The 55,597-nt window shown below is 49.2% G+C and overlaps 3 protein-coding genes across 4 annotated transcripts; 1 reads left to right on the top strand and 2 right to left on the bottom strand.

Moving 5' to 3' along the window:
• Nucleotides 1-3,234: 3,234 nt before the first annotated feature.
• LOC135180048 (putative PDZ domain-containing protein PDZK1P1) lies at nucleotides 3,235-6,306 on the bottom strand. The gene is made up of 3 exons (XM_064152204.1): nucleotides 6,292-6,306; nucleotides 5,177-5,371; nucleotides 3,235-3,537 (listed from the first exon to the last, which is right to left on the bottom strand). The coding sequence occupies exons 1-3, from the start codon at nucleotides 6,304-6,306 to the stop codon at nucleotides 3,235-3,237; spliced, it is 513 nt and encodes a 170-aa protein (XP_064008274.1).
• Nucleotides 6,307-6,951: 645 nt separating this feature from the next.
• Nucleotides 6,952-13,653, top strand: LOC135180047 (Na(+)/H(+) exchange regulatory cofactor NHE-RF3-like). Its single transcript, XM_064152203.1, has 4 exons — nucleotides 6,952-6,966; nucleotides 7,893-8,087; nucleotides 9,742-10,041; nucleotides 12,798-13,653. Exons 1-4 carry the CDS (start codon nucleotides 6,952-6,954, stop codon nucleotides 12,870-12,872), a joined length of 585 nt encoding a protein of 194 aa, XP_064008273.1. The 3' UTR covers nucleotides 12,873-13,653.
• A 1,026-nt stretch (nucleotides 13,654-14,679) lies between these two features.
• GPR89B (G protein-coupled receptor 89B) lies at nucleotides 14,680-44,041 on the bottom strand. 2 transcript variants are annotated; one of them, XM_064152278.1, is made up of 14 exons: nucleotides 43,940-44,041; nucleotides 39,164-39,223; nucleotides 37,505-37,608; nucleotides 32,134-32,240; nucleotides 31,627-31,728; nucleotides 26,016-26,136; nucleotides 25,700-25,780; nucleotides 24,663-24,772; nucleotides 21,861-21,949; nucleotides 20,587-20,679; nucleotides 20,145-20,240; nucleotides 18,303-18,392; nucleotides 16,876-16,941; nucleotides 14,680-15,321 (listed from the first exon to the last, which is right to left on the bottom strand). In XM_064152278.1, exons 1-14 carry the CDS (start codon nucleotides 43,979-43,981, stop codon nucleotides 15,115-15,117), a joined length of 1,368 nt encoding a protein of 455 aa, XP_064008348.1. In that variant the 5' UTR covers nucleotides 43,982-44,041; the 3' UTR covers nucleotides 14,680-15,114. The 2 variants fall into 2 exon arrangements, with proteins under 2 accessions (XP_064008348.1, XP_064008349.1); XM_064152279.1 differs by lacking the exon at nucleotides 16,876-16,941.
• Nucleotides 44,042-55,597: the final 11,556 nt, after the last annotated feature.

The raw sequence follows: 55,597 nt of genomic DNA, 5'->3' as shown, positions 1-55,597 counted from the left end.
GGTGCAACAGAGGTTGGTGCAACAGCTGATGGACTTGGATTAGAGAGAGAACTGCCTCTCCTGGGAGATGGGCAGAAATCAGTTGCTCTTTATGAAGAGCTTTATCCTTAAAAGGCAAAGATGCTTAGAAATCTATCAAAGGTTTCTGCCTGCTGCTGCAGTATACTTGGTTATATATGTTTAAGTGAGTTGAGCTTTCACAGAAGTGACTAATTGCCTGCTTTACAAGGCAGAAAGCCAAGGAAGCACACTTGCACTTCTGTTAAATGAATGCAAGTCACACTGAAGCGTTTCTTTCAGGCAGCTGAAATCAGTCCTTACATGTATGGCTCTGTTAGGAATAGTCAAGTTCTGGGAGGTGTAGTAGCAAAGAATGATTGAAGAATGAGGATTGGTAAGGTTTCATTTTTTTGTTCTTGGCATAGTTTGTCTCCTCACAGCCTTGTGTCATCGTTGTCACTGTCTGCTTTTGTAGAGGCAGCCGACCTTGAGGAGGAAGAAGAGCTTGCCTGCAGAAGAGTAACAAATACATTCTGGTCAGTTTTCACAGTATCACAGTATCACCAAGGTTGGAAGAGACCTCACAGATCATCAAGTCCAACCCTTTAGCACAGAGCTCAAGGCCAGACCATGGCACCAAGTGCCACGTCCAATCCTGCCTTGAACAGCTCCAGGGACTGCGACTCCACCACCTCCCCGGGCAGCCCATTCCAGTGTCCAATGACTGTCTCAGGGAAGAACTTTCTCCTCACCTCCAGCCTAAATTTCTCCTGGCAGCCTGAGGCTGTGTCCTCTTGTTCTGGTGCTGGCCACCTGAGAGAAGAGAGCAACCTCCTCCTGGCCACAGCCTCCCCTCAGGTAGTTGTAGACAGCAATAAGGTCTCCCCTGAGCCTCCTCTTCTCCAGGCTAACCAATCCCAGCTCCCTCAGCCTCTCCTCGTAGGGCTGTGCTCAGGGCCTCTCCCCAGCCTCGTCTCCCTTCTCTGGACACGCTCAAGCATCTCAATGTCCCTCCTAAACTGGGGGGCCCAGAACTGAACACTGTACTCAAGATGTGGTCTAACCAGTGCAGAGTACAGGGGCAGAATGACCTCCCTGCTCCTGCTGACCACACCATTCCTGATGCAGGCCAGGATGCCATTGGCTCTCTTGGCCACCTGGGCACACTGCTGGCTCATGTTCAGGCAGGTATCGATCAGCACCCCAGATCCCTTTCTATTTGGCTGCTCTCCAGCCACTCTGACCCCAGCCTGTCTGCAGTGTTAAGGAATCCTACATTCCTCATGTGCTTGTTTGGATTGCAGCCAACAAATGTGATTTATTTTTTGTTGTCCAAATGCTTTTTAGTTAGGGACATTTAGGGAGGAATTTGTTCAGTGATGGTTTGCTGTTGTTTAATTCCCATATCTGCTGAGTTTGCACACAAGCAGCGCTAGCTTCAGATCTGCAAAGTGCAGCTTGGTGACTTAGAAACGTTGGGAAAGACTTGGAGCTGGCCCTTGTGGCTTATCCTCAGTAAGTCTGCAGATGACACCAGGCTGGGTGGCTGTATGGATTAGGCTAGAGGGTAGGGAAGCTTTAGAGCAGGACCTGGACAAGTTAGCCCAATGGGCTAAAGCTGACTGTGTGACGTTCAACAAGGTCAAGTGCCAGGTTCTGCACTTCGGTCACCATAACCCTATGGCAAGCTACAACATGGAGATGTGTGGTTTGGAAAGCTGCAACTTGCAGAGGGACCTGGGGGGAGTGATTGGCAGTTGACTGTACATGAGTCAGCAGTGTGCTCAGGTGGCCAAGAAATGCAACGGCATCCTGGCTTGTATTAGAAACAGTGTGGCCAGCAGTAAGAGGCAGGTGATCATCCCCCTGTACTCGGCACTGGTGAGGCCACACCTTGAGTGTTGTGTCCAGCTGTGGGCCCCTCACTGTAGGAAGGGCATTGAGATGCTGGAGTGTGTCCAAAGAAGGGCAGTGAGGCATATGACATGGAGCATATGAGCTGTGAGTAGTATCTGAGGGAGTTGGGGTTGTTTAGTCTGGAAAGGAGGCTGAGGGAACATGCAACAGGACTAGAAGAAATGGCTACAAGCTGGTTTAGGCTGGGTGTTAGAAAATGTTTCTTCACTGAAAGAGTTATCAAACATTGGAATGATCTGCCTGGGCACTAGTGATGTCACCATTCCTGGAGTTGTTCAAGCAGCATGTGGACGTGGCACACAGGGGCATGATTTAGTGTGGACACTTCAGTGCTGGGTCAGAGGTTGGACTGGATAATCTTTGAGGTCTCTTTCAATCAGATATATTCTGTGATTTGCAGACAAGGCTAATGAATTCTAGGCACCCACAACAGAACAAGGGGACACAGTCTCAAGCTTCCCTTTTAGTAACATAGACTGACAGGTTTGGCCATAACAACCCCAAGCGGTGCTACAGGCTGGGGGGACAGTGGCTGGAGAGCAGGCAGGGAGAAAGGGAGTGGGGGTACTGGTAGATAGTAGCTGAACAGGAGCCAGTCAGTGTGCCCAGGTGGGCAGCAGAGCCAATGGCATCCTGGGCTGGCTCAGGAGCAGTGTGGCCAGCAGGACAAGGGAGGTTCTTGTGCCCCTGTGCTCAGCACTGCTCAGGCCACCCTTGAGTGCTGTGTCCAGTTCTGGGCTCCTCATTCAAGAGAGATGTTGAGATGCTGGAAGGTGTCCAGAGAAGGGCAGCAAGGCTGAGGAGGGGCCTGGAGCAGAGCCCTGTGAGGAGAGGCTGAAGGAGCTGGTTGTTTAGCCTGCAGCAGAGGAGGCTCAGGGCAGAGCTCATTGCTGTCTACAACTCCCTGAAGGGACATTGTAGCCAGGTGGGGTTGGGCTCTGCTGCCAGGCAACCAGCAATAGAACAAGGGGACAGAGTCTCAAGTTGTGTCAGGGGAGGTCTAGGCTGGATGTTTTAGGAAGTTGTTGTCAGAGAGAGTGATTGGCATTGGAATGGGCTGCCCAGGGAGGTGGTGAGTCGCTGTACCTGGAGGTGTTGAAGCCAAGCCTGGCTGGGGCACTTAGTGCCATGGTCTTGGTTGGGCAGGGCTGGGTGCTAGGATGGGCTGGCTGAGCTTGGAGCTCTCTTCCAACCTGATTGATTCTATGATTCTGTGGTTCTATGTTAAAAATCCTATCTCAAGGACTCATGGTAGCTGAGCAGTGTTCAGTTCCTATCCCCTAGGTGATCCTCAGTGTGCACTTAGTGCAGTGTTACTCACCCTTTTCCTTGGTTCAGGCGACTTTCTTCCTGTCTCTGACAGATGTTTTGCGTATAAGCAGGAGGCTCAGAACTCTCGTGGACTGGATCTGCCATAGAGGCTGTGATGGGAATGTTCTGGCTTTGGAAGTAGGTGTAAGCATCTTTGCTGCACACCAGCAGTGTTAGTCTGTCACCACTGCCTTGGATTCTTGCCACCACTTTGTCATAGGAGTCGTTGGTCACATTCACCCCGTTCACTTCCACCAAGAAGTCGTTGTTTTCTACGCCTGCTGCGCCAGCTGGCCCCTGGCTTTGTACCTGCAGGTGCAAGTTCAAAGTGGGAGACTGGTGTGAAACCTCAGAAAGGTGCATCAGCACTAATGGTTAGCAAGACTGTTGTCTTGCTGCTTTCATAGAGTCAGTCAGGGTTGGAAGGGACCACAAGGAGCAGCCAGTTCCAACCCCCCTGCCATGCCCAGGGACACCCTACCCTAGAGCAGGCTGCACACAGCCTCAGCCAGCCTGGCCTCAAACACCTCCAGCCATGGGGCCTCAACCACCTCCCTGGGCAACCCATGCCAGCCTCTCACCACTCTCCTGCTCAACAACTTCCTCCTCACCTCCAGCCTCACTCTCCCCACCTCCAGCTTTGCTCCATTCCCCCCACTCCTGCCACTCCTGACAGCCTCAAAAGTCCCTCCCCAGCTTTTTTGTAGCCCTCTTCAGATCCTGGAAGGCCACAAGAAGGTCACCTGGGAGCTTCTTCTCCAGACTGAACAGCCCCAACTCTTTCAGTCTGTGCTCATAGGAGAGGTGCTCCAGCCCTCCCCTTACAGCAAGAAAGGCCTTAGGAATGGGAGATACATGGGGCAGAAGTGAGTTGGGAGAAGCACTAGGCCCAGCCAATAAATATGGAACCCTTCATTTTGAGACTTAAGATGCATCTTGACTTCATTACAGAAATGGAGCTTGGTGGAATTATGAAGACAGGTGGGAAAAAACTCTTACTTGCAGGTCCCTGTCCAGTAACTTTACAGTTAACTTTAGTACACTTAGAATCATAGAATCACAGCAACAGAACAAGGGGATACAGTGTCAAGTAGTACCAGGGGAGGTCTAGGCTGGCATGTTAGGAGGAAGTTGTTGGCAAGAGAGTGATTGGCATTGGAATGGGCTGCCCAGGAGGTGGTGGAGTGGCTGTGCCTGGAGGTGTTGAAGCAAGCCTGGCTGGGGCACTTAGTGCCATGGTCTGGTTGATTGGCTAGGGTGGGTGCTAGGTTGGGCTGGCTGAGCTTGGAGGTCTCTTCCAACCTGGTTGATTCTATGATTTCCTTAGTGATGAGTTTCTAAGGCATAGACATAATTGAGACAGAAGGGGTTTGACTTTTGCTGCTCTGGGATTAAGAGCAGGTGAGGTTAGAGGCAGGCAAAGGTGTCTCTCACACTCAGAGTGTTCTGCAGTCAAGAATTTTGATTGCAAATATGAATTTAGCATGCTAGCCTCATAGATAAAAGGAACAATTATGCAAAGGTTGGATTCCTCTTCCCTCTAGATATCTTAACAGGATGAGAAATGTGTTTTGATCCTTAATTTATTTTACTTTGGTCCTACATGTCAACCTGACTTTAACAGTGACAGATCTTATCTGAAAGCACAGAAGTTAGATCATGGTTGCAGTTGATTTTGAGATTCTTTTTCAATCAAGACAATTTTATGGTTCTAAGAAGAGACTTTTCTGTCTTTTCTTGCATGTGTTTGCAGGATGGAAGGGAGGAGACAGTCCAATAGATTACTTGAGCTTATTCATCAATCATAGAATCAACCAGGTTGGAAGAGACCTCTGAGATCATCCAGTCCAACCTAGCACCCAGCCTAGCCAATCAACCAGACCATGGCACTAAGTGCCCCAGCCAGGCTTTGCTTCAACACCTCCAGGAAGGCAATCTACATTAGTACCTCATTGATGAACAGTCCAGGCTTGTTCTTGATCATGTTTAAACTGAAGCCAAATCCACTGGGCCCTTTCACCATCTTGCAGATTCTTGGCTTGTGCTTCACTTTTTGCTCGCTGTGCAACTCTGCACTTTCCTCTGTTTTAGCTGAAGCTGGATCTTGGGTTTTGTAGTAGTATGAGAAGGGGGAAATTTGGGCCTGAAAAGTGACAAGGAAAACTCAGTTAGCATAAATGTTCTGTTGTTAAATCTGGGTTAGGATTTCACAGTCAACATGAAAGCTTGATGGCTCAGACTTGAGCTGCAGTGAAGGCCTCTTTGCTATGAGCGTGGAAAATACAGTGTCAGTCTGGGTGAAGAGGGAATCATAGAATGGTTTAGGTTGGAAAGGACCTCAAGGATCAGCCACTTCCAACCCCCTGCCATAGGCAGGGACATCTCCCACTAGAACAGGTCGCTCAAGGACTCATCCAACCTGGTCTTGAACACCTCCAGGGAGGTTGTGGAGCACAGAATCACCCAACGTGATCTTTGATCACGTTGGGTGATTCTGTGCTCCACAACCTCCCTGGGAACCTGTGCCAGTGTCTCACCACCCTCAACCTGTGCCAGTGTCTCTCCACCCTCAACCTGTGCCAGTGTCTCTCCACCCTCAACCTGTGCCAGTGTCTCCACCCTCACTGCAAAGAACCCTTTCCTAACATCTACTTTGAATCTCCCCTCTGCCAGTTCAAACCCATTCCCCCTTGTCCTGGCATTACAAGACTTTCTCAATAGTCCCTCCCCAGCCTTCCTGTAGGTCCCTTCAGATACTGGAAGGCCACTCTAAGGTCTCCTGGAAGCCTTCTCTCCTCCAGGCTGCAGAGTGAACTCTTGTAGCCAGTCCTCAGAGCAGAGCTGTTGCAGCCCTCTGAGCACTCTCACGGCCCTCCTCTGGACTGGCTCTAATAGTTCTGTGTCCTTCTTGTGTTGGGGGCTCCAGAACTGCAAACAGTACTCCAGGTGGGGTCTGAGGAGAGCAGAGCAAAGGGGCAGAATCCCTTCTCTTGCCCTATTTCAGTTATGTAGGCTATTGTATATGTACACCTATCACAGCTGTGTAGCTTCATGTGTGTATACACCTATTAGAGCCATGTAGGCTATTGTGTATGTACACCTGTCACAGCTGTGCAGCCTATTTGCATGTACACACCTATTAGAGCTGTGTAGTGTTGTGTGTGTACACCTGTCACAGCTGTGCAGGCTGTTGTGTGTGTACACCTGTCACAGCTGTGCAGCTGTTGTGTATTACACCTGTAGAAGCTGTGCATCCATTGTGTGTGTACAGCTGTCACAGCTGTGCAGGCTGTTGTGTGTTACACCTGTCACAGCTGCAGCCTGTTGTGTGTGTACAGCTGTCACAGCTGTGCAGGCTGTTGTGTGTGTACACCTGTCACAGCTGCAGGCTGTTGTGTGTGTACACCTGTCACAGCTGTGCAGCCTGTTGTGTGTGTACAGCTGTGACAGCTGTGCAGCCTTGTGTATTACACCTGTCACAGCTGTGCAGGCTGTTGTGTGTGTACAGCTGTCACAGCTGTGCAGCCTGTTGTGTGTGTACACCTGTCACAGCTGTGCAGCCTGTTGTGTATTACAGCTGTCACAGCTGTGACAGGTGTACACACACAATAGGCTGCACAGCTGTGACAGGTGTACACACACAACAGACTACACAGCTCTAATAGGTGTGTACATGCAAATAGGCTGCACAGCTGTGACAGGTGTACATACACAATAGCCTACATGGCTCTAATAGGTGTATACACACAAGAAGCTACACAGCTGTGATAGGTGTACATATACAATAGCCTACATAACTGAAATAGGGCAAGAGAAGGGATTCTGCCCCTTTGCTCTGCTCTCCTCAGACCCCACCTGGAGTACTGTTTGCAGTTCTGGAGCCCCCAACACAAGAAGGACACAGAACTATTAGAGCCAGTCCAGAGGAGGGCCGTGAGGGTGCTCAGAGGGCTGCAACAGCTCTGCTCTGAGGACAGGCTACAAGAGTTCGGACTCTGCAGCCTGGAGGGGAGAAGGCTTCCAGGAGACCTTAGAGCGGCCTTCCAGTATCTGAAGTGGACCTACAGGAAGGCTGGGGAGGGACTATTGAGAAAGTCTTGTAATGCCAGGACAAGGGGGAATGGGTTTGAACTGGCAGAGGGGAGATTCAAAGTAGATGTTAGGAAAGGGTTCTTTGCAGTGAGGGTGGTGAGACACCGGCACAGGTTGAGGGTGGAGAGACACTGGCACAGGTTGAGGGTGGAGAGACACTGGCACAGGTTGAGGGTGGTGAGAAACTGGCACAGGTTGCCCAGGGAGGTTGTGGAGCACAGAATCACCCAACGTGATCAAAGATCACGTTGGGTGATTCTGTGCTCCACAACCTCCCTGGAGGTGTTCAAGACCAGGTTGGATGAGTCCTTGAGCGACCTGTTCTAGTGGGAGATGTCCCTGCCTATGGCAGGGGGTTGGAAGTGGCTGATCCTTGAGGTCCTTTCCAACCTAAACCATTCTATGATTCCCACTTCACCCAGACTGACACTGTATTTTCCACACTCATAGCAAAGAGGCCTTCACTGCAGCTCAAGTCTGAGCCATCAAGCTTTCATGTTGACTGTGAAATCCTAACCCAGATTTAACAACAGAACATTTATGCTAACTGAGTTTTCCTTGTCACTTTTCAGGCCCAAATTTCCCCCTTCTCATACTACTACAAAACCCAAGATCCAGCTTCAGCTAAAACAGAGGAAAGTGCAGAGTTGCACAGCGAGCAAAAAGTGAAGCACAAGCCAAGAATCTGCAAGATGGTGAAAGGGCCCAGTGGATTTGGCTTCAGTTTAAACATGATCAAGAACAAGCCTGGACTGTTCATCAATGAGGTACTAATGTAGATTGCCTTCCCTGGAGGTGTTGAAGCAAAGCCTGGCTGGGGCACTTAGTGCCATGGTCTGGTTGATTGGCTAGGGCTGGGTGCTAGGTTGGACTGGATGATCTCAGAGGTCTCTTCCAACCTGGTTGATTCTATGATTGATGAATAAGCTCAAGTAATCTATTGGACTGTCTCCTCCCTTCCATCCTGCAAAACACATGCAAGAAAAGACAGAAAAGTCTCTTCTTAGAACCATAAAATTGTCTTGATTGAAAAAGAATCTCAAAATCAACTGCAACCATGATCTAACTTCTGTGCTTTCAGATAAGATCTGTCACTGTTAAAGTCAGGTTGACATTGTAGGACCAAAGTAAAATAAATTAAGGATCAAAACACATTTCTCATCCTGTTAAGATATCTAGAGGGAAGAGGAATCCAACCTTTGCATAATTGTTCCTTTTATCTATGAGGCTAGCATGCTAAAATTCATATTTGCAATCAAAATTCTTGACTGCAGAACACTCTGAGTGTGAGAGACACCTTTGCCTGCCTCAACCTCACCTGCTCTTAATCCCAGAGTCAGCAAAAGTCAAACCCCTTCTGTCTCAGATTATGTCTATGCCTTAGAAACTCATCACTAAGGAAATCATAGAATCAACCAGGTTGAAAGAGACCTCCAAGCTCAGCCAGCCCAACCTAGCACCCACCCCTAGACAATCAACCAGACCATGGCACTAAGTGCCCCAGCCAGGCTTGGCTTCAACACCTCCAGGCACAGAGACTCCACCACCTTCCTGGGCAGCCCATTCCAATGCCAATCACTCTATCTGCCAACAACTTCCTCCTCACATGCAGCCTAGACCTCCCCTGGTACTACTTGACACTGTGTCCCCTTGTTCTGTTGCTGTGATTCTATGATTCTAAGTGTACTAAAGTTAACTGTAAAGTTACTGGACAGGGACCTGCAAGTAAGAGTTTTTTCCCACCTGTCTTCTTAATTCCACCAAGCTCCATTTCTGTAATGAGAGTCAAGATGCATCTTAAGTCTCAAAATGAAGGGTTCCATATTTATTGGCTGGGCCTAGTGCTTCTCCCAACTCACTTCTGCCCCATGTATCTCCCATTCCTAAGGCCTTTCTTGCTGTAAGGGGAGGGCTGGAGCACCTCTCCTATGAGCACAGACTGAAAGAGTTGGGGCTGTTCAGTCTGGAGAAGAAGAAGCTCCCAGGTGACCTTCTTGTGGCCTTCCAGGATCTGAAGAGGGCTACAAAAAAGCTGGGGAGGGACTTTTTAGGCTGTCAGGGAGTGACAGGACTGGGGGGAATGGAGCAAAGCTGGAGGTGGGGAGAGTGAGGCTGGAGGTGAGGAGGAAGTTGTTGAGCATGAGAGTGGTGAGAGGCTGGAATGGGTTGCCCAGGGAGGGGGTTGAGGCCCCATGGCTGGAGGTGTTTGAGGCCAGGCTGGCTGAGGCTGTGTGCAGCCTGCTCTAGGGTAGGGTGTCCCTGGGCATGGCAGGGGGGTTGGAACTGGCTGCTCCTTGTGCCCCCTTCCAACCCTGACTGACTCTATGAAAGCAGCAAGACAACAGTCTTGCTAACCATTAGATGCTGATGCACCTTTCTGAGGTTTCACAGCAGTCTCCCACTTTGAACTTGCACCTGCAGGTACAAAGCCAGGGGCCAGCTGGCGCAGCAGGCGTACAAAACAACGACTTCTTGGTGGAAGTGAACGGGGTGAATGTGACCAACGACTCCTATGACAAAGTGGTGGCAAGAATCCAAGGCAGTGGTGACAGACTAACACTGCTGGTGTGCAGCAAAGATGCTTACACCTACTTCCAAAGCCAGAACATTCCCATCACAGCCTCTATGGCAGATCCAGTCCACGAGAGTTCTGAGCCTCCTGCTTATACGCAAAACCATCTGTCAGAGACAGGAAGAAAGTCACCTGAACCAAGGAAAAGGGTGAGTAACACTGCACTAAGTGCACACTGAGGATCACCTAGGGGATAGGAACTGAACACTGCTCAGCTACCATGAGTCCCTGAGATAGGATTTTTAACATAGAACCACAGAATCATAGAATCAATCAGGTTGGAAGAGAGCTCCAAGCTCAGCCAGCCCATCCTAGCACCCAGCCCTACACAATCAACCAGACCATGGCACTAAGTGCCCCAGCCAGGCTTGGCAAGAACACCTCCAGGCACAGCGACTCCACCACCTCCCTGGGCAGCCCATTCCAATGCCAATCACTCTCTCTGCCAACAACTTCCTACCAACATCCAGCCTAGACCTCCCCTGACACAACTTGAGACTCTGTCCCCCTTGTTCTATTGCTGGTTGCCTGGCAGCAGAGCCCAACCCCACCTGGCTACAATGTCCCTTCAGGGAGTTGTAGACAGCAATGAGCTCTGCCCTGAGCCTCCTCTGCTGCAGGCTAAACAACCTCAGCTCCTTCAGCCTCTCCTCACAGGGCTCTGCTCCAGGCCCCTCCTCAGCCTTGCTGCCCTTCTCTGGACACCTTCCAGCATCTCAACATCTCTCTTGAATTGAGGAGCCCAGAACTGGACACAGCACTCAAGGGGTGGCCTGAGCAGTGCTGAGCACAGGGGCAGAAGAACCTCCCTTGTCCTACTGGCCACACTGTTCCTGAGCCAGCCCAGGATGCCATTGGCTCTGCTGCCCACCTGGGCACACTGATGGCTCCTGTTCAGCTACTATCTACCAGTACCCCCATCTCCCTTTCTCCCTGCCTGCTCTCCAGCCACTGTCCCCCCAGCCTGTAGCACCGCTTGGGGTTGTTATGGCCAAACCTGTCAGTCTATGTTACTAAAAGGGAAGCTTGAGACTGTGTCCCCTTGTTCTGTTGTTGGGTGCCTGAGAACTCATTAGCCTTGTCTGCAAATCACAGAATATATCTGATTGAAAGAGACCTCAAAGATTATCCAGTCCAACCTCTGACCCAGCACTGAAGTGTCCACACTAAATCATGCCCCTGTGTGCCACGTCCACATGCTGCTTGAACAACTCCAGGAATGGTGACATCACCAGTGCCCAGGCAGATCATTCCAATGTTTGATAACTCTTTCAGTGAAGAAACATTTTCTAACACCCAGCCTAAACCAGCTTGTAGCCATTTCTTCTAGTCCTGTTGCATGTTCCCTCAGCCTCCTTTCCAGACTAAACAACCCCAACTCCCTCAGATACTACTCACAGCTCATATGCTCCATGTCATATGCCTCACTGCCCTTCTTTGGACACACTCCAGCATCTCAATGCCCTTCCTACAGTAAGGGGCCCACAGCTGGACACAACACTCAAGGTGTGGCCTCACCAGTGCCGAGTACAGGGGGATGATCACCTGCCTCTTACTGCTGGCCACAGTGTTTCTAATACAAGCCAGGATGCCGTTGCATTTCTTGGCCACCTGAGCACACTGCTGACTCATGTACAGTCAACTGCCAATCACTCCCCCCAGGTCCCTCTGCAAGTTGCAGCTTTCCAAACCACACATCTCCATGTCTGTAGCTTGCCATAGGGTTATTGTGACCGAAGTGCAGAACCTGGCACTTGACCTTGTTGAACTTCACACAGTCAGCTTTAGCCCATTGGGCTAACTTGTCCAGGTCCTGCTCTAAAGCTTCCCTACCCTCTAGCCTAATCCATACAGCCACCCAGCCTGGTGTCATCTGCAGACTTACTGAGGATAAGCCACAAGGGCCAGCTCCAAGTCTTTCCCAACGTTTCTAAGTCACCAAGCTGCACTTTGCAGATCTGAAGCTAGCGCTGCTTGTGTGCAAACTCAGCAGATATGGGAATTAAACAACAGCAAACCATCACTGAACAAATTCCTCCCTAAATGTCCCTAACTAAAAAGCATTTGGACAACAAAAAATAAATCACATTTGTTGGCTGCAATCCAAACAAGCACATGAGGAATGTAGGAGTCCTCCTTAACACTGCAGACAGGCTGGGGTCAGAGTGGCTGGAGAGCAGCCAAACAGAAAGGGATCTGGGGGTGCTGATTGATACCCGCCTGAACATGAGCCAGCAGTGTGCCCAGGTGGCCAAGAGAGCCAGTAGCATCCTGGCCTGCATCAGGAATGGTGTGGCCAGCAGGAGCAGGGAGGTCATTCTGCCCCTGTACTCTGCACTGGTTAGACCACACCTTGAGTGCTGTGTTCAGTTCTGGGCCCCCCAGTTTAGGAGGGACATTGAGATGCTTGAGCGTGTCCAGAGAAGGGCAACGAGGCTGGGGAGAGGCCTTGAGCACAGCCCTACGAGGAGAGGCTGAGGGAGCTGGGATTGATTAGCCTGGAGAAGAGGAGGCTCAGGGGTGACCTTATTGCTGTCTACAACTACCTGAGGGGTGGTTGTGGCCAGGAGGAGGTTGCTCTCTTCTCTCAGGTGGCCAGCACCAGAACAAGAGGACATAGCCTCAAGCTATGCCAGAGGAAATTTAGGCTGGAGGTGAGGAGAAAGTTCTTCCCTGAGAGAGTCATTGGACACTGGAATGGGCTGCCCGGGGAGGTGGTGGAGTCGCCGTCCCTGGGGCTGTTCAAGGCAGGATTGGACGTGGCACTTGGTGCCATGGTCTAGCCTTGAGCTCTGTGGTGAAGGGTTGGACTTGATGATCTATGAGGTCTCTTCCAACCTTGGTGATACTGTGATGCTGTGATGCTGTGAAAACTGACCAGAATGTATTTGTTACTCTTCTGCAGGCAAGCTCTTCTTCCTCCTCAAGGTCAGCTGCCTCTACAAAATCAGGCAGTGACAACGATGACACAAGGCTGTGAGGAGACAAAATATGCCAAGAACAAAAGTGAAACCTTACCAATCCTCATTCTTCAATCGTTCTTTGCTACTACACCTCCCAGAACTTGACTATTCCTAACAGAGCCATACATGTAAGGACTGATTTCAGCTGCCTGAAAGAAACGCTTCAGTGTGACTTGCATTCATTTAACAGAAGTGCAAGTGTGCTTCCTTGGCTTTCTGCCTTGTAAAGCAGGCAATTAGTCACTTCTGTAAAAGCTCAACTCACTTAAACATATATAACCAAGTACACTCCAGCAGCAGGCAGAAACCTTTTATAGATTTCTAAGCATCTTTGCCTTTTAAGGATAAGCTCTTCATAAAGAGCAACTGATTTCTGCCCATCTCCCAGGAGAGGCAGTTCTCTCTCTAATCCAAGTCCATCAGCTGTTGCACCAACCTCTGTTGCACCTCCTCTGTGCTATACTTCCAGTAGTAAAACAGCTGTGAAATGCCTTAAGCCAACATCCTCTGTGCATGATGCTCCTCACTCCTGCTAACCTTGCAGGAATTTCCTTCAAACATTAACTTCATAATGTGTAACTCCAGACATTTAAGCACCATTATCTCTCCTCTGCATGCAGTTGTGGATTATGATAGTCAGAACAGTGCACTTGACTGAGTCAGGCAGGTTTGTCTAACTCCCAAGTCATCACTACACTGTCTTGAATGTAATGTAACTGGTTCTGTAAAGCTGCTGCTGTATATTTTGCCTCCTTGCTGTACACTGAAGACAACACAGAAATAAACTGTTTAGAGTGACTACTCTCTCCCCCATAGGCTCTTACTCTTCCCACCTATCATTTATGTTCTGGAACAGTTTTCAAACAAAGCCTAGGAGAGTGGCTATGGGAAGCTACAAGTTTTAAGTCATATGAATAAAATTTACTTTTAAGCCTTGAATTAAATCAAGAAGGGGAATGGGACCATTGTAGTATACACAGTGGAGGGGAGCACCACAGCTGTGGCATACACCAAATCTATAGCAATTAAGATAAACACATTTGTAATATATAAGGTAAACAGTAGCTGTGCTCTTTGACTTGACACTGAACTCTAGCAAGAAGTCCTAAACCTTAGTTCCACTTCAGCAAGGAGAGAAAACAAACTTGAGACAGCACAGAAAGTTAATCTCTAACTCCTAAGAACAGTAGATTCCAGTGATACACACTCCACACAGAAATGGAACAAAATCCTCTCCACTTGTGCTGGTTTGTGTGTTCACTGCCCCCACACACTTAAGAAAATCACCCAGACTAGACTCAGCTGAGCTGGGAGTTAAGGAATGAAGCTATATTTAAAGCTTAGCACAAGATACAAGCAGTGAGTTGCAATATATACAGAAATATACAAGTTAAAAAGTAATACAGGAACACAACAGAGCCCCAGGAGGGGCTCCCTAACACCCTTCCACCTTCCTCCCAGCCCTCTACCTTATCCCAGACTTTGCCTTGCATTCAAGGTGAGTTTGGAGAGTGGGTCAGGAGGGGTAGGAAGCAGATGGATTAGTTAGGCACCAAGTTAGAGAGAGAGAAGTGCATGCAGCCAGAGCCAGAGAGCAACTGTGTTATCTATGTTTGTGTTCTTGTTCTTATCCATCTCAGCAAGCCTATGAGTGCAGCAGACATCACCAGTGTTTCCTTTTCACAGCCTAGCATCTAACTCCTCTCACTAAAATATCCCAGTTAGGCTCTAACTAGCACACCAGGCAGCAGATACCAGCCAGGTCCTAGATCACCTCTAGCCAAATCTTCAGGGCTGACAAAAAAACAAACATGATGCTTGCACTGAGGTAATACAAAAGCTTATTTAATTCCAGACTCAAAACATTTAACTCCAGAATTGCCATTCTCTGAATTCCAATCACAAGTTGATTGTCAAAAGAAAAACCACATTTCCTTGGTGTGAAGATGTCCTTCTAACAGTAGGAGGTCTTACCTCAGACAGCCTACGATGCAAGTTCCAATGTCCCTAGGAATGGGTGTACCAAGCAGCGCTCTTATGCCTTGTCAATCATCATCTCACAATCAATGCATGCATCCCTTTTTCCTTCAAGCTATGGCTTGAACCGCAACAAAATGAGCCACAGAGCTTGACAATGACACTTGCAGAAGTTCAAAGCCTGCTGGAACACACTGAATAGTCCTGACTCTTCAAGTTTTGCAGTCCACAGGAGTTCATCATTTGAAAGGACAGGGAGCAGTGTGTGACTGCAGTCTTTACTCAGAGGGCCATATGCTTTTCTGGGGCTTGTTTGTGTGCTAAATAGAGGAAGAGGATACTGGAGAGTGCACTGACCAGGAATATCACATCAAACCAGCGATGATAGAAGTTGAACTGGAGCTCTCCCAGCACTTCAGTAATGATAATGCGGTACTCCGGAGGCATACTCATGCGGATCAGCAGCACCGACGACACGAAGTACATACCCTGCAAATGGCAGGAGAGAAAGTCAGGGTGGGCCCACAGCTGCTCATGTGGCTAACGTGGATCACAGGCTCACAGGATGTTAGGGGTTGGAAGGCACCCAAGGACATCATCGAGTCCAAGCCCCCTGCCAGAGCAGGACCACACAATCTAGCACAGGTCAAAGAGGAACACATCCAGACAGGCCTTGAAAGGCTCCACAAAAGGAGCCTCCACAATCTCTCTGGGCAGCCTGTGCCAGGGCTCTGGGACCCTCACAGTAAAGAAGTTCCCCCTTGTGCTGAGCTGGAACCTCCTGTGATGCAACTTACACCCATTGGTCCTTGTGCTATCCCAGGCAGCAGTGAGCAGAGCCTGTCCCCCACTCCTGGCAGCCCTCAGATACTTATAAATATTGATTAAATCCTCTTTAAGTCTTCTCTTCTCCAGACTAAAAAGCCCCAAGTCTCTTAGCCTCTCCTCACAAGGCAGTGCCCTCCAGTCCCCTCATCATCCTCATAGCCCTGCACTGGACCCTCTCCAGCAGATCCCTGTCCCTCTGCAACTGGGGAGCCCAAAACTGAAGGCAGTACTCAAGATGGGATCTCAGCAGGGCAGAGTAAACGGGGAGGAGAACCTCCCTTGATCTGCTGGACACACTCCTCCTAGCACACCCCAGGATCCCATTGGCCTTCTTGGCCACAAGGGCACATTGCTGTGCCATGGATGTTCTCCACCAGCACCCCCAGGTCCCTCTCCACAGGGCTGCTCTCCAGCAGTCACCTCCCAGCCTGGACTGCTGCAGTTTATTATCCCTCCCCAGGTGCAGGACTCTGCACTTGTCCTTGTTGAACCTCATCTGGTTCCTCTGTGCCCAGCTCTCAGTCTGCCCAGGGCTCTCTGGATGGCAGCACAGCCTGCAGCTGTCTCAGCCAAGCCTCCCAGCCTGGTGTCATCAGCAGACTTGCTGAGCAGACTCTGTTCTCTCATCCATGTCATTGATGAAGATGTTGAACAGGACTGGCCCCAGCACTGATCCCTGGGGGACACCACTGGTCACATGTCTCCAGCTGGACCTGGCACCATTGATCACCACCCTCTGAACTCTCTCTTTCAACCAGTTCCTAATCCACCTCACTGCCTGCTCTTCCATCCCACACTTCCTCAGCTTGCTCACTAAAATGTCATGGGAGAGGGTGTCAAAGGCCTTGCTAAGGTCAAGGCAGACTACATCCACTGCTCTCCCTGAATTTACCCACTCAGTTATGGCATCATAGAATGCTACCAGGTTAGTCAACCATGACTTCCCCTTGGGAAATCCATGCTGACTACTCCTGAAAACCTTCTTCTCTTCCAAGTGCCTTGAGGTGCTCTCCAGCAGGAGCTGCTCCATCATTTTTCCAGGGATGGAGGTGAAGCTGACTGCTCTATAGTTTCCTGGAACCTCTTTCCTGCCCTTTTTGAAGACTGGAGTGACATTGACTCTCCTCCAGCCAATCAGCATACAAAGATCTGCACACCCCCCCAAATACACATGCATAAATAGACACAGGCAGGCCCATGGTCCTACATACTCACCATTATCTGTGCTAAAAGCAGAACAATAACGTTGGAGGATTTGCTACTGGAAATGGCATAGAAAAACTAAGGGGAAGAGGAAAAAAAGAACAGTCAGGTAAGTGTGATGTGCCTTAGGGCAGCATGAAAGGGATGTACCATGCAGTACTCTTCCATTAAATGATTAGTTTGTAATGTAATGACAGCACCAGGGGGAATGGGTTTAAACTGGCAGAAGGGAGATTCAAAGTAGATGGTAGGAAAGGGTTGTTTGCAGTGAGGGTGGTGAGACTCTGGCACAGGTTGCTCAGGGAGGTTGTGGAGCACAGAAGCACCCAATGTGATCAAAGATCACATTGGGTGCTTCTGTGCTCCACAACCTCCCTGGAGGTGTTCAAGGCCAGGCTGGATGAGACCTTGAGCAACCTGTTCTAGTGAAAGGTGTCCCTGCCTATGGCTTGGAATTTGAGGTCCCTTCCAACCTAAACCATTCTATGGTTCTAAAACCCAAAACTTAAATGCACACTTTCTGGAGAAGTGCTTGTACACTACTTTGAGAAAGCTGCAGTTTCAGCCTTAAAACATGAATTTCCCTAAGCCATGAGGTAAAAGTCATATAACAACATAGACTGAAGTTTTAGGCTAGGTACCAAAAGCAAGGTCACAGAATTAACCAGGTTGGAAAAGACCTCTAGGATCATTGAGTCCAACCTATCACCTAACTATTCTAATTAACCAAACCATAGAATCAACCAGGTTGGAAGACACCTCCAAGATCATCCAGGCTAACCTAGCACCCAGCCCTAGCCAGTCAACTAGACCATGTCACTAAGTGCCTCATCCAGCCTCCTTTTAAACACCTCCAGAGATGGTGACTCTACCACCTCTCCAGGCAGCCCATTCCAATGCCAATCACTCTTTCCATGAAGAATTTCTTCCTAATGTCCAACCTAAACTTGGCCTTTCACAGCTTGAGGCTGTGTCCTCTTGTTCTGTCACTGGGTGCCTGGGAGAAGAGATCAACCCTCGTCCAGCTACAACCTCCTTTCAGGTAAAGACAGGTCAAGACAGTGAGTCTCATGTCTCCTTGAGTTAGTGTCTTTCCAGTTCTACCAGCAGTTCAAATAAAGCAATCTAAACTCCTTTAATCACATCTCATCATTTTACTACTAAGCCCTTGCTACAGCACCATTCTGAACCCTTACTTACATGCAACATCACATTCAACATCTACATCTCTTCCCAACAGTAGTAACAGTAGAGATTGAGTGGAGAAAAGAGGACTGCAGAAGGTATTTGAATTCCCTTCCTCCCTCTGGAAGTACTTACAGTCAGATATTTCAAACAGAAATGTAGATTGAAGGTTTATACAGTAATTGTCTCCTCTACAATCAAAGATTTGATAGCAGCTTTCCTGATTCAGACCCATGTAAGAGTCTGGCTCTCACCTTTGTCAGTGTGATTAACAATCCTCTGATAGAGGTAACAATGATTATTCCAACAAGAATAAAGGAAATGTGCTGAGACCAGAACTTCACCTGTATCAAAAAGACAAACAGAGATAAATCACAGAATTGCTTTGGTTGGAGAAGACCTTTAACATCATCTAACTAGAAGTCTGGTGCTAAACTATGCCACTTAGTACCACACCTCTGCATATCTGGCCTTGTCTGTTGTAGGGGGATGAGGGCAAGGATATCAACCAGCACAGCCACTGCAGAATAGGTTACTAATTAGAACACACTTTAAGTAACCTCCTGGAAGGAGAAACTATCTCCAGGGTCATTGTGTTTGCTGATTGTACAGATCACCATTGCAGACAGGTTTACACAACAGACATCTTCTCAAATACATCAGCAATTGTTTGCTCCAAACACATGAGAACAACAGATTTAGCTTACAGCAATCACAAAGAACCCTGTATGCATAGGGATATATTTAGAGAGTGTAAATGATACAGCACCTATGTGCATCAGGGAACAATCACTTTGTAGTTAGAAGTTGACTAGTACATTTCCATTTGCTTAAAATGAACAAGCAAATCACTACACCTCTGGCAAGACCACACCACCATCCCAACACAGACTTAGTGTGAAAGCAAAGTTCATAGAATCAACCAGGTTGGAAGATCAGCCAGTCCAACCTAGCACCCAGCCCTAGCCAATCAAGCAGACCATGGCACTAAGTGCCTCAGCCAGGCTTTGCTTCAACACCTCCAGGGATGGCAACTCTACTACCTCCCTGGGCAGCCCATTCCAATGCCAATCACTCTCTCTGACAACAACTTCCTAACAACATCCAGCCTAGACCTACCCTAGCACAACTTCAGACTGTGTCCCCTTGTTCTGTTGCTGCTTGCCTGGGAGAAGAGCCCAACCCCACCCGGCTACAACGTCCCTTCAGAGAGCTGCAGACAGCAATGAGCTCTGCCCTGAGCCTCCTCTGCTGCAGGCTGCACACCCCCAGCTCCCTCAGCCTCTCCTCACAGGGCTCTGCTCCAGGCCCCTCACCAGCTTTGTTGCCCTTCTCTGGACACTTTCCAGCACCTCAACATCTCTCTTGAATTGAGGAGCCCAGCACTGGACACAGCACTCAAGGTGTGGCCTGAGCAGTGCTGAGCAGAGGGGCAGAATAACCTCCCTTGTCTTGCTAGCCACACTGCTCCTGATACAGGCCAGTTCCTGATACAGTTCATAGTGTATTTTCCCTTCTTCCTCAACAAGCTGGAAATCAAAGACACTCATGGAGAAGAAGAGGCTCAGGGATGACCTACAACTACCTCAAGGGAGGTTGTAGCCAGGTCGGACTCAGTCTCTTCTCCCAGGCAATCAGCAAGAGAACAAGGGGACACGGCCTCAAGCTGTGCCAGGGCAGGTCTAGGCTGGATGTTAGGAGGAATTTCTTGCCAGAGAGAGTGATTGGCATTGGAATGGGCTGCCCAGGGAGGTGGTGGAGTTGCCCTCCCTGGAGGTGTTCACGAAAAGCCTGGATGAGGCACTTAGTGCCATGGTCTGGTTGACTGGCCAGGGCTGGGTGCTAGGTTGGGCTGGATGAGCTTGGAGGTCTCTTCCAACCTGGTTGATTCTATGAACTTTGCTGTCACACTACATATATGTTGTTAAAGCTAGGTTGGACTGGATGATCTTGGGGGTCTCTTCCAACCTGGTTGATTCTATGATCCTATGAAGGGGCTCACAAAGAGGGCTCTACCCCTCCCTCCCTATCAACAGTATGATCTTATTTAGATAAGCCAGGAATTGCTGAAAAGGCTGTAAGAATGAATGTCTCACATCAAACTGGATTCCCAGATAATTTACAGTGATCTCAATTCCTCTTGTGACTGGATCAGTCTTCCCCACACGGTCAAAGACAATATTGATGGTTGCCTGCAAGAGAGAACTGGATTGGCATTCAACTCAGAAAACAAAAGCATGCCTCACTGTTAGACATGTGTGACTCTTACTCTGCATGACAGCAAGGACAGGGCCAAGAAGCAGTCAGATTGTGTAAGAAGGTACAACACACACAGAGTTAATTTCTTGGCTAATGCTCTACACAAAGAAATGACTCCAGAGCTTTAACTGAACAGAAGGTCAGTTTCTTTCAGAATTCCCACAAGCAGGATTTTAAGGCAACTGGAGCATTGTTTGATGAGCTGCATGGAGAACATAACCTATGCAAGGTGTGACATCTGCATGTGTGTACATAAAAGGCATTAAAACATTTACATACCATGAAGATTTTCCAGACACAGTAAATGGAGAAAAAATAACCCAAAAAATTAAAGTACTTTCCCTGGAAAGTTTTGGAGTACTCTATTCTCTCCTAGAAATACAAAAGCAAGGGAGGGGGAACAGAACACACATAAAAATGCATGATTTGCACAATCATCCACAACATAGGAGCACTAACAGTAGCAAACACAGGTTTATCCTTCTACACCTCTTAATTCAAATGTTTCTTAACTCACAAGTTGTAACTCATAAGCTTATGAATGGCTTCAGAGGCATGAGGCATACTCCGGCATGCATCTGAAATGGAACACCAGGTGAAAAACATCCTCATTCCACTGCATTACAACACCTCAGATTTCACCTGTGTGCTAGTTTAAGCCTAGGTAGAATGTTTTGGTGAGAAAGAATTAGAGGATAGGCTGTGAGAAAGTAAACACTGGTGAGGTCTGCTGCACTCATAGGCTTGCTGAGATGGATAAGAACAAGAACATAAACATAGATAAGGGAATTGCTCTCGGTCTCTGGGGAGGCTGTAGCCAGGTTGGGGTTAGCCTCTTCTCACAGGCATCCAGCAACAGAACAAGGGGACACAGTCTGAAGTTGTGCCAGGGCAGGTCTAGGCTGGATGTTAGGAGGAAGTTGTTGGCAGAGAGAGTGATTGGCATTGGAATGGGCTGCCCAGGGAGGTGGTGGAGTCACTGTCCCTGGAGGTGTTGAAGAAAAGCCTGGCTGGGGCACTTAGTGCCATGGTCTGGTAGATTGGCCAGGGCTGGGTGCTAGGTTGGACTGGCTCAGCTTGGAGGTCTCTTCCAACCTGGTTGACTCTATGATTCTCTCTCTAACCTAACTTGCTGCCTGACTTATCCATCTGCTTCCTAACCTCCCTGGCTGACCCTCTAAACTCACCTTGAGCGTAAGGCAAAGTCTGGGGTAAGGTAGAGAGGTAGGGAGAAGGTGTAAGGGTGGTTGGGAGCCCCTCCTGGGGACTCTGGTTTCTGGGGGTGCTGCTGTGTTTCTGTATTATCTTTTTAACTTGTATACCTCTATATATACTGTAGCTCTCTGCTTGTATCTTGTGCTAAGCTGTAAATACAAAGCTTCATTCACTTTCCAGCTCGGCTCAGTCTAGTCTGGGTGATTATGCAGGGGGGCAGGGAACACTCAACCCATCACAACCTGTTGAACATTTCTTCCATTTCTTGCATGACAAAATCTACTGCAAACGACTCTGGCCTCTGAACACCCACCTGGGCCAGTCACTGTGCTATGTACCTTTGTGGCATGCAGGTCAGCAGTCTCCAGGAAAAGCTGCCGACTCAGCTCTTCTAAGGCATCCACTTCTTGCTGGATAAGGGACAGATCTGGCAAACCAGCACAGTCAAGGCTACAACATGTCACACGTTCTTAATGAGAAACAAACCATTCCCCACTCAAGGGCCACACCTTAACAGTTTGACCACTTTTCTGATCCAGGTGTTAACAGTCCTGCAGTATCCTGAGATGTCTGCTCTGAAGACACAAACCCCATGGTAGGGGGGCTGAAATTAAATGATTCTCGTATCACAGTACCACAGTATCACCAAGGTTGGAAGAGACCTCACAGATCATCAAGTCCAACCCTTTACCACAGAGCTCAAGGCCAGACCATGGCACCAAGTGCCACGTCCAGTCCTGCCTTGAACAGCTCCAGGGACGGCGACTCCACCACCTCCCCGGGCAGCCCATTCCAGTGTCCAATGACTCTCTCAGGGAAGAACTTTCTCCTCACCTCCAGCCTAAATCTCCCCTGGCGCAGCCTGAGGCTGTGTCCTCTCGTTCTGGTGCTGGCCACCTGAGAGAAGAGAGCAACCTCCTCCTGGCCACAACCTCCCCTCAGGTAGTTGTAGACAGCAATAAGGTCTGCCCTGAGCCTCCTCTTCTCCAGGCTAACCAATCCCAGCTCCCTCAGCCTCTCCTCGTAGGGCTGTGCTCAAGGCCTCTCCCCAGCCTTGTTGCCCTTCTCTGGACACGCTCAAGCATCTCAATGTCCCTCCTAAACTGGGGGGCCCAGAACTGAACACAGCACTCAAGGTGAGGTCTAACCGGTGCTGAGCACAGGGGCAGAATGACCTCCCTTGTCCTGCTGCCCACACTGCTCCTGAGCCAGACCAGGATGTCATTGGCTCTCTTGGCCACCTGGGCAGACTGCTGCCTCATCTTCAGCTACTCTCTACCAGCACTCCCAGATCCCTTTCTGCCTGGCTGCTCTCAGCCACTCTAGCCCCAGCCTGGAGTGCTGCTTGGGGTTGTTGCGGCCAAAGTGCAGAACCCTGCACTTGGCCTTGCTCAGTCTCATCCCATTGGCCTCTGCCCACCCATCCAGCCTGGCCAGGTCCCTCTGCAGGGCTCTCCTACCTTCCAACAGCTCCACAGCTGCTCCTAGCTTGGGGTCATCTGCAAACTTACTGATGCTGGCCTCAATCCCCTTGTCCAGATCATCAATAAAGATATTGGACAGGACTACCCAGCACTGATCCTTGGGGCACAGCACTTGTGACAGCTGCCAGCTGGATGTGGCACCATTCACCACCACTCTCTGGGCCCAGCCCTCCAGCCAGTTCTTGGCCCATATCAGAGTGAATCTGTCCAAGCCATGAGCTGCCAGCTGTACCAGGAGCTTGTTGTGGCAGACAGTGCCAAAGGCTCTGCTGCAGTCCAGGCAGACTCCATCCACAGCCTGCCCCACGTTCACCAGGGGGAACCTGATCATAAAAGGAGATCAGGTTGGTGAGGCAGGACCTGCCCTTCCTAAACCCATGCTGGCTGGGCCTGATCCCTTGGCCATCCTGTAGGTGCTGTGTGATGGCACTCAAGATGACCTGTTCCATGCCCTTGCCTGGCACTGAGGTCAGGCTGACAGCTCTGTAGTTTTCCGGTTCCTCCTTCTGGCCCTTCTGGTAGATAGGCACCACATTGGCAGCTTCCAGTCTTGGGGAACCTCTCCAGTGAGTCAGGAATGCTGATAAATGATGGAGATGAGAGGACCTAGGACTCTTTATTCTAGAGTAGAGAAGACTTAGAGGGGATTTAATCAATGTTTATAAACATCTGAGGGCTGCCAGGAGAGGGGGCACAGGCTCTGCCCACGACTCCTGGGATAGGACAAGGAGCAATGGGTGCAAGTGGCAGCAAAAGAGGTTCCAGCCCAACACAAGGGGGAACTTCTTGACTCTAAGAGTCACAGTGCACTGGCACAGGCTGCCCAGAGAGGTTGCAGACTCTCTTTCTCTGGAGCCTTTCAAGGCCTGTGTGGATGTGTTCCTCTGTGACCTGTGCTAGATTGTGTGGTCCTGCTCTGGCAGGGGGCTTGGACTTGATGATGTCCTTGGGTGCCTTCCAACCTCTAATATCCTGTGAGCCTGTGTTGTGATAGGGTAGACATCTGCAATGTGACACTGTAAGTGCGCACATCTGTCCTGCAATCTGCTGCACACCTCAACCATGGTGAAGTAACTGCAGATTTACAAGAGAAAGCAGCAGCCTGCTGTGCCACAGTAAAAATAAGTGTCCTAGCCCTAGCCTAGCAGGAGGTCAGACAGCACAGTGCTAGAGAAGAAACTTCCCAGGAAACAAAGTCTTTGGCTCAGACTGCCAAAACATAATGAATCACAAATGCTTTGTAGCTGGCCCAACTAACACTCTTGCTGTCTACAACTCCCTGAAGGGAGGCTGTAGCCAGGTGGGGTTGGGCTCTTCTGCCAGGCAAGCAGCAACAGAACAAGGGGACACAGTCTCAAGTTGTGGCAGGGGAGGTCTAGGCTGGATGTCAGGAGGAAGCTGTTGTCAGAGAGAGTGATTGGCATTGGAATGGGCTGCCCAGGGAGGTGGTGGAGTCACCATCCCTGGAGGTGTTGAAGCAAAGCCTGGATGAGGCACTCGGTGCCATGGTCTGGTTGACTGGATAGGGCTGGGTGCTAGGTTGGACTGGCTGAGCTTGGAGGTCTCTTCCAACCTGGTTGATTCTATGATTCCTATGATTTCTTCCTTTCAAAACCCACCTCCTGAGGCAGGTGCCAGCATGCAGATGAAGGATACTTTCACTTCCTGGAACAGATGTTGTAACGCTTTTTATCATTCCCCAGAAGCCAGTGGGTTTGTTATGCACTTCTCCTCTCTGGAACATTGTCCTATGAGCCACTGCTATCCTGAAAGAACAGAGAAAAAAGTAGTCCTTAGGAACAGACTATTTCTATTTCAAAAATCTAAACAAAAGAAAGCAATAACCAAAAAGACCCAAAAAAAAAACCCAAACAAAAAAACCCAACCACACAAACCCACCAAAAACCAGTTCATCAGAAGGCAATGTTAAAGTAAATTAATTGTAAATAGATGCCCCCTTTTTTTTCATGAAGTACCTATCTTGCCTCATAACATTATCTTGATAAGCTCTGGAGTAGAGCCCAGATCTAATCAACCAAGATTCAATGAGGTGCTTCCCAAGATTTCCATTCAGGATCCTGCCTGAATCCTCACAGGTGTTTAAATTAAAATGGAAATAAACAATCAAATTGATTTCTCAGTCCTGTGATTAGCTGCTTGCTTGCCCCTACACACAGAACATCCTCGATTCAAGAGAGATGCTGAGGTGCTGGAAGATGTCCAGAGAAGGGCAGCAAGGCTGGGGAGGGGCCTGGAGCAGAGCCCTGTGAGGAGAGGCTGAGGGAGCTGGGGGTGTGCAGCCTGCAGCAGAGGAGGCTCAGGGCAGAGCTCATTGCTGCCTGCAGCAGCCTGAAGGGAGGCTGTGGCCAGGTGGGGTTGGGCTCTTCTGCCAGGCAACCAGCAACAGAAGAAGGGGACACAGTCTTGAGTTGTGCCAGGGGAGGTCTAAGCTGGCTGTTAGGAGGAAGTTGTTGTCAGAGAGAGTGATTGGCATTGGAATGGGCTGCCCAGGGAGGTGGTGGAGTGGCTGTGCCTGGAGGTGTTGAAGCCAAGCCTGGCTGGGGCACTTAGTGCCATGGTCTGGTTGATTGGCCAGGGCTGGGTGCTAGTTTGGACTGGCTGAGCTTGGAGCTCTCTTCCAATTTGGCTGATTCTATGAGCTAAACCATTTTGTGCTACTTCTGCCTTCTCACCTCTTTTTCTTGCTAACAATCATGTCCATAGTCTGCAGGAGTCTCCTCTCTAAAGCCAGGATATCTGCATCTGTGACATTCCTGCAAAACAAAGACACTCAGTGAGGTCTGCCACCCCATATCAGAGGAAACATACAGGTGAACAGGAAACAAAAGAGAGAGAAGCCTGTATAAGGAGAACATGCTTCAAATGGTCCTAGCATGCAGACATGGCAATATTGGGGGAGGATGGGAAGCATTATGAATCAATGCCATAGGAAAAGTAGAAGAATAATCCCCAAAAGGTGGCCAAAATATTTCTCAAGGCTGCTGTTACCTGAGGAAGTAGGACATGTAAGTGTATGGACAGTTGACAGCCCCAAATCCTGACAGCAAAGCCATGAGTGTCACCCCAATCACACCTACACGGCTGATGAGCTGTTCTATGGACAGGATTCCTGAGGAAGGAAAAACACAGCATCAGTAACCTTGTCCTCTTGCCCTCTGCCCCTGGTGACTCCACATCACACACATGCAGAGTTGCTTAATACATGTGACTGACTTCCAGAACAGTATGAAGTGTGGGTAGAGACTATGGAAGGAGTAGAAAGCCTCTCTCCGAATGCATGCAACCTTGCTGAGGAAAGGGATGGAAAACTCCAGCTACAAAGAAGCTTAAAGACCAATCTAGAGAAGACCAAGAGTAATTATTTTGGTTCTAAGTAAATAAAACATTAGTGATTGGCACAGGTGGGAATACAAATCATAGAATCATAGAATTAACCAGATGGAAGAGAGCACCAGGCTCAGACAGTCCAACCTAGCACCCAGCCCTGGCCAATCAACCAGACCATGGCACTAAGTGCCCCAGCCAGGCTTGGCTTCAACACCTCCAGGCACAGCCACTCCACCACCTCCCTGGGCAGCCCATTCCAATGCCAATCACTCTCTCTGACAACAACTTCCTAACAACATCCAGCCTAGACCTGCCCTGGCACAACTTCAGACTGTGTCCCCTTGTTCTGTTTCTGGTTGCCTGGCAGAAGAGCCCAACCCCACCTGGCTACAGCCTCCCTGCAGGGAGTTGTAGACAGCAATGAGCTCTGCCCTGAGCCTCCTCTGCTGCAGGCTGCACACCCCCAGCTCCCTCAGCCTCTCCTCACAGGGCTCTGCTCCAGGCCCCTCACCAGCCTTGCTGCCCTTCTCTGGACACCTTCCAGCACCTCAACATCTCTCTGCAATGGAGGAGCCCAGAACTGGACACAGCACTCAAGGGGTGGCCTGAGCAGTGCTGAGCACAGGGGCACAAGAACCTCCCTTGTCCTGCTGCCCACACTGCTCCTGAGCCAGCCCAGGATGCCATTGGCTCTCTTGGCCACTTGGGCACACCACACTGCCATCATCCAACAGACACTACAAAGGAGGCCTCTTCTGCAATAACCAGGATTACAGTTACCAGTTAGTCTGGCAAACCAGTCCAAAAACGTCTGAACCATAAAGAGGAAATCCTATCCTGTAAATTGTCATCACAAGTGACCCCCCCTCTAGATCAGACACAATCTGTCCTTGTAGGATAGTGGAACTACCACAGTGTGGGAAGCTTATGCTGCTCTTGTGTAGCAGTTTAAGAGCTAATGCTCTATTTTGGCTCTAAACTATAAGCAAGGGAGTGGAACTCTCACAGAATCATAGAATCAACCAGACTGGAAGAGACCTCCAACCTCAGCCAGCCTAACCTAGCACCCAGCCCTATTCAGTCAACCAGACCATGGCACTAAGTGCCCCAGCCAGACTTGGCTTCAACACCTCCAGGGATGGCAACTCCACCACCTCCCTGGGCAGCCCATTCCAATGCCATCACTCTCTCTGCCAACAACTTCCTCCTTACACCCAGCCTAGACCTCCCCTGCCACAACTTGAGACTCTGTCCCCTTCTTCTGTTGCTGCTTGCCTGGCAGAAGAGACCAACCCCACCAGGCTACAGCCTCCCTTCAGGTAGCTGTTCTGAATATAGAGTGAATGAGCAGGGTGCTAGTTGTAAAAGGAAACTAATGACAGTCTTTGTCATTCATTGGCTTGCTAATTGGTACAGAAAGCCAATACATAAACAATTTCTCACTCTGTCCCCTTTTCCTTCCGTATTCCACCTCCTCCACTACTCCTCTATGCATGGGCTGAATACTAATCTTGACTGACCTGATAACACGTGAGATCTAGCTAGTTTTCTAACCAGGAGGAAAGAAGAAGGTGGCTTTCTTTGTCCAGTATGGAAGGAATGGGTGTCCATATCACGTCTAAATTGTATATAACTGTAAATATATGTAAATGCATTTTGTATATATGCTTGTAAATAGAGCTTGCTGTAAAACATAGCTTTATCTTACTTCTGGGTTATCTGAGCTGCTCTGGTGATTTTGGTTTTATTTGAGTGGTGATTCCTCAGCCTACTACATCCTGGCTGTTCCATTTTCATCTCGTGGGCACACACACACACACTGTTGAGGTGACCACCAGCAAGGCATTCCACCTGAGCACCAAGTGGACTCTAAAAACATTTATCCACGCAAGGCAGCACGAACATAAAGCCTGTGCTGTAATTAACACCAAGCACTGAACTTGCCTTTATTCTTCTCGGCCATTAAACACAGACCCCAACCTGTTTTTCTCAGGATACAGTGCCATGTGCTACTAAACATCACTCACTTTTTAGGGAGCTAGTTACAGAGCAGCTGCCACACACAGCACATTTGGAGCTTACATGATTGCAAAGCTGAGATGGCCAAGCGCCAAGCCACATTTCATGCTTCAGAGAAGCAGAATAAATGATGAAAACAAGGCAAAAAGACTTCACAAAAGGAGACAGAGCCACTCAGTCATGTGCAGCTGCACAGAGATTTACAGGAGCTACAGAATGTGCTACAATACACTGGCTTTTTGCCCCACACAGTGTTAGCACCAGTTAAAAGAGAGATGCCTTCAAAACGACGTGACATTCCACTGGTTAAAGCAATGCTTCCCCACATAACACAGCAACCCTGGTCTTGTGATCAGGTCAGAGAAAAAGGATGTTCTATTAACTCAGATAAAGAGAAGACTTCTCTTGGAACACTGGTATGGAACTAAGTACAGTACAGCTTCCTTCCAGTACAAGCTCCCTTAGGGCTAGTAAACAATCTGCACATCAACCAGGACTCCTGACCTGGAGCCTTTGAATCATAGAATCAAAGAATCAACCATGTTGGAAGAGACCTCCAAGCTCTGCCAGTCCAACCTAGCACCCAGCCCTGGCCAATCAACCAGACCATGGCACTAAGACTGGATGATCTTGGAGGTCTCTTGCAGCCTGGTTGATTCTATGAACATGTCTATGAACATCCAGTCTCTTCCTGAACACCTCCAGGGACAGTGACTCCCCCACCATCCTGGGCAGCCCATTCCAATGCCAATCACTCTCTCTGGCAACGACTTCCTCCTAATATCAAACCTATGATGATAACTGATGGTGCATTTCACAACAGAAGCACACAGCCATCACAGAATAGTAGGGGCTGAAAGTGACCTCTGAAGATCATCGAGTCCAGCCCCCCTACCAAAGCAGGACCACATCAGGTAGGTCACAGAGGAGCACACTCAGGTGGGTCTTGAGGGTCTCTACAGGAGACTTCATGGCCTCTCTGGGCAGCCTGCTCCAGGGCTCCACCACTGTTAAAGAGTTTTTCCTCATGTTCAGGTTTGTATCAGTTGCCCTTTGTCCTGTCACAGGACAGCACTGAAAAGAGTCTGCCTCCCCTGCTTCTGCTTCTTGACACCATCCCCAAGCAAGGCACCCTCCAACACAGGATGCCAACACAGGTACTTGAAAGGGCCCCTCTCATCAGCACACTGCCCAGCTGCAGCACACCAGCTATGTAGAGGGTAAGGAACACTAGAGGTAACATGCTTTAGTGTGAGGGGCTCACTGAGCATGGCCTTCTGTCACATCTCCCTCCATGAGATCATCTTATCTGTCTGAATTGGGCCACAGCCACGTGGTAAAGCCCTCCAGAAGCCTTTCCTGTACATGCAGGATAGCAGCACCTCAGCAGCATGGCAGGGAAAGAAAGCTGCAAAATCTATTGCTCGAACCTTATGCCTACAGCTGACAGGGGAAGGCACAGCACAACTGTTAAGGGGAGGTTATTATCCTATACAGCAAAAGGTAAAAATAGAAAACATCCTGCCACCACTTCTGGAACTGTGGCACACAGCTTCACAGAACCCTTTCAGTGATCAGAAGAGGATTATGCAAAGCCCATGGCTATGTTCCCATTGGGTCATTATGTTCTGGCAACTCAAGCACCTTCTGCAACTCCAATGGGCACACGTTTTTCTTGGCAATGAAACACTGAGCAATAGGATCTGCACTAGATGCTAGCTGCTGTATTTCAGTGTCAAATGACACAGTTACAAAACATGCATAAGCACTTTCTCCTAGAAAGTTTTAGGATCAGAGATGAAAGGGTGAGGAGACCCCACAGCACTTGGTATCCTGCAAGTTCCCTCTTCTAGATTACGATTAAGTAGCTTCCTAAAGAACAGCAGGATGAAACTGATCATCATCTATGCAGAGAGATGTTGATACTGGAACATGTCCACAGAGGCCTGGAGGTTAGAATCATAGAATCAACCAGGTTGGAAGAGATCTCCAAGCTCATCCAGGTCAACCTATCACTCAGCCCTAGCCAGTCAAACAGACCATGCCACTAAGTGCCTCAGCCAGGCTTGGCTTCAACACCTCCAGGCACTACCACTCCACCACCTCCCTGGGCAGCCCATTCCAATGCCAATCACTCTCTCTGACAACAACTTCCTAACAACATCCAGCCTAGACCTCCCCTGAAGCACCTTGAGACTGTGTCCCCTTGTTCGGTTGCTGCTTGCCTGGCAGAAGAGCCCAACCCCACCTGGCTACAGCCTCCCTGCAGACAGCTGTAGACAGCAATGAGCTCTGCCCTGAGCCTCCTCTGCTGCAGGCTGCACACCCCCAGCTCCCTCAGCCTCTCCTCACAGAGCTCTGCTCCAGGCCCCTCACCAGCTTTGTCTCCCTTCTCTGGACACCTTCCAGCACCTCAACATCTCTCTTCAATTGAGGAGCCCAGAACTGGACACTCCTTCTGCACACTTAGGTACCTGAAGAATTCAGTAGTTAAGCACATGCTAACAAGTTCTGTGGGACTCAAACTAGCCCAGATGCACACAGTACCCTCACACTGTTAAGCATTCTTGCTTCCACAACTGCAATGCTGAAACCCCCAAGCTAATTCTGCACATGAATAGCTCTGAAGGCCAGCAGGACTTACCAACTCACCTTCTAGTACCATGCAACTGTACTGCCTCTCAACTCAGGCAGTGTACAAAGCTGTACGAGAGCTAGCACACACTGCCAGGTGTGTTGCTGGCTACAGCCTGTATGGCTCTGGAGTTTAGCCACTCCATGTTTTGTCAACTGGACAGTCACCTATGCTAAACTGATCTGCTTTCAGTCACAAGATTCTGACTGGAAAAATGTCAGATGAAGGATTCATTATTAATCCCCTTCTTAAATAAATTACCTTTAGTCTCCACAAGAAAAGAAATGCATTCATGAAAACTGTGGTCAACTTACTGCAGAGATCAAGCTTTGTGTCCTCACAATCAGACTGTGTTCTTACCTAGCTCAGGGTCAGTTAGGACTCATTCAATTGCTTGAAGTTTTCTTGTGGCACTGCAAATAATTTATTTGTATCCACCCATTTCTATGAGTCTCACAACCTTAAGGTTGCAGATTTGAAAGCAGAGCAGATGCAAGAGCTACTTTCTATGGTCCCCATTGTAGAAACACAGTATAACATGACACAGCAGTAATTCCAAGGTAAAAGTGAGATTAACACCTATTTACAGGAGAGGAGGAACAAGAATATGAAACTCACCATGTTTTGGGCTGAGGATAGGAAATGGATCCCCCAGTTTCCAGAAGAAATACATGAATGTCAACCACAGAACACATGCAAAAAGCAGTTTCTGTCTGTGCACTAAGGGAGAGGGAAGAAAAAAAAAAAGGCACTTTGAAGATATTCTTCAGGACTTTTTCAAGTTTGCAAAACTGACAACACTGGGCCAAAGGCTGCTTTGACCTCAGGTGGTCAAAACATGTACAAACTGACAGAGCTACAGCTAGCAGTTACACTGAAATTGTGCATAGGGAAGAAATTCCAGCAACGTTGCTCTTAAGTGCTCAACTTTGTTGAAACCCATAAAGAAAAGCCACATTTATTTGGGTAGGGTGAACTCTGTCCTAACAGCTCACTGAATGGTTCATGCAAAAGCAGTTATCTAGGGAAAACAAAGCCAGAGGAAGGAGAGAGACAGAGCAGGTGACCAACACACCTGTCTTTCTCAGAAGAGCACAGCTTCACCATCATAAATCAAGTACTCACATAATCTGATATTGCTCACAACAAAGTAACCAATGTAGAAGGGTACCATGAAGATTAGGATGAGCAAAATGACACACAGGTTCAGCTTCCAGTGAAAGTATCGAGAGCTGAAATAAAGACACAATACTGATTAGCAGGCTATGGTAACACAATAAACTTCCCAAAGACAATTGCAAGTCAGTGAAACCCTTTTGACTACATCAAGCACTGGATGATATGGGCTTGGCACGTAAAATATCACAGAATCACAGAATCAACCAGGTTGGGAGAGACTTCCAAGCTCAGCCAGTCCAACCTAGCACCCAGCCCCAACCAATCAACCAGACCATGGCACTAAGTGTCCCATCTAATCTTGTCTTAAATTGTGTGTCCTTGCTTCTCTTACCCTTGAGAGGAGCTCCATCTGCTGTAGTCCATAGCACAGTTTAGAGTGACAGAATCATAGAATCAACCAGGTTGGAAGAGACCTTCAAGCTCAGCCAGTCCAACTAGCACCCAGCTCTAGACAATCAACCAGACCATGGCACTAAGTGCCCCAGCCAGGATTGGCTTCAACACCTCCAGGGACAGTGACTCCACCACCTCCCTGGGCAGCCCATTCCAATGCCAATCACTCTACCTGCCAACAACTTCCTAACAACATCAAGCCTAGACCTCCCCTGGCACAACTTGACACTGTGTCACCTTGTTATGTTGCTGGTTGCCTAGAAGAGCTCAACCCCAGCTGGCTGCAGCCTCCCTTCATATAGTTGTAGACAGCAATGAGGTCACCTCTGAGCTGGGGGTGTGCTGGACTGTGCTTGTTGTTTGCACTGAGAAGGGAGGGTTGCTCATTTTATGTTTTTTGGTTATGCTCTTTTGGGGCTTTTTGTTTTGTGGGTTTGGGTGTGGGTCTTGTTGTTTTTTGGTTTTAAATACAGATCTCAAGAATGTGCATTGCAAAATTAACAACTGTTTGGAAAAGCATGCTGGGTTATTTTATCAAGTATTATTGTCTGCAGTGGCTAAGTCTAAGGTCTTGTACCTGGGTGGGTGCAATCCCAAGCACAACTCCAGGCTGGGTGGGGAATGGCTGAGAGCAGCCCTGAGGAACAGGACCTGGGGGTCTGGGGTGAGAAAAGCTCAACAGGAGCCTGCAGTGTGAGTGCAGCCCAGACATAACCCTGTGCTGGGCTGCAGCAAGAGCAGTGTGGGCAGCAGGGCAAGGGAGGGGATTCTGCCCCTTGGCTCTGCTCGCCTCAGACCCCACCTGCAGTCCTGGGTGCAGTTCTGGAGCCCCCAGCTCAAGAAGGACATGGAAGTGTTAGAGCCAGTCCTAAGGAGAGCCACAAAGAAGCTCTGAGGGCTGCAGCAGCTTTGCTATTCAGGACAGGCTACATGAGTTGGGGCTCTGAAACCTGGAGAAGAGAAGCCTTCCAGGAGACCCTAGAGTGGCCTTCTAGTATCTGAAGGGGACCTACAGGAAAGCTGAGGAGGGACTATTGACAAGGTCTGGTAATGGCAGGACAAGGGGGAATGGGTTTAAAGTGGCAGAGGGGAGACTGAAAGTAGATGTTAGGAAAGGGTTGTTTGCAGTGAGGGTGGTGAGACACTGGCACAGGTTGCCCAGGGAGGCTGTGGCTGCTCACTCCCTGGGGGTGTTCAAGCCTAGGTTGGGTGAGGCCTGTTCTAGTGGTAAGTGTCTCTGCCAATGGCAGAGGGCTGGAACTGGATGATACTTGAGGTCTCCTCCAACCTAAACCATTCTATGATCCTAATACAAATAGCAGCAGGATACATTTGTTTTGATGCTCATCTTGTTGAATAGTAAATGAAAAAAACTCTCTATGGGCAGCAATTAATTCTGTAATGAGTGGCTGAGTCAAATAGGTCTAATTCATAGGATCATATAATCAGGCAGGGTTGGATGAGAGCACAAGGATCAGCCAGTTCTAACCCTCCTGCCTTAGGCAGGGACACCCTACCCTAGAGCAGGCTGCACACAGCCTCAGCCAGCCTGGCCTAAAACACCTCCAGGGTTGGGGACTCAACCACCTCCCTGGGCAACCCATTCCAGCCTCTCACCACTCTCCTGCTCAACAACTTCCTCCTCACATCCAGTCTGAATCCACTCACTTCCAGCTTCGCTGCATTCCCTCTAGTCTTGTCACAATCTGAGAGCCTAAAAAGTCCCTCCTCAGCTTTTCTGTAGGCCCCCTTCAGACCCTGGAATGCCACAAGGAGGCCACCATTCAAATTGAAAAGATTAAAAATGTAATGTTTACAGTTGAATATGTTAACACTTGAGGTGAATTGTCTCACTGCAAAGAAAAGATTTCAAAATGCACACAGATACCACAGTGATCAATACTGCTCTCTCCAAATGAAATCTGTTTAATGCAGGTGAGACTCCTCTTGGCTGAACTGACTTTTCCCTTAGTTTGGATAGAAAAACATATGCCCTGTTCCCAGTTTTTGTTCATATCCTCTTTATGCCTCAGAGAAGAAGACTTTACAAGGATCTTTGTCACTGTTTTGTAGCTTACTTTGAGGCAAACATTTTCACCTATACTGATGCCTACCCCTGTGCTGAAGCTTAATGAAGTATTCTCCTCAGCAATCCCTCTGGCTGCAAGCACAGCAGACTACTAACACACAGTCACAACTAACACTACCTTTTATTGGTTTGGTACTTGAGCTAGTTGGAGCCTAGCTGGGATGTAAGAATTAGGTTATAGACTGTGAAAAGGAAACAATGGTGATGAGAGTGGTGGTGAATGGTGCCACATCCATCTGGCAGCGGTCACTAGTTCTGCTCCCCAAGGATCAGTGCAAGGCACAGTCCTGTTCAGTACATTTATTGATGATCTGGACAAGGGGATTGAGTCCAGCATCAGTAAGTTTGCAGATGACACCAAGCTAGGAGTATCTGTGGAGCTGTTGGAGGATAGGAGAGACCTGCAGAGGAACCTGGCCAGGCTGGATGGGTGGGCAGAGGCCAATGGGATGAGATTGAACAAGGCCAAGTGCAGGGTTCTGCACACTGGCCACAACAACCCCAAGCAGCACTCCAGGCTGGGGACAGAGTGGCTGAGAGCAGCCAGGGAGAAAGGGAGCTGGGGGTGCTGGTAGAGAGGAGCTGAATAGGAGCCAGCAGTGTGCCTGGGTGGCCAGGAAAGCCAATGGCATCCTGGGCTGGCTCAGGAGCAGTGTGGGCAGCAGGACAAGGGAGGTTCTTCTGCCCCTGTACTCAGCACTGATCAGGCCATACCTTGAGTGCTGTGTCCAGTTTTGGGCTCCTCAATTCAAGAGAGATGTCGAGGTACTGAAATGTGACCAGAGAAGGGCAAGAAGGCTGGTGAGGGGCCTGGAGCAGAGCCCTGTGAGGAGAGGCTGAGGGAGCTGGGGGTGTGCAGCCTGCAGAAGAGGAGGCTCAGGGCAGAGCTCATTGCTGTCTACAACTCCCTGAAGGGAGGCTGTAGCCAGGTAGGGGTTGGGCTCTTCTGCCAGGCAAGCAGCAACAGAACAAGGGGACACAGTCTCAAGTTGTGTCAAGGGAGGTCTAGGCTGGATGTTAGGAGGAAGTTGTTGGCAGAGAGAGTGATTGGCATTGGAATGGGCTGCCCAGGGAGGTGGTGGAGTGGCAGTGCCTGGAGGTGTTGAAGCCAAGCCTGGCTGGGGCACTTAGTGCCATGGTCTGGTTGACTGGCCAGGGCTGGGTGCTAGGTTGGGCTGGCTGAGCTTGGAGGTCTCTTCCAACCTGGTCGATTCTATGATTCTGTGTCTGCTTCACTCATAGGTTTGCTGAGATGTGTAAGAACAAGAACACAAACGTAGATAACAGAATCTCTCTCTGGGCTTTGGGATACACTTTTCTCCCTAACTTGCTGCCTGACTAATCCTTCTGCTTCCTAACCCCTCTGGCCGAACCTCCAGACTCACCTTGAACATAAGGCAAAGTCTGGCATAAGGCAGAGGGGTGGAAGGTGGAAGGGTGTTTGGGAGCCCTCCTGGGGTCTCTGGTTTGTGAGAGGGCTGTTGTGCTTCTGCATTACTTTTTTATTATAACCTGTCTATTTCTGTATATATTGTAGCTATCTGCTTGTATCTTGTGCTAAGCTGTAAACATAAAGCTTCAATTTCCAGATCGACTGAGCCTAGTCTGAGTGATTGTATTTAAGCGTGTGTGGGGAGTGGGTAACACCCAAACCATCACAGTACTTCTTGCCCTCTTATATTTGTATGACTGCCCTCTTATTTTAGTATGACAAGAGCTAGTTTCTACACGTTACATTCTATCTTCTCCCTCCTAACATCTTCCAAAGTAGACATTTTTTAGCATTCCCTTTATACCTAAGTCCTCACTTTATGCCAAGGGAGGATGTGCCTTCATTTCACAACATATTGTATTTAGAGAAGTAGCTGGCACTCCACAATTAGCTTCACTTCTTATTCACTGCTGTGATCACTAGACAAAAACTAGTGCTCTCAGTTGCTGTAGTCTTGAACATTTGAAAAGTGCTCTTCAGCATGATCTGAAGCTTTAAAATGCCCTTGGGTTTGTTTTTTTTTTCCACAATTATTACTGTTTCTTTTAACTTCACTAATGGAGAACATAAAAGACTAAAGCCTTGCTCTAAGGATCTACATCACACTAATAGCAACTGCATGGAAAATTGGTAGTCTCATGCTGTGATAGTTTGGGAGTTATCTGCCCCCCCTTGCTCTTATGAAATCACCCAGAATAGACTCAGATGGGTGGGAGTTAAGGAATGAAGCTTTATATTCAGAGCTTAGCACAAGATACAAGCAGAGAGTTACAATAGTTACAGCTATAGACAGGAACAGACAAGGTAAAGGTAATACAGAAACACAACAGCCCTGCCAGAAACCACAGTCCCCGGGAGGAGTTCCCAACCACCCTTCCACCTTCTTTCTACCCCTCTATCTTATCCCAGAGTATGTCATACATGCAAGGTGAGTTTGGAGCATCAGCAAGGGGGTGCTAGAAGCAGAATTAGTTGGGTTACACAGCCAAAGCCCAAGAAGAAAAGCACAGGCACCAACTCCGATGGATAGAGACTCTCACACTCTGTGTTATCTATGTTTATGTCCTTGTTTTTATACATCTGAACAAGCCTATGAGTGCAGCAGACATCATCAGTGTTTCCTTTTCACAGTCTATCATCTCTAAAATATTCCAGTTAGCCTCAAAGTAGCACACATGCCCTGCACACACTGTGCTGCTTTTGCTCCTAAAACGCCTTTGAGTTGCTCGCAATTTTCTCACACAGTTTCCACAACCTAAGACTACCCCATTAATTCAGAAGTCAGATTAAAGAAGCTGCAGAACACAAGGCAGGCCAGTCCTTGAGTGAACTCTCAGACTCACCTGCTGTTTAACACTCCCAAAATCTCAAATATGATGAGTTCAAACATGGTACAAGAGAAGGCAAAAGTCACAGAGAAGATCACCTGGACCACATACTGTCGCACCTGCAATGGAGAAAACAAGCCACAGACATCAGGCATTTCTGTTCCTACAACTCCATCCTGATACCATAGAATCATATCCCTTAGGTAACAAAAACAAAGCATAAAATATGATAGCAAGCAACTTGCTTTAAGGCACCTTACCAGTTACTTAAACAGGAAAAAATGAACAGCCTGTTAGAAACCAGAGGGCAGACTCCTAAGTTCTCACTATTACACTGATTGCAGCTACGGGCACATGCAACAGAGAAGTCAAGTAGGCAATAACCTACATCAGCTAGTGATAGACCCTTGCTAACAGAACTCTTTGATGTCAGATTTAAAACTAAGATCCACGTGAGAAAAATGTTTGAGGTCTGAATCTGGCTCACACTTAGGCCATCTGTTCAGTCTGGAGAAGAGAAAGCTCTCAGGTGACCTTCTTGTGCCCTTCCAGGATCTGAAGGGGACCTACAGAAAAACTAGGGAGGGATTTTTTAGGCTCTCAGATTGTGACAGGACTAGGGGGAATGCAGCGAAGCTGGAAGTGAGTGGATTCAGACTGGATGTGAGGAGGAAGTTGTTGAGCAGGAGAGTGGTGAGTGCCTGGAATGGGTTACCCAGAGAGGTGGTTGAGGCCCCATGGCTGGAGGTGTTTCAGGCCAGGCTGGCTGAGGCTGTGGCCAGCCTGGTCTAGTGGGAGGTGTCCCTGGGCATGGCAGGGGAGTTGGAACTAGATGATCCTTGTGGTCCCATCCAACTCTGACTGATTCTATGATTCTATCTCTGATCTAGGCTCTGTATTCTCTCATACATATTCTCTCACAGTGAGAGGGGTGAGAGACTGGAATGGATTACCCAAAGAGGTGGCTGAGGCCCCATCCCTGGAGGTGTTTAAGGCCAGGCTGTATGAGGCTGTGGGCAGCCTGATCTAGTGGGAGGTGTTCCTGCCCATGGCAGGGGGGTTGGAACTAAGTGATCCTTATGGTCCCTTCCAACCCTGACTGATTCTATGATGCTATACCCACCCAGGGATAAGAGAACATAATCATTTTATCCCGCTCAATCCTCACAAACAGTTCACCTGCAACAAATACATCTCACTGAGTTCAGACAGTGAATTTGATTTTGTCTTGCAAATGTTATAATTACATAAAACAGCCTTAATTGGGCAAAAGGCAAAACAGTTTCCTATTAGCTCTGTACTTGTTCAATTTATTTAACAACAGACAACACAGAAACTGCCACTGGCTCCAGAAGAACCCATTGCCTCAGGTCCCTAAGGAGTCTTCCAAATATAACCACAAGAAGATATAAAAAATAAAGTTAACTGTAGAAACAAATTAAAATAAGAGGGGTTAGAGTGAGGGGAAAGTCAAAATGCTGTTTTAAATACATTTCTGTAGGAGTCCTTCAAATACAACCACAAGAAGACATAAAAAATAAAGTTAACTGTAGAAACAATTGAAAATAAGAGGGTTTAAAGTGAGAGGAAAGTCAAAATGCTGTTTTAAGCATATTTCTGTAACTGGGAGTTAACTTTTAAGATACAGACTTGTAATGAAAGGTCCCTTCTCACCTCGTAATCCTTGAAGAGCTTACGCATGAAGAACAGCCACCCAAATCCAAAGAACAGCACCTGCAGAAGAGATGAAACACTCAACATCTGTGTCCAGCAACTTGCAAACTACAAAACCACTTCACCACTGACTGCAGATGAAACACATGGAGAAGTGCTGGACCAAAGTACTGAAAATCCACAAAAGATTAAAACCTGCCAAGGTACCATGAAGAGACTATTTTATGTATTCAAATGTGGCTGACACAGAAGGAAGATCCAGTCAAGACAGCCCAGTTCTGTGTTCCTCAGTTCCTAGCCTGCCACAAACCTCTACACTGCTGTTTACAAGTTTCACCTTGAGCACAGCCCTACGAGGAGAGGCTGAGGGAGCTGGGATTGGTTAGCCTGCAGAAGAGGAGGCTGTCTACAACTACCTGAGGGGTGGTTGTGGCCAGGAGGAGGTTGCTCTCTTCTCTCAGGTGGCCAGCACCAGAACAAGAGGACACAGCCTCAGGCTGTGCCAGGGGAGATTTAGGCTGGAGGTGAGGAGAAAGTTCTTCCCTGAGAGAGTCATTGGACACTGGAATGGGCTGCCCGGGGAGGTGGTGGAGTCGCCGTCCCTGGAGCTGTTCAAGGCAGGACTGGACGTGGCACTTGGTGCCATGGTCTGGCCTTGAGCTCTGTGCTAAAGGGTTGGACTTGATGATCTGTGAGGTCTCTTCCAACCCTGATGATACTGTGATACTGTGATAACTGAAGCTTACAGTTTTCACAAGAACCATGATGGTAATGAATCATAGAATCGACCTCCAAGATCCAAGGAAAGGGCTGCCCAGGGAGGTGGTGGAGTTACCGTCCTTAGAGGTGTTCAAGAAAGGACTGGATGGGGCATTTAGTGCTATGGTCTGGTTAACTGGCCAGGGCTGGGGGATAGGTTGGACTGGATGAGCTTGGAGGTCTCTTCCAACCTGTCTGATTCTATGATTCTATGTAGGGGTCTGCCAGTGGTGAGGAAGTGCTGTCTCTGCCTGCACAAGATATACTTCTGGGGAGTGTCTTCCCTGACAGCTCTTCCACGGAAAATGTCTGCTATTATCATAGCAGGAGATGGAGCAGAATCAGTGATGCAAACTCATTAGCTGGATGAGCTTGAGGTCTCTTCCAATCTGGTTAATTCTATGATCATCCAGGCCAACCTGGCACCCAGCCCTGGACAATCAACCACACCATGGCACTAAGTGCCCCAGCCAGGCTTGGCTTCAACACCTCCAGGCACGGCGACTCCACCACCTTCCTGGGCAGCCCATTCCAATGCCAATCACTCTCTCTGACAACAACTGCCTCCTAACATCCATCCCAGACCTCCCCTGCCACAACTTGAGACTGTGTCCCCTTCTTCTGTTGCTGGTTGCCTGGGAGAAGAGCCCAACCCACCCTGGCTACAGCCTCCCTTCAGGTAGTTGTAGACAGCAATGAGCTCTGCCCTGAGCCTCCTCTTCTCCAGGCTAACTTGGAGGCCAAGACAAGACCTGAATGTCCACAACATACACATACTGTAGAGATAAGTAAATTTTATTAATGTACTTGCTGTTTCTTTATGATGAGAAGTGCATTTGAGTTTCGTGGAGTAGTCTTTACACTAAATCCAGCTATGCACTGACACAGTGTGGGTGAAAGTTGTTAGAAGTATCTCTAAAGTAAGGAAAAGGCAGTACTGAATGCCTCCAACCACTACCTGGAGTTGCAGAACTGGGCAAAGCAGGTGAGGCAGTACAAGCCAATAATACCTTGAATTTCAGTGGCTCTCTAAAGTGCTATACAGACCAGGAATACCTGGAATGCTGGGCAAGTAAGATCAAATACATTTGCCTTGAAGGAAGAAGTGAAATAGGATTGGTAACACCTGGCACAACCTGTTCCAGGAGGACTTCAGACTTTAAAGTAATTGATAGCAAGAAGATACTCTTATCTACAGGTCATAAATTAGAGAAGCATGATAAGCAAATGATATTCACAGAGTGGAATTCCACATTTAACAGCAGAAAGAAAAATGGTAACAAACTCTTCAAAAAGAAATAAGAAAGCAGAAGAAAAGGGATGAGGATAGTGAAGTACAATAATAACAGAGGGAGTTACACATGAAGATTAGACTTCCATTGTGCCAGGGATCGTACAACAGCAGAGAAAGACATTATGTGATCATTTAAGCTAGAAAGCATTTAGCAATTACAATGCCACAATTTATCCAAATTGATACTTTTGAAGATGATGAGAAGATGCAAAATTGCCATCACACATGAAAGAAAAGCAATTAGAGAAGTTAAGATATTCCAACTCAAAACAATTCCATGATTCTATCTTAGTGCAAAGCAAATCACAGTATCACAGTATCACAGTATCACCAAGGTTGGAAGAGACCTCACAGATCATCAAGTCCAACCCTTTACCACAGAGCTCAAGGCCAGACCATGGCACCAAGTGCCACGTCCAGTCCTGCCTTGAACAGCTCCAGGGACAGCGACTCCACCACCTCCCCGGGCAGCCCATTCCAGTGTCCAATGACTCTCTCAGTGAAGAACTTTCTCCTCACCTCCAGCCTAAATTTCCCCTGGCGCAGCCTGAGGCTGTCCCCTCTCGTTCTGCCAAATAAGGGGGAAGTTTGTTCCGTGTGAATTGTTAACTGTATCAAAGCTAAATTAGGATATTAGGAAAGCTTTTTTTCACAGCAAGAGTGGTCAGGCATTGGAATGGGCTGCCCAGGGAGGCGATTGAGTCACCATCCCTAGATGTGTTTAGAAGTCCTTTGGATGTGGTGCTTGGGGATATGGGTTAGGGTGCACCTTGTAAAGTAGGGATATTGGTTGGACTTGGTGATCCTGAGCGTCTTTTCCAACCTGAATGTTTCTGTGATTCTGTGACAGTGAAAAAGCATCTTAGGAGCCAAGCCCAAAGCAGTATCAAGTTGGAGACCAATGTGCCTCCAAGAAACAGCCAAAAGCTGTTCTGAAAACTAGAGAGCTGTGCATGAAAACCTATGTAAGACAATCAACCGCTGTTGTGAGGGGAAAGGTTCTAGTTCCTCATTTCATCCCTCTTCATTACACAGCAGAAGGTTTGCAGCAGGTCAGAAGCTGGTCAGATAGATGCCTCTGATCCAGTTAAACTCAATTAACCAAACACTGGATTGAATACAAATAAGAGTGTGGCTGTACCGGTAAGGAGGAAACAGAGGGAGCAGAATCTTCTCCTTTTGGCAGAAGCAGCTGAACCACCTCAGCTGCCAGAGGGGCAGACTGGAAAAAGAAGTTTATTTAGATGCTTACTGAGGAGGGAGCAGGAGACAAAAGGTGAAAGAAAGACTAAGACAGGACAAATTTACCAGCAAAGGAGACTAACAAAAGGTGAAAGAAACACTATGACAAGGTAAATTTACCAGTAAAGGAGACTAACAAAGGTGATCAGTACTTTCCCCCACCAGGTGGGGGGTGGCCTCTTCTCCCAGTCAACCAGCAACAGATCAAGGGGGGACAGTCTCAAGTTGTGCCGGGGAAAGTCTAGGCTGGATGTTGTTCAGAAGTTGTCGTCAGAGAGAGTGATTGGCATTGGAATGGGCTGCCCAGGGAGGTGGTGGAGTTGTCGTCCCTGGAGGCGTAGAAGCCAAGCCTGGCTGGGGCACTTAGTGCCACGGTCTGGTTGATTGGCCAGGGCTGGGTGCTAGGTTGGGCTGGCTGAGCTTGGAGGTCTCTTCCAGCCTGGTTGATTCTATGACTCTAAAACAGCAGGACAGTTTCAACTATGTTAAGCCCACAACCCCCTTCATAATGATAAACACAGGAAGACACAAAAAGGTTTAAAGGGCTCCTAAGTGAATTCTGCTGGTGTAAAACAGAAACTAATTGAAAGACGACTTCGATGGCATCAGAAAGTAAATGATTAAGGGAGTGCTGGATCACACACAGCTGAATCGATGGGAAGTGAGGCACTGAAGACAGAATAGTTGTGTGGGGGTTAATTCTTTGAAGTAGACAATAAAAAGCCTTCTGAAATTGTAAAGCAAATTGCCCAGGGGCAAATCCCGAGTAGAAATAGAATACAATAGAACAGGACTGCTTCATCTGTAAGGGGACCAAGAATTACGAGCTGGTCCAACTGCCTAGGCTCAAGCTCGTTGAAGAATACCAGAAAGAGAGTTAAGTACTAATAGTGATGTCCTTCCCTGCCTGCCCAACGAAGCAACACCAAATTTACCGGAGGGATGCACTATTAGGAAAGCTCGACTCCCTACAACCGCATTCACTGAACCTTTCTAAGCGCTACACTCTGAGCAACGGTCACCGTGACACGTTCGGAGGGAGTCCAAAGCCCCACACTGCTTATCTTCTCCCGCAACAGGAGCGTCGGCGACAGAAACGGGCGGGGAGCCCTGACGTGACAAACCAGCAGCTGTACCACCGCCGAGCTGGCAGAGCCGAGCCCTCCTGCCACCGCGGCCACTGAGCACCGCCCAGGGCCTGAGCTCAGCACCGGAGCCGCGTCCCCGCCCAGCAGGATGCGAGGCCTGTGGGGGTGGGGCACGGCGGAGCGGGAACACAGCGAGAGGCCTGCGGCAGCCCCGGAGCCCACCACGGGCGCCGCGCACCCGGCACGCCGCAGGGGCGCATGCGCAGCAGCAGGCACCGCCTCCGCCCCCTGAGAAGGGCCCCTCCGCATGGGCACGGCTGGGCCAGACCGCGGCCAGACCCACCCCGCCCCCGCCTCATCGCTCTGGGGCGGGGGACCGCGGCTGCGGGGTACCTGCGAGGTGACCATGATGCTGGAGTCGATGAGGAAGCTCATGGCCGCCACCGCCGCCGCCCACCCCGCGCACGCCTCTGCCCGCAGCACGCAGGCGTTGTCCGCTGCGGGGGCGGGGAGGGGGGCGGGGCGGTGGGTGGGGCTGAGGCGGTGGGCGGGGCTGGGGCGGGGGGCGGCAGAAGGCGGGCCCGGGAGCGCAGGCTTGCCTGGGTGCGCAGCGTTCTGTCCGCCTGCAGTGCTCTTGCCGGCTTGCCGGACGTGGTCTCACCCGATTAGGGGGAACTCGAGTTGGCGCCGGCGGCTTGTTGAGTGGGAGCTGCTGAGGACACGCGAGCCCTCCCCTTGGCCGCTGCCCGAACTCAGGGCAAGTAGTTCCTCTCTGACCGCACAGGCGAGCCTAGGGAAGGGAACTGGCTGCCGGAGAGGGAATGAGGTGGCTGGCTGGAGCTGCAAACACCACTCCGCCGTTTTACCACCCTTCGGAGTCCTGTGCGAGAGGCGTGCGGCTGCGGAGCGTAGCACACCGCGACTGCCCCCAACCCAGCTCTCCACCCACCGGGAGAGGAGTCTCCCACGTGGGCTCTTTCCATCCGCCCTCTGCCGTCAGAACCGGGCTGGGGATGCCTGTCAGGCTTTGCACCTATCGAGGAATGGGGCCAGAAGGGAAGTAAGAGTTCAAACAGGGAATTCACTGATGGCTATCGGCGAGAGATCCGATCCTTCACATCACTGTCATGTCCCCACTTGAACTTGGCGGCATCTCTCTGTTTTTTTTTGCCTCTTAAAATAACCACACCAAGCCTTAGCCACTCCAAACGATGGTTGGACTAATCACTCATACGGGAAACGAAGACTTCAAGGGAGGCGAGTTGGGAGTTCAGCAAGGCACGGAGCCTCTGCTGATTGAAAATCAGGACCCTTTATTCATTAGAGCTCATTTCGCTAGGAAAACGAAGCTGTAGCTGTGTTGAGTCACCGGATTAGTTTCAGTCTCTGGCTTTCTGTCTTGCTGTCAGTCACCTTGGCTTGAAATCCATCTCGTCTACGGCATTGCAAAGAGAAAGCAGCATTCAGCTTTCATGAGGCAGTGAAGCAAGGGAGCAGATTATCATATCTGATCTGAGGGCTTTTATTGTCCTTGGGGGTTTTTAATAGCAGCTGGCGTTGCTGCCAATTAATGCAGAGCTGAGCCTTCCCTGTCCTTCCATTCTGTATCTGCTGCTTAGGAACCGATTACTCCTGAGGAGCTGAGATCCCTGAGTTTGGAGGGATTTGTGGCTGTTTTGTTCCGCCTTGGTGGGCTGTGGGGCAAGATTAGTTGTTGGTTGCTTTTTAAAGAGAGAAGTTGTCAGGAAATCCTTTTAAAAGTACCTTGCACAAAGCCATATTCTATCACAGTATCACCAAGGTTGGAAGAGACCTCACAGGTCATCATGTCCAACCCTTCACCACAGAGCTCAAGGCCAGACCATGGCACCAAGTGCCACGTCCAGTCCTGCCTTGAACGGCTCCAGGGACGGCGACTCCACCACCTCCCCGGGCAGCCCATTCCAGTGTCCAATGACTCTCTCAGGGAAGAACTTTCTCCTCACCTCCAGCCTAAATTTCCCCTGGCACAGCCTGAGGCTGTGTCCTCTTGTTCTGGTGCTGGCCACCTGAGAGAAGAGAGCAACCTCCTCCTGGCCACAACCTCCCCTCAGGTAGTTGTAGACAGCAATGAGGTCTCCCCTGAGCCTCCTCTTCTCCAGGCTAACCAATCCCAGCTCCCTCAGCCTCTCCTCGTAGGGCTGTGCTCAAGGCCTCTCCCCAGCCTCGTTGCCCTTCTCTGGACACGCTCAAGCATCTCAATGTCCCTCCTAAACTGGGGGGCCCAGAACTGAACATAGTACTCAAGGTGTGGTCTAACCAGTGCAGAGTACAGGGGCAGAATGACCTCCCTGCTCCTGCTGGCCACACCATTCCTGATGCAGGCCAGGATGCCACTGGCTCTCTTGGCCACCTGGGCACACTGCTGGCTCATGTTCAGGCAGGTATCAATCAGCACCCCCAGATCCCTCTCTGTCTGGCTGCTCTCCAGCCACTCTGACCCCAGCCTGTATCTCTGCATGGGGTTGCTGTGGCCAAAGTGCAGCACCAGCACTTGGAGCTATTGAAGCCATCCCCTTGGACTCTGCCCATCTGTCCAGGCGGTCAAGGTCCCGCTGCAGAGCCCTTCTGCCCTCCAACCCAGCCACATCTGCCCCCAGCTTGGTGTCATCTGCACACTTGCTGATGACTGACTCCATGCCCTCATCCAGATCATCTATGAAGATGTTAAAGAGGATGGGGCCCAGCACTGATCCCTGAGGGACACCGCTAGTGACAGCTGCCAGCTGGATGTGGCACCACTCACCACCACTCTCTGGGTCCGGCCCTCCAGCCAGTTCCTAACCCAGCACAGAGTGTTGCCATCCAAGCCATGGGCTGACCTCGGCCACTCCACTCACTTCAAGGCAGTTAAAAAACCAAGGCAGAATTTAGCCATAGCTCTTCAAACTTCCTTCTTTGCATGTGTTTGTAAATAGGCTTGGAATCTGCCCTTGCTTCGCTGTACATGACTGATTGCTGAGCCTTTGGGAGAAACATAGGGAAGATAATGTCTATGGGAAAAACTCAGATCCAGCCCAAGGACTTCTTCAGGGAACACAGAAAGTGTGAAAAGAAGATGGGAAACGTGTCCTGTATTGTAGAATCATAGAATGGTTTAGGTTGGAAGGGGACCTCAAAGCTCATCCACTCCCAACCTCCCTGCCATAGGCAGGGACACCTCCTGCTAGAACAGGTCACTCGAGGCCTCATCTGACCTAGTCCAGTTACCCTCCCTGCTTAGAGGACCTGCAACAGATTCTTGTAAAGAGCTTTTTACAGTTCTCTCCCACAGCTCCACGTTTTTGTGCCTGTGTGTAACCAACAATGTCTTTTAGAACTCATTTTTACTGAAGCAGCATGGAAGATAAATGCCCAAATACATTTCTGAGATACAAAGCCTGAAGTGCCACCAAGTATGACGTTGTTATCTCATCTAGCTCTGGTTGAGCTCCATGAACCCGAGCTTTCCAGCTTCTCCAGCTCCTATGGCACTAACAATGAGGCACTTAGTGCCATGGTCTAGTTGATTGGACAGGGCTGGGTGCTAGTTTGGACTGGACAATATTGGAGGTCTCTTCCAACCTGGCTGATTCTGTGATTCTGTGAGTGCTATGAGGACAGGCTGAGGGAGCTGAGGTTGTTCAGCCTGGAGAAGAGAAGGAGACCTGATAATCACCTTCCAGTACCTGGAGAGCACCTACAAGAAGGACAGAATCATAGAATCATAGAATTATAGAATCAACCAGGTTGGAAGAGACCTCCAAGATCATCCAGTCCAACCTAGCACCCAGCCCTAACCAATCAACCAGACCATGGCACTAAGTGCCTCAGCCAGGCTTTTCTTGAAGACCCCCAGGGACGGTGCCTCCACCACCTCCCTGGGCAGCCCATTCCAATGCCAATCACTCTCTCTGAGAAGAACTTCTTCCTAATATCCAGCCTATACCTACCCTGGCACAACTTGAGACTGTGTCCCCTTGTCCTATTGCTGGTTGCCTGGGAGAAGAGGCCAACCCCCACCTGGCTACAATGCCCCTTCAGGTAGCTGTAGACAGTAATAAGATCACCCCTGAGCCTCCTCTTCTCCAGGCTAAACAGGCCCAGCTCCCTCAGCCTCTCCTCATAAGATTTGTGCTCCAGGCCCCTCACCAGGATGGAGAGAGACTGTTCACAAAGACCTGCGGTGATGGTATGAGGGGCAGTGGCTTCAAGCCACTGGATGTTAGGAACTAGTTCTTCACCTTGAGGGTAGTGGAACACTGGAACAGGTCACTCAGGGAGATTGATTGAGACCCCATCCTTGGAGATATTGAAGGTGAAGCTCAACAGGGCTCTGAGCAGTCTGATCTAGTTGAGAATAGCCACTCTTTGGATGGCTGCTGGTGTCTCTGCTTGAGGAGAAGAGCCTATGGCACTCAGCAGGAATGGAAGCAACTTATCCATTGGGAGAGGCTGGTAATTTCACCACACAGAATGCAGATGAAGGTGGCCACAAGCAGTACATGGGGAAGAAGGAGTGGTCAATACAACAGCAGATTTCCTCTCAGTCCTATATTTTATTCTTCCACATATTGAAGTGTGAATGTGGCTGGTTTATGTTCAGATGGTAGAGGCAAATAGGGTCAGTCCAGTAAGGCAGAAAAGTGGAGCATATTGCATTAAAACAGTTTGTTGGTGTGGCCATTTGAGCTGCATTTCTAGCTCAGACGTAAAAAAAACCAGCATCAGAACAGAGAAACTTTGAAGTGGAAGCTCTGAGTGGAGAGGTGAACATTGTAGAGATAGGCCATATAACGGCTACAGTGGATAAGCTAATATCATTCCTTTGAAGCATCAAGAGCTTTATGTCTGGAAGCACAGATTGGACCTTCCTCTTGCTTCTTCTGCTCCTTCTCCTGTGCCTGCTGCTATTTCCCCCTGCCAATGTTTTTGCTGCTGCTGCTTTTGCTGTTTTGACGCCACTTGACCCCTTCCCCATCCTCCTTGAGGTTATTAGCCACAACAACCCCAAGCAGCACTACAGGCTGGGGACAGAGTGGCTGGAGAGCAAACAGGCAGAGAGGGACCTGAGGTACTGGTAGATAGTAGCTGAACAGGAGCCAGCAGTGTGCCCAAGTGGGCAGCAGAGCCAATGGCATCCTGGGCTGGCTCAGGAGCAGTGTGGCCACCAGGACAAGGGAGGTTCTTCTGCCCCTGTGCTCAACACTGCTCAGGCCACCCCTTGAGTACTGTGTCCAGTTCTGAGCTCCTCAGTTCAAGAGAGATGTTGAGGTGCTGGAAGGTGTTGAGAGAAGGTCAGCAAGGCTGGTGAGGGGCCTGGAGCACAGCCCTGTGAGGAGAGGCTGAGGGAGCTGGGGGTGTGCAGCCTGCAGCAGAGGAGGCTCAGGGCACAGCTCATTGCTATCTACAGCTGCCTGAAGGGAGGCTGTGGCCAGGTGGGGTTGGGCTCTGCTGCCAGGCAACCAGCAATGGAACGAGGGGACACAGTCTCAACTTTGGCCAGGGCAGGTCTAGGCTGGATGTTGTTAGGAAGTTGTTGTAAGAGAGAGTGATTGGAATGGGCTGCCCAGGGAGGTGGTGAAGTCTCTGTGCCTGGAGGTGTTGAAGCCAAGCCTGGCTTGGGCACTTAGTGCCATGGTGTGGTTGATTGGCCAGGGCTGGCTGGCTGAGCTTGGAGCTCTCTTCCAACCTGCTTGATTCTATGTTACTGTAGTAGTTTATTCTACTTATACTGTGAGAATTGTATTTCTTATAGTTTAAATTAAACATATTTCCCAAAAATCCATCTTGTAGTGAGATTACCAGGGGAGGGATCCTCTCTAACACAGGACTGTTGGCCAATAGCAAAGGTTTCCAGAAGGTGCTGTGGGGCATATTGATGACAAACAGGCTTAGCTGGCAGCTGGCCATCCATTTTCTTTTGTTTTCAGAGGTTTCCATAAACAGAAGCTCTGAAGCTGGGGGTGATTTGCCATCATTCTGATTTCATAGAATCAGTCAGGGTTGGAAGGGACCACAGGCATCATCTATTTCCAACCTCCTTGCCAGGGCAGGGACACCCTACCCTAGAGCAGGCTGCACACAGCCTCAGCCAGCCTGGCCTCAAACACCTCCAGCCATGGGGCCTCAACCACCTCCCTGGGCAACCCAGTCCAGCCTCTCATCACTCTCTCAACAACTTCCTCCTGACTCTTCCCACCTCCAGCTTTGCTCCATTCCTCCCACTCCTGGCACTCCCTGACACCCTAAATAGTCCCTCCCCAGCTTTTTTGTAGCCCCCTTCAGATGCTGGAAGGCCACAAGAAGGTCACCTGGGAGCCTCCTCTGCTCCATCCTGCCCAGCCCCAACTCTTTCAGTCTGTGCTCACAGCAGAGCTGCTGCAGCCCTCTCAGCATCCTCCTGGCCCTGCTCTGGACACTCTCCAGCATCTCCACAGCCCTCTTGTAATGGAGGCTCCAGAACTGGATGCAGTACTCCAGGTGGGGTCTCAGCAGAGCACAGCAGAGGGGGAGAATCCCCTCCCTGGCCCTGCTGGCCACACTTCTGCTGCTGCAGCCCAGGCTCTGCTTGGCTTTCTGGGCTGCAAGTGCACACTGCTGGCTCCTGCTGAGCTTCTCCTCCAGCAGCACCCCCAAGTCCCTCTCCTCAGGGCTGCTCTCCAGCCGCTCACTGCCCAGTCTGGATTGGTGCTTGGCATTGCCTCGACCCAGCTGCAGGACCTTGCACTTGGTCTTGTTGACCCTCCTGAGTTTGGCTTGTGCCCACCTCTGCAGCCTGTCCAGGTCCCTCTGGCTGGCATCCAGATGTGTGAGTTTCTGTTTATTTATTGAGAGTTCAGAGGGTGATGTTCTCGGGGCTTGTCTGTGACTTTTCTTTGCACTAAAGTGCATACTGAGAAATTTACCTGAACATCTTTGTCCCAGTAATTTCTCTTGTACTTGGAAGAAGGATTGAGGAAAAAAAGCTTTGCCCACCACCCTAGTTCAGTTTCTCACTTCTACTATGTGAGCAGGGAAAGCAGCACATCAAATTTCAATTCCCCTATTTTTAAGGTGCTGACCTCCCAGAAATAGCAGATTTGGTAACAGACAGGATTTCAAGGTTGGCTTGCCCTATCCTTACAACGAGGTATGCAGCCAATGGGTTTGCAGGCTCTGGCCTTTGCCTGCAGCCTGCCCAGTATTCCAAGTGCTGTTCCAGCATCTGGGACTCCCTGCTGCCTTCTGCACAGCCTGTGCCCCACAACTGCCTGTGGGCCACCATTTGTAGCTATGCTCCTTTGCACCTGGGTTTCTTGGGAAACACCCTAGGAGCCTGTTTAATCTATCACCACAAAGTCTTTGCTGTGTTGTAGAACCATAGAATGGTTTAGGTTGGAAAGGACCTCAAAAATCAGCCAGTTCCAACCCTCTGCCATAGGCAGGGACACCTCCCACTACAACAGGTTAGAATCATAGAATAAACCAGGTTGGAAGAGACTTCCAAGATCATCCAGTCCAACCTAGCACCCAGCCCTGGCCAATTAACCAGACCATGGCACTAAGTGCCCCAGCCAGGCTTGGCAAGAACACCTCCAGGGACAGTGACTCCACCACCTCCCTGGGCAGCCCATTCCAATGCCAATCACTCTCTCTGCCAACAATTTCCTAACAACATCCAGCCTAGACCACCCCTGCCACGACTTCAATCTGTGTCCCCTTGTTCTGTTCCTGCTTGCCTATGTTCCTCTCACTCTTTGATCCTCTTCCAACTGTGTTCCCTTGCTCAAGGTGTTGACCTGAAGGTTTTTGGCTAGGCTACTCCATGTCTTTTCTAAGAAATTTAGCTTCACCTCCTCAGAAACCAATAAATGGCTGCTTCTGGGCTGCCCAGGGAGGTGGTGGAGGCACCGTCCCTGGGGGTCTTCAAGAAAAGCCTGGCTGAGGCACTTAGTGCCATGGTCTGGTTGATTGGATAGGGCTTGGTGCTAGGTTGGACTGGATGATCTTGGAGGTCTCTTCCAACCTGGTTGATTCTATGATTCTATGATTCTATGATTCTACTGAGCTGGGCTGGCTCTAGCAAGGTGAAGGCCAACAGTCTAAAATTTCCATCAGTAGCTCTGTAATCACCATTTCTATTCTGCTCTGCTTCCCCACATGCTTTCAAACACACAGGGTTTTGTTGGTAGAACATTAAAAATGCAGCCCTCTGCACTTTCAGGTGGATTTAAAGCCATGCTTGGCACTGGAATTAAATCTAGATGGAAAAACCTTTACATATCCATGTTTTTTTTCTGTTGACAAGCATACTCTTTTCTTGCTGTTATTTTATTTGAAATCCTCTTTCCAAACCAGTTACACAGCACATGATTGTGGCCTCAAGCAGCTTTCCTGGCTGCCAAACATCAGCTGAATGTATGTGCATCAGCTTCTGCTGCGGTGCCCAGTTAGTTGGTGTTGCTGGATGGAAGCAAGGTCTAGTTGACTGGATAGGACTGGGTGATCGGTTGGACTGGATGAGCTTGGAGGTCTCTTCCAACCTGGTTGATCCTGTGGTTCTATGGTCTAGTTGATTGGACAGGGCTGGGGGATAGATTGTACTGGATGAGCTTGGAGGTCTCTTCCAACCTGGTTGATTCGATGATTCTAAGGTCTGGTTGATTGGACAGGACTGGGTGCTAGGTTGGACTGGATGATCTTAGAGGTCTCTTCCAACCTGGTTGATTCTATGATTCTATAACAGAGAAGCCCAGAGAGGCAGAAAGTGCCCCACACCTGTTGTTCCACCATATGGTGGATGCACTGAGCTTTCAGGCTTCCATGGGATGCATAGGTCAGGCTGGAAGGGACCAGCCAGTCCAACATTCAGCTCAATGCAGGGCCACGATCAAAGTCAGACCAGACTGCTCAGTGCTTTTCCCAGTCACTCTTCATCCTGTGAGGATAGAGGTCCTGCCATGTGTCTGAGCACCCACTGTAGTGCTGAACCTTTTTCCATTTGAACAGTTTGTTTCCTTGTCAATAGGGGCTTTTTTGTCACAGTTTCCCTGGCTTCTCTTTGATCTTTTGCTGTGCACCTCTGTTGGGACTCTGTCTCCATCTTCCCTGTGATTGTCCTCATTAGATACCTAATTAAATATCTAATGCTACATCAAAGGCTAAAGTGAGGAGTTAGAGCTCCCCACCCCCTGAGGCCCACCTGCCTAGGTTTGGCAAACCTTCAATGTACATCAAGCTGCTGGGACAGGTATGTGAGTCTTGTTGGTTCTACTGAAATAGGTGTATGCCAAGCTGGATCATAGAATCATAGAATCAACCAGGTTGGAAGAGACCTCCAAGATCATCCAGTCCAACCTATCCCCCAGCCCTATCCAGTCAACCAGACCATGGCACTAAGTGCCTCAGCCAGGCTTTTCTTGAAGACCTCAATGCATGGTGACTCCGCCACCTCCCTGGGCAGCCCATTCCAATGCCAATCACTCTCTCTGACAACAACTTCCTACCAACATCCAGCCTAGACCTACCCCAGCACAACTTGAGACTGTGTCCCCTTGTTCTGCTGCTGGTTGCCTGGGAGAAGAGGCCACCCCCCACCTGGCTACAGCCTCCCTTCAGGTAGCTGCAGGCAGTAATGAGCTCTGCCCTGAGCCTCCTCTTCTGCAGGCTGCACACCCCCAGCTCTCTCAGCCTCTCCTCACAGGGCTGTGCTCCAGGCCCCTCACCAGCTTCATTACCCTTCTCTGGACACCTTCCAGCACCTCAACATCTCTCTTGAGTTGAGGGGCCCAGAACTGGATGTTGTACACAAGCTGTGGCCAGAGCAGTGCTGAGCACAGGGGCAGAAGAACCTCCCTTGTCCTGCTGCCCACACTGCTCCTGAGCCAGCCCAGGATGCCATTGGCTCTGCTGCCCACCTGGGCACACTGCTGCCTCATCTTCAGCCTACTATCTATCAGTACCCCCAGGTCCCTTTCCTCTTGGCTGCTTTCCAGCCACTCTGTCCCCAGCCTGTAGCACTGCTTGGGGTTATTGTGGCCAAGTTGCAGAACTCTGCATTTGGTCTTGTTAAATCTCATCCCATGAGATGAGGCACTTAGTGCCATGGTCTAGTTGATCGGACAGGGCTGGGTGCTAGGTTGGATTGAATGAGCTTGGAGCTCTCTTCCATCCTGGTTGATTCTGTGAGTCTGTGATCTGGTTGATTGGACAGGGCTGGGTGCTAGGTTGGACTGAATGAGCTTGGAGGTCTCTTCCAACCTGGTTGATTCTATGATTCTATGGTCTAGTTGATTGGACAGGGCTGGGTGAGAGGTTGGACTGGATCTGCTTGGAGGTCTCTTGATTCTATGACTGTGCCAGGCTATGTCTTGACAAGTAAACATGCATTTATTTGTCATGGTTACTACTTAATTGCATAAGCACATTTGGTGCTGGCAAAAAGCCTTTCCTGAGCCTCGTTCCAAGGTGTAGCCCCCACAGAGCCTAAGAAATGGTAGCATGATTCCATCAGGCAGAAAAAATCACTCCAATACTTACACAAGTCCCCTGATTTCTGTAGGCTTATACGGCCTCAGGAAATCTGGCACCATACACAGTTTTATCCCAACTGCCTCGGGCTTATAGGAAGGCTTTAGTCCAGTTCTCATGGATGTTCCTGTCTTTACTAAACAAAACTATGCCTAGGCTAGGATTACTTTCAGCTGTCAGCCTGAAAAGCCATTTTCTATACAAAACCGCAAACTGCCACTTTTTTTTTCTCCCCCAGCTTTGTGTGACAGGGATGGTCTTTAAATGGAAAACTGCACAGTCAGTGAGTTACTGAGTGACAGTGGAGACTGGGCTTTCCTCCCTCACTAAGTATATTTCATGCCCACGTAGGTGAAGAGTAGACCTCTCCCCACCTACAGGCAGAGGAATCTCTACCGCGTTGTGTTTCAGAGCTAGATTATTAGCACCTACCTCACTAAAAGGAAGGAGTCAATATACTGTGGTGCTCTGTGGATTTGCATTTATGAAGGGTGCCTTTTTTTTTTTTCCCTGTGTGCCATAAGGAGTTGTAAACTCTTCCACAGAGACTGGAAAGTGTACCTGAAGTTTACACTGCTTGGTTTAACACCAAAGCCCATCGGCGCTGTGCATTATACAGCCCGCTCCTATATGCTTTGCAAGGCTCTGAAAATCATTAGAGCTTCACCAACCTGCACCACCCCACCTCCAAGAATTGTCTTATTTAAGCAGAAATGCTGCCCCACAATAGATGGTGGGGCTGGAGAAGAGGGGGTCCATGTAACCACACTGTCACCGCTGCATCAGACAGCCAGGTCAAGGCTACACTAGGAGAAAGCAGTTAGGGGATCAGTGGAGTCTTTTTCCCACATGGTGTATCCACATCTCTGTTGATGTTGTCAGTGCAGAGCAGCATTCCCATCTTCAAACTACTGCTCTCCTGGTCATGGAGCCGTGTATTAACCAAGTTAACAGTTCTGCCAGGAAATAACAAGGATACCATGCGTTTCAGCAGTGCTTTTCATCAGATCATTCCTACTTACTTTACAAACAGAATTAAGGAAGCCTCACAACATCCCTGTGAGGTAGGTGGAAAATCTTACACCCGTTTTACAGGTGGAGAAAACAGGCACCGAGAGGTAAAGTGATTATCACAGCAAGTCAGAAGCAGAGCTGGAAGTAACTCTAAGATTATTGTCCTAGGTCCGCTGCTCTAGACGCTAGAGAACGCCAACTCCCACATGCTATTGTAAGCTAAGACACTACCTTTCTCTTCTACTTTCACCTCCTTTGGTGATTTTTGACACTTGCATCTCATGCTCCTTGCAGAGAGCCAGTTTGCAATTTATTTGCAGAGGGAGCCAAGGGGGTAGAGGGGTACACACACCTTTAAATGATCCAGGCGCGGCTGTCAGTGACTTGCCCCTTCCCAAGAAGATAATATTCCTTGTCTTTTACATCTATTGCTATGTTTTGCTTTATATATATATATATATATATATATATATATTTAGTAGACTCATATATATATATATTTTTAGT

Source organism: Pogoniulus pusillus, chromosome 12, assembly GCF_015220805.1.
Source record: "Pogoniulus pusillus isolate bPogPus1 chromosome 12, bPogPus1.pri, whole genome shotgun sequence".
NCBI lineage: Eukaryota > Metazoa > Chordata > Aves > Piciformes > Lybiidae > Pogoniulus > Pogoniulus pusillus.
The sequence above is the reverse complement of the archived record's forward strand: the minus strand, read 5'-3'. Positions and strand labels throughout refer to the sequence as shown.

Bases quoted from the DNA above. Each gene is read 5' to 3' on its own strand.
- LOC135180048 (XM_064152204.1), bottom strand. The intron at 3,538-5,176 runs GTACTAATGTAG...TTGCACCTGCAG, and splicing joins CTGGACTGTTCATCAATGAG to GTACAAAGCCAGGGGCCAGC.
- LOC135180047 (XM_064152203.1), top strand. The intron at 8,088-9,741 runs GTACTAATGTAG...TTGCACCTGCAG, and splicing joins CTGGACTGTTCATCAATGAG to GTACAAAGCCAGGGGCCAGC. The intron at 10,042-12,797 runs GTGAGTAACACT...ACTCTTCTGCAG, and splicing joins CACCTGAACCAAGGAAAAGG to GCAAGCTCTTCTTCCTCCTC.
- GPR89B (XM_064152278.1), bottom strand. From the start codon at position 43,981: ATGAGCTTCCTCATCGACTCCAGCATCATGGTCACCTCGCAG. The intron at 24,773-25,699 runs GTGAGAAGGCAG...CTGTTCTTTCAG, and splicing joins ATTGTTAGCAAGAAAAAGAG to GATAGCAGTGGCTCATAGGA. The intron at 20,241-20,586 runs GTATGTAAATGT...TCTCTCTTGCAG, and splicing joins GTGTCTGGAAAATCTTCATG to GCAACCATCAATATTGTCTT.